The sequence below is a fragment of the Triticum aestivum genome, chromosome 7B (assembly GCF_018294505.1).
Source record: "Triticum aestivum cultivar Chinese Spring chromosome 7B, IWGSC CS RefSeq v2.1, whole genome shotgun sequence".
Taxonomy (NCBI): domain Eukaryota; kingdom Viridiplantae; phylum Streptophyta; class Magnoliopsida; order Poales; family Poaceae; genus Triticum; species Triticum aestivum.
The window spans coordinates 632,883,655-632,955,743 of NC_057813.1; the positions used below are offsets into that span (position 1 = coordinate 632,883,655).

General features: G+C 46.2%; 1 protein-coding gene across 1 annotated transcript; it reads right to left on the minus strand.

Moving 5' to 3' along the window:
• Window positions 1-30,711: 30,711 nt before the first annotated feature.
• LOC123157200 (AUGMIN subunit 2) lies at window positions 30,712-34,054 on the minus strand. The gene is made up of 7 exons (XM_044575459.1): window positions 33,775-34,054; window positions 33,388-33,607; window positions 32,858-32,968; window positions 32,046-32,150; window positions 31,798-31,866; window positions 31,425-31,538; window positions 30,712-31,170 (listed from the first exon to the last, which is right to left on the minus strand). The coding sequence occupies exons 2-7, from the start codon at window positions 33,481-33,483 to the stop codon at window positions 30,871-30,873; spliced, it is 795 nt and encodes a 264-aa protein (XP_044431394.1). The 5' UTR covers window positions 33,484-33,607; window positions 33,775-34,054; the 3' UTR covers window positions 30,712-30,870.
• Between the last annotated feature and the right edge of the window lie 38,035 nt (window positions 34,055-72,089).

Sequence of the window (72,089 nt, forward strand, 5' to 3'; positions counted from 1 at the left end):
TATTTGGCCCCGTGAAAAATTTTATGGCGAATGGAGCAACTGGGTATGATAAAGCTATGAAGTACAGAGTATAAACCAAGTACAAAATATTGTTTTGCTGCTTTACCATTTAAACTCTGCAAGTGTTCATACTTTGTACTGGTAACCTAGAATAAACTAAACCACAATTAGAGTTATGATTCAATACCACACTCACCGGGGTGAAACTTTCATACTCAAATCTGTAAATTTCTTAAGTATCTATCTTTTGTTATCTATCTATTACTGCACAATTGAATAATATAAATACAAGACCCATTCTTCCTGAAGAATCTGAACTACCATTGACAATGGAGAGTGTTACAAAACTACAGATAACTAATAAACCGTCTTGTAACGTAAAAACTGCCAGTATCTTGGTCTCCAAATACCAAGAAAGGAGCATAGTTCAACTTAAATACGCCCACAGATTATACAACTGACCAATGGAACAAATAGTGAACTTGTTATATGTGAACACCTCCAGCATAGACCATGCGACGCCCCATGCACCAGTGTGACTCCAAAGTCAAAAGTAGTGTACTCTTAAACACAAGTAACTTAATTGGTCTTCTTTTTGTGCTGGTCCTTGCTGATATTTTAGTGTCTTCCTTGATCGATCGGTGAGCAGAGACAACATTTAGATTAGTCAAAGAGTGAGCTCAGAACAATAGCAAGAGAGCTCTCCTCACACAATTCTCTCCCTATTTATAGTTGCACTACACATCAGGGGAGAGGAGCAACACCTATAGATCATCAACTTAGTCTACACTCGTCAGTTCTGCAATCTGAGAAATAAATGAACACAAGGGAAAAACAACCGATTCTGACAAGAGAATTCACAATCCAAAAAAACTTTGGCATTCCCTTATAAGATAATATACCAAAACACCTGATAAATCACTTCTATAGGCACATTAGGAAAAATGGCAATAAGGAGCATAATGAAAGATCACTGAGAATTGAATGGTTTCCTTCAAATAAACATATAGCCAAGGGGAAAACATCATGTTTTGATTGGATTCTTTTTACCGGTGTTGATACTGATGGTGTAGCCCAGATTTTTTTGAGAGAGAACATAGGAAACAAAACTAAGGAAGACATCCTACCATCATAAAAGTAAACTTTTCATTCTCCTTTTTCTAGCATAATCGGATATACAATTTGTCTATTAGCCTGGTTCCAACTTTAATATCGTATGAAACATCTAGGAAACGCAATGTTTTTTGCTTGGCTATTCTATAGATATATTACCAGTTAACTGATCAATTATGTAAAGCATCGATTCCTCGGTCACATTTCTGCTGCATGATCTGAAGAAATAAACGCAGAGTGATGGTGCTCACCTTGCTGCTGCAGCCTGAAATAGCTTGGCCTTGGGGAGCCACTGGCCATGGGCTTGGAGGAGGATGGAAGGGGCGCTGGTGATGTGGTCGTCGTGGAACGCGTGTGCGAGCATGCCGCTGGGGGCCTTCTCCCGACCCCCCCCCCCCCACAGATCTCCCATTGCAAGCGCCGTTGGGAGACGCATGTGTCGCTCTGCCGGGTGTATCATCTTCCTCCTCCTCAATCTCCCTCTCTGACTCCTCACGGCTCTCACCAGCAGAGGCAGAGCATGGTCACGCCCAGATACTGCAAGGCTCCATCTGGGCCGGCCGACAGCTCAGCACACGAACGTCATAAAATTAATTGATTTCCATTCAACTAATATGACTAGCATTAAACGACTAAAGTTGTAGTAAGTATGCGTCAATTAATATGGATTGGAGGGAGCTCTACTATTACAACAACGCACGTGTGTATGTGATAGAAAAGTTGTCCAGGTAGAAGAAACCCAAGGTCAATTAATCAGCTTAAAGGAGCAGCAAATTAACAGTTTCGAGGGTTCTATACAATTAAGAAGATGAACTTTAAAGATAGGCTACTGGTAAATTATGCAGAACATACACACAAGAAAGACATGTTTGGAAGGCACACAAGGCTCTTCTCAAAGCTTGTTGGCCCAAGCTCCATCTCTCATCCTTTTGACTGAAGAAACCGAGGAAACAGAAATAAGGAAAAAGAGACAAAGAGAATCAAGCACACCCATGGCCACACAAACCAATCTAGAAGAAGAAGAAGAGGGTAGGGGAGGAGGATGGAGGGCGTGCGTGCGTACCTTTGAAGTCTAGGTGCTGCAGCCCGTCGCAGGCATCGAGGGCCACCGCATCAGGAAGCTTCGCTCCCCACCCCATCGAGAGAAGGCCGCCGCCATCGTCATACATGGGTGGGTGTGGGGCTAGGGTTCCACCCCCATCCATCGATCCTCGAGGACCAGCTAGACGACGGCGCGCCCGTGCCGATGCCGCTGCGGATCTGGGCGTCGATCCGCTCGATCTGGGGCCGGTTGAGTGGAGAGCGGGGAGGGATGCAGCGGCTGCACATGGTGTGGCGGCGCTAGGGTTTGTGAGAGGAGGGGAGGGAAGCGGGGGAGAGGCGGCTGGAGCGGGGAAGCAGAGGAGAGAGGCGCGAGCTGCCAGAGATGCGGGCTGACGGCTCGTGGGTGGGGGGCTCGCTCGCCATGCGCACTATTCATAGCAACACGTGGACGGCGCGAGCCTGCCTAGCACCCCCTTCATCCTTTGTATGTTCAATTGCTATTGATTTCTTCATGACTTATACATGTTCCTATGACTATGAGATTATGCAACTCCCGAATACCAGAGGAACACTTTGTGTGCTACCAAACATATAAAGGTGCTCTACAAGTGTCTCCGATAGTATTTGTTGAGTTGGCATAGATCGAGATTAGGATTTGTAACTCCGATTGTCAGAGAGGTATCTCTGGGCCCTCTCGGTAATGCACATCACTATAAGCCTTGCAAACAATATGACTAATAAGTTAGTTGTGGGATGATGCATTACGGAACGAGTAAAGAGACTTGCCAGTAACGAGATTGAACTAGGTATTGAGATACCAACGATCGAATCTCGGGCAAGTAGCATACCGATGACAAATGGAACAACGTATGTTGTTATGCGGTTTGGACGATAAAGATCTTCGTAGAATATGTAGGAGCCAATATGAGCATCCAGGTTCCACTATTGGTTATTGACCAGAAATGAGTCTTGGTCATGTCTACATAGTTCTCGAACCTATAGGGTCCGCATGCTTAACGTTCTGTGACGATTTGTATTATGAGTTATGTGATTTGATGATCGAAGTTTGTTCGGAGTCCCAGATGAGATCGGGGACATGACGAGGAGTTTCTAAATGGTCGAGCCATAAAGATTGATATATTGGAAGGCTATATTTAGAAATCGGAAAGGTTCCGAGTGGTTCGGGTATTTATCGAAGTAACGGAGAGTTATGGGAATTCGCCGGGAGAAGTATTGGGCATTATTGGGCCATACCGGAAAGAGAGAGGGGCTGCCCCCCAAAGGACTAGTACGAATTGGACTAGGGGGAGGGGCGACGCCCCCTCCTTCCTTCTCTTCTCTCTTCCCTTTCCTTCTCTCCTACTCCTACTACTTGGAAGGGGGGAATCCTACTCCCCCAGGGCGCGCCATAGTTGAGGGCCGGCCCTCCCCCTCCTCCACTCCTTTATATACATGGCCAGGGGGCACCCCATAGAGACACAAGTTGATCATTGATCTTGAGCCGTGTGCGGTGCGCCTCTCCACCATAATCCACCTCGGTCATATCGTAGCGGTGCTTAGGCGAAGCCCTGCGTCGGTAACTTCATCAACACCGTCATCACGCCGTCGTGCTGACGGAACTCTCCCTCGAAGCTCTACTGGATCGTGAGTTCATGGGACGTCACCGAGCTGAACGTGTGCAGATCGCGGAGGTGTCATACGTTCGGTACTAGGATCGGTCGATCGTGAAGACGTACGACTACATCAACCGCGTTGTCTTAACACTTCCGCTTACGGTCTACGAGGGTACATGGACGACACTCTCCCCTCTCGTTGCTATGCATCACCATGATCTTGCGTGTGCGTAGGATTTTTTTTGAAATTACTACGTTCCCCAACAGTGGCATCCGAGCCAGGTTTATGCGTAGATGTTATATGCACGAGTAGAAACAAGTGAGTTGTGGGAGATACAAGTCATACTGCTTACCAGCATGTCATACTTTGATTCGGCGGTATTGTTGGATGAAGCGGCCCGGACTGACATTACGTGTATGCTTACACGAGACTGGTTCTACCGACGTGCTTTGCACATAGGTGGCTGGCGGGTGTCAGTTTCTCCAACTTTAGTTCAATTGAGTGTGGCTACGCCCGGTCCTTGCTAAAGGTTAAAACAACACTAACTTGACGAATATCGTTGCGGTTTTGATGCGTAGGTAAGAACGGTTCTTGCTCAGCCCGTAGCAGCCACGTAAAACTTGCAACAAAAAAGTAGAGGACGTCTAACTTGTTTTTGCAGGGCATGTTGTGATGTGATATGGTCAAGACATGATGCTAAATTTTATTGTATGAGATGATCATGTTTTGTAACAGAGTTATCGGCAACTGGCAGGAGCCATATGGTTTTCGCTTTATTGTATGCAATGTAACCGCCATGTAATTGCTTTACTTTATCACTAAGCAGTAGCGATAGTCGTAGAAGCAATAGTTGGTGAGACGACAACGATGCTACGATGGAGATCAAGGTGTCGCACCGGTGACGATGGTGATCATGACGATGCTTTGGAGATGGAGATCAAAGGCACAAGATGATGATGGCCATATCATATCACTTATATTGATTGCATGTGATGTTTATCTTTTATGCATCTTATTTTGCTTTGATTGACGGTTGAGGGAGTCCCGGACTAGGGGGTGTCCGGATAGCCGAACTACCATCATCGGCCGGACTCCAAGACTATGAAGATACAAGATTGAAGACTTCGTCCCGTGTCCGGATGGGACTTTCCTTGGCGTGGAAGGCAAGCTTGGCGATACAGATATGTAGATCTCCTACCTTTGTAACCGACTCTGTGTAACCCTAGCCCTCTCCGGTGTCTATATAAACTGGATGGCTTTATTCCATAGGACGAACAACAATCATACCATAGGCTAGCTTCTAGGGTTTAGCCTCCTTGATCTCGTGGTAGATCTACTCTTGTAACCCACATCATCAATATTAATCAAGCAGGACGTAGGGTTTTACCTCCATCAAGAGGGCCCAAACCTGGGTAAAAACATCGTGTCCCTCGTCTCCTATTACCATCCGCCTAGACGCACAGTTCGGGACCCCCTACCCAAGATCCGCCGGTTTTGACACCAACATTGGTGCTTTCATTGAGAGTTCCTCTGTGTCGTCACCGATAGGCTCGATGGCTTCTTCGATCATCAACGATGATGCAGTCCAGGGTCAGACCTTCCTCCCCGGACAAATCTTCGTATTCGGCGGCTTCGCACTGCGGGCCAATTCGCTTGGCCAGCTGGAGCAGATCGAAGGCTACGCCCCTGGCCGTCAGGTCAGATTTGGAAGTTTGAACTTCACGGCTGACATCCGCGGGGACTTGATCCTCGACGGATTCGAGCCACAGCCGAGCGTGCCGTACTGTCACGATGGGCATGATTTAGCTCTGCAGCCGGACAGTACCCTAGAGGCCGCACTCGAACCCGCTCCGATCTTCGACTCGGAGCTGGCTGCGCAGACCAAGGATGGATGGCTAGACACCACCTCGGGGGCTGCAACCTCTACAGTGATAGAGCCGAACACCGATCTTGTCCCCCATGAAGCTTGTGACTCTGAGGTGCCAGACTCCTTGCCGGACTCCGGACCTCCCGCGCCCCCTCCAGTCGAATCCGATTGGGCGCCGATCATGGAGTTCACCGCGTCGGACATCTTTCAACACTCACCTTTTGGCGACATCTTGAGTTTGCTAAAGTACCTCCCGTTATCAGGAGAGGCTTGGCCGGACTGCGGCCAGGACGGTTGGGATGCGGACAACGAAGAAATTCAGAGCCCACCCACCACCCACTTGGTAGCCACTGTCGACGACCTAACCGACATGCTAGATTACGACTCTGAGGACATCGACGGTATGGACGACGATGCCGGAGACGACCAAGAACCAGCGCCCACCGGGCACTGGAAAGCCACCTCTTCATACGACATATACATGGTGGATATCCCAAAGGATGGGAACGGCGAAGGAATAGCGGAGGATGACCCCTCCAAGAAACAGCCCAAGCGCCGGCGTCAGCGGCGCCGCTCTAAATCCCGCCATAGCAAGAATGAGGATTCCGGCACCGGAGACAATAATACACCGGATAGCGCCGAAGACAACCCACTCCAGCAAGATCCAACACAGGAGGAGGGGGACGCCAGCCCTCATGAGAGAGCAGCCGAAGAAGAGGTAGAGGACTATATGCCTCCCTTCGGAGACGAGGCAAGCCTCGACGACGACGAATTCGTCGTGCCTGAGGATCCCGTCGAACAGGAGCGTTTCAAACGCAGGCTTATGGCCACGGCAAACAGCCTCAAGAAAAACCAGCAGCAGCTTAGAGCTGATCAAGATCTCCTAGCCGACAGATGGACCGAAGTCCTCGCGGCTGAAGAGCATGAACTCGAACGCCCCTCCAAAAGCTACCCCAAACGTAAGCTGCTCCCCCGATTAGAGGTGGAGGCATACGACCCCGCTTCACGAGGAGACAATACGGCTGATCGACCACCCCGTGGTCGCGATAGAGAGGCCTCAAGGCCCTTCACTAGACCCGTACCCCAGCATCGCTCGAAAAGCACAAGGCCACAGGGGAACACTCCGGACCTGCGCGACATATTGGAGGATAAGGAAAGACAATCAAGATCGATCTATGGATCACGTGGGCGCCCCACGATACGTGACGATCACCGTCACCCCGGACACAGTAAGTCCGGCCGGGCCGAACACAACAGACAAAGCTCTTTTGAGCTCCGTCGCGATATCGCCCAGTACAGAGGCGCCGCACACCCACTGTGCTTCACAGATGAGGTAATGGATCATCAAATCCCAGAAGGGTTTAAACCCGTCAACATTGAATCTTATGATGGCACAATAGACCCCGCGGTGTGGATCGAGGACTATCTCCTCCACATCCACATGGCCCGCGGAGACGATCTCCACGCCATCAAATATCTCCCACTCAAACTTAAAGGACCGGCCCGACACTGGCTTAATAGCTTGCCACCAGAGTCAATCGGGAGTCGGGAGGACCTGGAAGCCGCATTCCTCGATAAATTTCAGCACGTACGTGCAACTACCAGATGCAGATGACCTAAGCCACATAATTCAGCAGCCAGACGAATCGGCCAAACAATTTTGGACACAGTTCTTAACCAAGAAAAACCAAATTGTCGACTGTCTGGATGCCGAGGCCCTCGCGGCCTTCAAGCATAACATCCGCTACGAGTGGCTTGCCCGACACCTAGGACAGGAAAAGCCAAAATCCATGGCAGCCCTTACATCACTCATGACCCGCTTCTGTGTGGGTGAGGACAGCTGGCTAGCACGCAGCAACAACCTCAACAAAAATTCTGGTAGTGCGGATATCAAGGACCGTAGTGGCAGGTCGCATCGCAACAAAAACAAACGCCGCATTAACGGCGATAACAATGAGGATACGGCAGTCAATGCCGGATTCAGAGCCTCTAAACCCGGTCAACGAATAAAGCCATTCAAAAGAACAACTCAGGGTCCGTCCAATTTGGACCGAATTCTCGACCGCTTGTGCCAGATACATGGCACCCCTGAAAAGCCAGCTAACCACACCAATAGGGACTGTTGGGTGTTCAAGCAGGAAGGCAAGTTAATTGCCAAAAACAGCGACAAGGGGCTACATAGCGACGACGAGGAAGAGACCCGACCACCGAACAATAGAGGACAGAAGGGTTTCCCCCCACAGGTGTGGACGGTGAACATGATATATGCCACGCACATACCCAAAAGGGAGCGGAAGCGTGCACTCAGGGATGTATACGCGATGGAGCCAGTTGCCCCTAAGTTCAATCCATGGTCCTCTTGCCCGATCACCTTTGAACGAAGGGACCACCCCACCAGCATTCGCCATGGTGGGTTCGCCGCATTGGTTCTAGACCCAATCGTCGATGGATTTCATCTCACCAGAGTCCTGATGGACGGCGGCAGCAGCCTAAACCTGCTTTATCAGGACACGGTGCGCAAAATGGGCATAGACCCCTCAAGGATTAAACCTACCAAGACGACCTTTAAAGTGTCATACCAGGTGTAGAAGCCAATTGTACAGGCTCAGTTACACTGGAAGTGGTCTTCGGATCCCCGGATAACTTCCGAAGCGAGGAGTTAATCTTCGACATAGTCCCGTTCCGCAGCGGCTATCATGCCTTGCTCGAACGTACCACATTCGCAAAGTTCAACGCAGTGCCGCACTATGCATACCTCAAGCTCAAGACGCCAGGCCCTAGAGGAGTCATCACGGTCAACGGAAACACTGAACGCTCCCTCCGAACGGAGGAACATACAGCGGCTCTCGCGGCAGAAGTACAAAGCAGCCTTTTAAGGCAATTCTCGAGTCCGACTGCCAAGCGGCCGGACACAGCTAAGCGTGCCCGGAGTAACCTACAACACGACCACCTGGCATGTTCCGAGCACGCGTAGCAGTGCGGCCCCAACCCCAGCCCCTGTAAAACATTAAGACAGACCCTTCGCGTACTCCATTACGCTCTGAAGATACCATGGGCATGGGGCAAGGGGCTCGACCACGATAAGCCCAGACTGCGGCTCAACCGCACCAGGGGCTCTTAAGTGTGTCGTTTCTTTTTCTTTTCCTTTTATTTTTTTACCTACACGACTCCGTTCGTCAGAGGCCCTGTCCGGCAGCAGACATGCCGAACCCACGATGCAACAGCCAGGGAAGGAGAAAGGCTACAACGAAAACCCAGGTGGTCTCCATCATGAGTATTAAATCTGTTTTATGCATTATTCCGTAGCCTACCCCTGGAGGGGGGCATGTTAAACAGTCCCATCCCTTGCTTACCGCACCACTTGTATCGTCCTGCACTTACAGCAGTTTTTATTGAATAAAGAAATGCAGCACATTTTTGCTTCTAATTGCATTTCTTTCTTACACATATGTTCATCTATGACATGTTGCATCCGTACGTTTTGGTATGGTTAAATACACCAGGGGCTTATGTTTCCTGCGTTATGGTGTGATAAGTCCGAACACTTTCACAAGTGCAGCACCCCGAACTTATAGCATTATATGCATCGGCTCCGAATCATGTTCTTGGGTCAATAGTTGGGTTTGCCCGGCTCCCATGTTTTGGTACCTTACGTTCCGTTTTATCGGCTAAGGTAGCACTGGGAGAACCACTGCGATTGCGCCCCAGTTGAGCTGGGTTAACGCCTCAGTGGAGAAAGCTAAAACTGACCGTCGTGATGAGGTGAGAGCTGGTCGCTGTTCGAGAGGTTCTTTGCGAGTCCCTAAAGACTTATGCCGCTTCGAGCGAGGAGACGGATTCTGTCCGGCCAAGGCGTGGATAGCGCCCCAAATTCGGCCTTCCGAAAACTAGGGGCTTCGCCGAAATTTAAAATTATAAAATTCTATGGCTAAGTGAGAGTGTTCAAGCATTATAAGTCCGGTTGCCTTGTTCGTTGTGTTGAGCGCCTCCCTAGATGGACCCAAAAATGGGAACAAGAGTGCTCGAGTTTATCCCGAACACCCCAGCACTCGTGGCATGGGGGCTGAAGCCGACGACTTGCCATCTCTCAGATTTGATAAACAGCGACACAGAAGGTAATATTTTAAATTAACAAGCGTTGCTTAGCGCATATGAACCAAGTTTTCAGCGCACAGGATAACAAAATGCGAGTCTACTCAAATATTACATCTTTGGAGCACTCACCCGCAATAGTGCGGGCGCCCTTCAGCACACTCCTATAATACATCTCAGGCGTGCGATGCTCCTTGCCCTCTGGTGGGGGGTCTGTCACAAGCTTCTGGGCATCCATCTTGCCCCAGTGCACCTTTGCACGGGCAAGGGCCCGACGCGCACCTTCAATACAGGCGGAGTGCTTGATGACTTCAACCCACGGGCACGCATCCACCAGCCGCCGCACCAGGCTGAAGTAGCTCCCAGGCATGGCCTCCTTAGGCCATAGCCGAACTATGAGGCCCTTCATGGCCTATTCGGCCGCCTTGTGGAGCTCGACCAGCTGCTTCAGCTGGTTGCTAAGGGGCACCGGATGTTCGGCCTCAGCATACTGAGACCAGAAGACATTCTCCGTCGAGCTCCCCTCCTCGGCCTGGTAGAATGCGGCAGCATCGGACACGCTGCAAGGAAGATCTGTGAACGCTCCTGGAGAGCTCTGAATTCGGGTAAGCGACAGGTAATTAACACTCACATGCTTACTTTGCATGAAAGATGCCTTACCCGCGGCTATTTTCTTTACTGCCTCAATCTCCTGGAGGGCCTTGTAGGCTTCGGCCTTAGCGGCTTTGGCACTCTCAAGAGCCGTTGCAAGCTCAGACTCTTGAGTCTTCAAGTCACACTCCAGGCTCTCATGTTTCCTCACGAGATCCTGGAGCTCTTGCTGTACCTGCGCCACCCGCGCCTCCTGTTTCTCTCGCTTGGTGCGCTCCGCAGCCGCATTGCGTTCGGCCGCAGCCACCGCCTCCTTCAGGGTCGCCACCTCGTTAGTGGCCCCTGCAATACCCCAGTTATCCTTGTCATTTTTCTTGCAACCAAATCCTTTTCTGTAAGGTACAATTTTCATAAGGTATTACTCACCTTCTTTTACCTCGAGCTGCTTCTTGGCATGGCCGAGCTCGTTCTCGGACCGCTCGAGGTTTTCCTTCAAAGTTTTGACCTCCGCAGTCAGTGCGGCAGAGGTCAGCAGCACAGCCTGCAATCCCATATTGACATATTTTCATGACTCCTGCATTTATCTTTCTAAAGATCCTCAGTCCGGCTTTTCTTTCCGAACACCGAACCGAGCATCAGGGGCTACTGTCTATGCGGTACCATTTTACATATATTGAAATTCTTACCTCAAAGCATGTTAGAAGGCTGCTGCAGGCTTCGGTCAGCCCACTCTTGGCGAGCTGAACCTTCTGAATCACCGCACTCATAACAGTGCGGTGTTCCTCTTCAATAGAGGCGCTATTGAGCGCCTCTAGCAAATTATCCGGCACCTCCGATTGGACGGAGGCAGCCGGCGTCGCGGTCTTGCCCTTCTTACGAAGGGGTCGCCCGCCGGACTCCGGAGCCACTATGGGTTCCGGGGTTGAGTCCGGTGCAAAGTCCGAGAGGTTGTCCTGCGACACCTCCGGGGCCCTCTCCTCCTGGTGGGTCCCTTCCTGGGATCCCACCTCGGCATCGTCCGCATCACGGGGGGTAGAGGCAGTCGGAAGAGAATCCATATCCGACGCCCCTAAGGACCCGCTCGACGAAGTGGGGAGATCATTCTTAGGCGGACTGCAGGGTTGTATGCGGCATTAGAAAGACATAATGTGGCGGAAAACAAAAACCTTGAAGCTATTCGGGAGTCCGGATACTTACGATCTCGCCAGAGGCTTGGCCCTTGGAGGCCAGTCCTCGTCGTCGTCACTGGCGTTGGCGGAACAGTCCGGGGGAAGAGTTTTTCCCCTCTTGGACCCTTCGGCCTCCCTTGTTGGGGAGGCCTTCCTTTTCTTCCCTCCCCCCTCTGGGGGAGAGGCTTTCTTCTTCTCCTCCTCGCCTTGGTGGGAGGAGTCGGCCTCAGATTCATCGTCCGATAGAACCTGAAAACGGGAAAACTTCCGAGTCCCCGTGGCCTTCTTCTTGGCCTTCTTCTCCGGCACCACGTGGGGTGCCGGAGCCAGCAGCCCCATTAGGCGGGCGTCAGCTAGGTCCTCTGGCAATGGGGCCGGACAGATAGCCTGTGCGGCCTTCTTCAGCCAGTCCTGTCAAAGGAAAGGGAGTTTAGATCCCGCATAGAGTCAGACTATGAATAACAAGCGTCCCGTAAAGGACGATATCACTTACCTCGTCAGCTGGACGCTGCGAGCTGAATCCACGATCTTCGGTAGCGGATGCGGGAGCCTCGGCGCCCTTGAACAACACCTTCCAGACCTCTTCGTACGTAGTGTCGAAGAGCCCATTCAAAGTCTGGTGCTGCGCCGGATCGAACTCCCACATGTTGAAGCCCCGTCGTTGGCACGGGAGAATCCGGCGGATGAGCATGACCTGGACTACGTCGACAAGCTTGAGCTTCTTGTCCACCAGCTTCTGGATACAGGCTTGGAGTCCGGTCAGCTCCTCCGAATCCCCCCAGATCCGGCCACTCTCTTTCCAGGAGGCGAGCCGTGTAGGGATACCGGATCTGAATTCGAGGGCCGCTGCCCAATCAGGGTCACACGGCTCGGTGATGTAGAACCACCCCGATTGCCACCCCTTAATGGTTTCCACGAAAGTACCCTCCAGCCACGTAACGTGGGACATCCTGCCCACCATGGCGCCTCCGCACTCCGCTTGGCTGCCCTTCACAACCTTCGGCTTGACACTGAAGGTCTTGAGCCACAAGCCGAAGTGGGGCTGGATGCAGAGGAAGGCCTCGCACACGATGATAAACGCCGAGATGTTGAGGATAAAATTCGGGGCTAGATCATGGAAATCTAGGCCGTAGTAGAACATGAGCCCCTGGACAAAGGGATGAAGTGGGAAGCCCAGTCCGCGGAGGAAATGAGGAAGGAATACTACCCTCTCATGGGGCCTAGGGGTGGGGATGAGCTCTCCCTCGTCGGGGAGCCGATGCGCGATGTCGCTGGACAAGTATCCGGCGCTGCGCAGCTTCTGGATATGCCCCTCCGTGACGGAGGAGGCCATCCACCTGCCTCCCGCTCCGGACATATTTGGAGAAGGTTGAGGTGAGATGTGCGGGCTTGGGCGCTAGAGCTCGAGTTCGTGGAGATGGATAAGCCAAGGAGGAAGAAGGTGCAGGTAAAAAGGTTGGATCTTTATCCCCTTATATGGGCGGACGGAAACATGCGTCCCCACCGGCCTGATAAAACTCGCTTATCTCCCAAGTGCTGCAATCAATGGCGCGGTTGGGTTACCCACGTCCGTATTGATGGGAACCCCGGAATAAGGGGAACACGATCTCTGCTTCGACAAGACGTGCCAAGGAAACTGCCTCGCTAAACGCGCTGAGATGGAACAATAAAAACAATTTGAAGGCTTGGTAGTGGTGTGACGTTACGCCACAAAATACGTCAGCAGATTGAACTTGTGTAATATTATTCTCTCTACGGTTGTATGTGGAATTTATTTTGCAGAGCCGGACACTATCCTGGTGTTCACAATCTTTTATAAATTATTCGGAGGAGGAACCCTCCTTGCAATGCCGAAGACAACATGCACGCCGGACTCGTCGTCATTGAAGCCTGGTTCAGGGGCTACTGAGGGAGTCCCGGACTAGGGGGTGTCCGGATAGCCGAACTACCATCATCGGCCGGACTCCAAGACTATGAAGATACAAGATTGAAGACTTCGTCCCGTGTCCGGATGGGACTTTCCTTGGCGTGGAAGGCAAGCTTGGCGATACGGATATGTAGATCTCCTACCTTTGTAACCGACTCTGTGTAACCCTAGCCCTCTCCGGTGTCTATATAAACCGGATGGCTTTAGTCCATAGGACGAACAACAATCATACCACAGGCTAGCTTCTGAAGGAAATATGCCCTAGAGGCAATAATAAAGTTATTATTTATTTCCTTATAATCATGATAAATGTTTATTATTCATGCTAGAATTGTATTTACCGGAAACATAATACATGTGTGAATACATAGACAAACAGAGTGTCACTAGTATGCCTCTACTTGACTAGCTCGTTAATCAAAGATGGTTATGTTTCCTAACCATGAACAATGAGTTGTTATTTGATTAACGAGGTCACATCATTAGTAGAATGATCTGATTGACATGACCCATTCCATTAGCTTAGCACCCGATCGTTTAGTATGTTGCTATTGCTTTCTTCATGACTTATACATGTTCCTATGACTATGAGATTATGCAACTCCCGTTTACCGGAGGAACACTTTGGGTACTACCAAACGTCACAACGTAACTGGGTGATTATAAAGGAGTACTACAGGTGTCTCCAATGGTCGATGTTGGGTTGGCGTATTTCGAGATTAGGATTTGTCACTCCGATTGTCGGAGAGGTATCTCTGGGCCCTCTCGGTAATACACATCACATAAAGCCTTGCAAGCATTACAACTAATATGTTAGTTGTGAGATGATGTATTACGGAACGAGTAAAGAGACTTGCCGGTAACGAGATTGAACTAGGTATTGGATACCGACGATCGAATCTCGGGCAAGTAACATACCGATGACAAAGGGAACAACGTATGTTGTTATGTGGTCTGACCGATAAAGATCTTCGTAGAATATGTAGGAGCCAATATGGGCATCCAGGTCCCGCTATTGGTTATTGACCAGAGACGTGTCTCGGTCATGTCTACATTGTTCTCGAACCCGTAGGGTCCGCACGCTTAAGGTTACGATGACAGTTATATTATGAGTTTATGCATTTTGATGTACCGAAGGTTGTTCGGAGTCCCGGATGTGATCACGGACATGACGAGGAGTCTCGAAATGGTCGAGACGTAAAGATTGATATATTGGAAGCCTATGTTTGGACATCGGAAGTGTTCCGGGTGAAATCGGGATTTTACCGGGTTACCGGGAGGGTTACCGGAACCCCCCGGGAGCCATATGGGCCTTCATGGGCCTTAGTGGAAAGGAGAAAGGGGCAGCCCAAGGTGGCTGCGCCTCTTCCCCCTCCCCTAGTCCTATTAGGACTAGGAGAAGGTGGCCGGCCCCCCTCTCTCCCTTCCCCTCCGAGGAATCCTAGTTGGACTAGGATTGGGGGGAGGAATCCTACTCCCAGAGGGAGTAGGACTCTCCTGCGCCTCCCTCTATGGCCGGCCAGCCTCCCCCCCTCTACTCCTTTATATACGGAGGCAGGGGCACCTCTAAACACACAAGTTGACACAAGTTGATCCACGTGATCGATTCCTTAGCCGTGTGCGGTGCCCCCTGCCACCATATTCCTCGATAATACTGTAGCGGAGTTTAGGCGAAGCCCTGCTGCTGTAGTTCATCAAGATCGTCACCACGCCGTCGTGCTGACGGAACTCTTCCCCGACACTTTGCTGGATCGGAGTCCGGGGATCGTCATCGAGCTGAACGTGTGCTCGAACTCGGAGGTGCCGTAGTTTCGGTGCTTGATCGGTTGGATCGTGAAGACGTACGACTACTTCCTCTACGTCGTGTCATCGCTTCCGCAGTCGGTCTGCGTTGGGTACGTAGACAACACTCTCCTCTCGTTGCTATGCATCACATGATCCTGTGTGCGCGTAGGAAATTTTTGAAATTACTACGAAACCCAACAGTGGCATCCGAGCCTAGGTTATTGATGTTGATGTTATATGCACGAGTAGAACACAAGTAAGTTGTGGACGATACAAGTCATACTGCCTACCAGCATGTCATACTTTGGTTCGGCGGTATTGTTGGACGAGACGACCCGGACCAACCTTACGCGTACGCTTACGCGAGACCGGTTCCCTCGACGTGCTTTGCACAGAGATGGCTTGCGGGCGACTGCCTCTCCAACTTTAGTTGAACCAAGTATGGCTACGCCCGGTCCTTGCGAAGGTTAAAACGGAGTCTATTTGACAAACTATCGTTGTGGTTTTGATGCGTAGGTGAGATTGGTTCTTACTTAAGCCCGTAGCAGCCACGTAAAACATGCAACAACAAAGTAGAGGACGTCTAACTTGTTTTTGCAGGGCATGTTGTGATGTGATATGGTCAAGGCATGATGCTGAATTTTATTGTATGAGATGATCATGTTTTGTAACCAAGTTATCGGCAACTGGCAGGAGCCATATGGTTGTCGCTTTATTGTATGCAATGCAATCGCGATGTAATGCTTTACTTTATTACTAAACGGTAGTGATAGTCGTGGAAAGCATAAGATTGGCGAGACGACAACGATGCTACGATGGAGATCAAGGTGTCGCGCCGGTGACGATGGTGATCATGACGGTGCTTCGGAGATGGAGATCACAAGCACAAGATGATGATGACCATATCATATCACTTATATTGATTGCATGTGATGTTTATCTTTTTATGCATCTTATCTTGCTTTGATTGACGGTAGCATTATAAGATGATCTCTCACTAAATTATCAAGAAGTGTTCTCCCTGAGTATGCACCGTTGCGAAAGTTCTTCGTGCTGAGACACCACGTGATGATCGGGTGTGATAGGCTCTACGTTCAAATACAACGGGTGCAAAACAGTTGCGCACGCAGAATACTCAGGTTAAACTTGACGAGCCTAGCATATGCAGATATGGCCTCGGAACACGGAGACCGAAAGGTCGAGCGTGAATCATATAGTAGATATGATCAACATAATGATGTTCACCGATTGAAACTACTCCATCTCACGTGATGATCGGACATGGTTTAGTTGATTTGGATCACGTGATCACTTAGAGGATTAGAGGGATGTCTATCTAAGTGGGAGTTCTTAAGTAATATGATTAAATTGAACTTAAATTTATCATGAACTTAGTCCTGGTAGTATTTTGCAAATCATGTTGTAGATCAATAGCTCGCGTTGTTGCTTCCCTGTGTTTATTTTGATATGTTCCTAGAGAAAATTATGTTGAAAGATGTTAGTAGCAATGATGCGGATTGGATCCGTGATCTGAGGTTTATCCTCATTGCTGCACAGAAGAATTATGTCCTTGATGCACCGCTAGGTGACGGACCTATTGCAGGAGCAGATGCAGACGTTATGAACGTTTGGCTAGCTCAATATGATGACTACTTGATAGTTTAAGTGCACCATGCTTAACGGCTTAGAATCGGGACTTCAAAGATGTTTTGAACATCATGGACCATATGAGATGTTCCAGTAATTGAAGTTAATATTTCAAGCAAATACCCGAGTTGAGAGATATGAAGTCTCCAACAAGTTCTATAGCTAAAAGATGGAGGAGAATCGCTCAACTAGTGAGCATGTGCTCAGATTGTCTGGGTACTTCAATTGCTTGAATCAAGTGGGAGTTAATCTTCCAGATAAGATAGTGATTGACAGAATTCTCTAGTCACCATCACTAAGTTACTGAACTTCATGATGAACTATAGTATGCAAGGGATGACGAAAACGATTCCCGAGCTCTTCGTGATATTGAAATCGACGAAGGTAGAAATCAAGAAAGAGCATCAAGTGTTGATGATTGACAAGACCACTAGTTTCAAGAAAAGGGCAAAGGGAAGAAGGGGAACTTCAAGAAGAACAGCAAGCAAGTTGCTGCTCAAGTGAAGAAGCCCAAGTCTGGTCCTAAGCCTGAGACTAAGTGCTTCTACTGCAAAGGGACTGGTCACTGGAAGCGGATCTACCCCAAGTGATTGGCGGAAAAGAAGGATGGCAAAGTGAACATAAGTATATTTGATATACATGTTATTGATGTGTACTTTACTAGTGTTTATAGCAACCCCTCAGTATTTGATACTAGTTCAGTTGCTAAGATTAGTAACTCAAAACGGGAGTTGCAGAATAAACAGAGACTAGTTAAGGGTGAAGTGACGATGTATGTTGGAAGTGGTTCCAAGATTGATATGATCATCGTCGCACACTCCCTATACTTTCGGGATTAGTGTTGAACCTGAATAAGTGTTATTTGGTGTTGGCGTTGAGCATGAATATGATTTGATCATGTTTATTGTAATACGGTTATTCATTTAAGTAAGAGAATAAATTGTTGTTCTGTTTACATGAATGAAACCTTATATGGTTACACACCCAATGAAAATAGTTCGTTGGATCTCGATCATAGTGATACACATAATCATAATATTGAAACCAAAAGATGCAAAGTTAATAATGATAAGTGCAACTTGTTTGTAGCACTGCCGTTTAGGTCATATTGGTGTAAAGCGCATGAAGAAACTCCATACTGATGGGCTTTTGGAATCACTTGATTATGAATCAGTTGATGCTTGCGAACCATGCCTCATGGGCAAGATGACTAAGACTCTGTTCTTCGGAACAATGGAGCGAGCAATAGATTTGTTGAAAATCATACATACTGATGTATGTGGTCCGATGAATATTGAGGCTCGCGACAGGTATCATTATTTTCTGATCTTCACAGATGATTTGAGCAGATATGAGTATATCTACTTGATGAAACATAAGTCTGAAACATTTGAAAAGTTCAAAGAATTTCAGAGTGAAGTGAAAAATCATCGTAACAAGAAAATAAAGTTTCTACGATCTGATCGTAGAGAAGAGTATTTGAGTTACGAGTTTGGCCTTCAGTTAAAAACAATGTGAAATAGTTTCACTACTCATGCCACCTAGAACACCACAATGTAATGGTGTGTCCGAACGTCATAACCGTACTTTATTAGATATGGTGCGATCTATGATGTGTCTTACCGATCTACCACTATCGTTTTGGGGTTATGCATTAGAGACAGCTGCATTCACGTTAAATAGGGCACCATCTAAATCCGTTGAGACGACACCGTGTGAACTATGGTTTGGCAAGAAACCTAAGCTGTCGTTTCTTAAATTTGGGGTTGCGATGCTTATATGAAAAAGTTTCATCCTGATAAGCTCAAACTCAAATCGGAGAAGTGCGTCTTCATAGGATATCCAAAGGAAACTATTGGATACACCTTCTATCACAGATCCGAAAGGCAAGACTTTTGTTGCTAAATTCGGAAACTTTCTGGAGAAGGAGTTTCTCTCGAAAGAAGTGAGTGGGAGGAAAGTAGAACTTGACGAGGTAACTGTACCTGCTCCCTTACTGGAAAGTAGTACATCACAGAAAACTGTTTCTGTGACACCTACACCAGTTAGTGAGGAAGCTAATGATGATGATCATGAAACTTCAGATCAAGATACTACTGAACCTCGTAGATCAACCAGAGTAAGATCCGCGCCAGAGTGGTACGGTAATCCTGTTCTGGAAGTCATGCTACTAGATCATGATGAACCTACGAACTATGAAGAAGCGATGATGAGCCCAGATTCCGCGAGATGGCTTGAGGCCATAAAATCTGAGATATGATCCATGTATGACAACAAAGTATGGACTTTGATTGACTTGCTCGATGATCAGCAAGCAATGTTAAATAAATGGATCTTCAAGAGGAAGACGGACACTGATAGTAGTGTTACTATCTACAAAGCTCGACTTGTTGCAAAAGGTTTTCAACAAGTTCAAGGTGTTGAATACGATGAGATTTTCTCACTCGTATCAATGCTTAAGTCTGTCTGAATCATGTTAGCAATTGCCACATTTTATGAAATCTGGCAAATGGATGTCAAAACTGCATTCCTTAATGGATTTATTAAAGAAGAGTTGTATATGATGCAACCAGAAGGTTTTGTCAATCCTAAAGGTGCTAACAAAATGTGCAAGCTCCAGCTATCCATCTATGGACTGGTGCAAGCATCTCGGAGTTGGAATATACGCTTTGATAAGTTGATCAAAGCATATAGTTTTATATGGACTTACGATGAAGCCTGTATTTACAATAAAGTGAGTGGGAGCACTACAGCCTTTCTGATTAGTATATGTGAGTGACATATTGTTGATCAGAAATGATGTAGAATTTTTCTGCAAAGCATAAAGGAGTGTTTTAAAGGAGTTCTTTAAAAAGAAAAGACCTCAGTAAAAGCTACTTATATATTGAGCATCAAGATCTATTGAGATAGATCAAGACGCTTGATAAGATTTTCAATGAGTACATACCTTGGCAAGATTTTGAAATAGTTCAAAATGGAACAGTCAAAGAAAGAGTTCTTGCCTGTGTTGCAAAGGTATGAAATTGAGTAAGACTCAAATCCCGACCACAGCAGAAAATAGAAAAGAATGAAAAGTCATTCCCTATGCCTCAGTCATAGGTTCTATAAAGTATGCTATGCTTTGTACCAGACCTATTGTATACCTTGCTCTGTATTTGGCAAGGGAGTACAATAGTGATCTAGGAGTAGATCACTGGACATTGGTCAAGAATATCCTTAGTAAAGACTAAGGAAATGTTTCTCGATTATGGAGGTGATAAAAGAGTTTGTTGTAAAAGTTACATCAGTGCAAACTTTTACACTGATCCAGATGACTCTAAGTCTCAATCTGGATACATATTGAAAGTGGGAGCGATTAGCTAGAGTAGCTCCGTACAGAGCATTGTAGACATAGAATATTTGCAAAATACATACGGCTCTGAATGTGACAGACCCGTTGACTAAGCTTCTCTCACGAGCAAAACATGATCACACCTTAGTACTCTTTGGGTGTTAATCACATAAGCGATGTGAACTAGATTATTGACTCTAGTAAAACCCTTTGGGTGTTGGTCACATGACGATGTGAACTATGGGTGTTAATCATATACAGATATGAATATTGGTGTTAAATCACATGGTGATGTGAACTAGATTATTGACTCTAGTGCAAGTGGGAGACTGAAGGAAATATGCCCTAGAGGCAATAATAAAGTTATTATTTATTTCCTTATAATCATGATAAATGTTTATTATTCATGCTAGAATTGTATTTACCGGAAACATAATACATGTGTGAATACATAGACAAACAGAGTGTCACTAGTATGCCTCTACTTGACTAGCTCGTTAATCAAAGATGGTTATGTTTCCTAACCATGAACAATGAGTTGTTATTTGATTAACGAGGTCACATCATTAGTAGAATGATCTGATTGACATGACCCATTCCATTAGCTTAGCACCCGATCGTTTAGTATGTTGCTATTGCTTTCTTCATGACTTATACATGTTCCTATGACTATGAGATTATGCAACTCCCGTTTACCGGAGGAACACTTTGGGTACTACCAAACGTCACAACGTAACTGGGTGATTATAAAGGAGTACTACAGGTGTCTCCAATGGTCGATGTTGGGTTGGCGTATTTCGAGATTAGGATTTGTCACTCCGATTGTCGGAGAGGTATCTCTGGGCCCTCTCGGTAATACACATCACATAAGCCTTGCAAGCATTACAACTAATATGTTAGTTGTGAGATGATGTATTACGGAACGAGTAAAGAGACTTGCCGGTAACGAGATTGAACTAGGTATTGGATACCGACGATCGAATCTCGGGCAAGTAACATACCGATGACAAAGGGAACAACGTATGTTGTTATGCGGTCTGACCGATAAAGATCTTCGTAGAATATGTAGGAGCCAATATGGGCATCCAGGTCCCGCTATTGGTTATTGACCGGAGACGTGTCTCGGTCATGTCTACATTGTTCTCGAACCCGTAGGGTCCGCACGCTTAAGGTTACGATGACAGTTATATTATGAGTTTATGCATTTTGATGTACCGAAGGTTGTTCGGAGTCCCGGATGTGATCACGGACATGACGAGGAGTCTCGAAATGGTCGAGACGTAAAGATTGATATATTGGAAGCCTATGTTTGGACATCGGAAGTGTTCCGGGTGAAATCGGGATTTTACCGGGTTACCGGGAGGGTTACCGGAACCCCCCGGGAGCCATATGGGCCTTCATGGGCCTTAGTGGAAAGGAGAAAGGGGCAGCCCAAGGTGGCTGCGCCTCTTCCCCCTCCCCTAGTCCTATTAGGACTAGGAGAAGGTGGCCGGCCCCCCTCTCTCCCTTCCCCTCCGAGGAATCCTAGTTGGACTAGGATTGGGGGGAGGAATCCTACTCCCAGAGGGAGTAGGACTCTCCTGCGCCTCCCTCTATGGCCGGCCAGCCTCCCCCCCTCTACTCCTTTATATACGGAGGCAGGGGCACCTCTAAACACACAAGTTGACACAAGTTGATCCACGTGATCGATTCCTTAGCCGTGTGCGGTGCCCCCTGCCACCATATTCCTCGATAATACTGTAGCGGAGTTTAGGCGAAGCCCTGCTGCTGTAGTTCATCAAGATCGTCACCACGCCGTCGTGCTGACGGAACTCTTCCCCGACACTTTGTTGGATCGGAGTCCGGGGATCGTCATCGAGCTGAACGTGTGCTCGAACTCGGAGGTGCCGTAGTTTCGGTGCTTGATCGGTTGGATCGTGAAGACGTACGACTACTTCCTCTACGTCGTGTCATCGCTTCCGCAGTCGGTCTGCGTTGGGTACGTAGACAACACTCTCCTCTCGTTGCTATGCATCACATGATCCTGTGTGCGCGTAGGAAATTTTTTGAAATTACTACGAAACCCAACAGCTTTTAGGGTTTAGCCTCCTTGATCTCGTGGTAGATCTACTCTTGTAACCCACATCATCAATATTAGTCAAGCAGGACGTAGGGTTTTACCTCCATCAAGAGGGCCCGAACCTGGGTAAAAACATCATGTCCCTCGTCTCCTGTTACCATCCGCCTAGACGCACAGTTTGGGACCCCCTACCCGAGATCCGCCGGTTTTGACACCAACAACGGTAGCATTATAAGATGATCTCTCACTAAATTTCAAGGTATAAGTGTTCTCCATGAGTATGCACCATTGCCAAAGTTCGTTGTGCCGAGACACCACATGATGATCGGGTGTGATAAGCTCAACGTTCACCTACAACGGGTGCAAGCCAGTTTTGCACATGCAGAAATACTCGAGTTAAACTTGACGAGCCTAGCATATGCAGATATGGCCTCGGAATACTGAGACCGAAAGGTCGAGCGTGAATCATATAGTAGATATGATCAACATAGTGATGTTCACCATTGAAAACTACTCCATTTCACGTGATGATCGAAACTGGTTTAGTTGATTTGGATCACGTGATCACTTAGATGATTAGAGGGATGTCTGTCTAAGTGGGAGTTCTTAAGTAATATGATTAATTGAACTTTAATTTATCATGAACTTAGTTTTGATAGTATTTTGCAAATTATGTTGTAGATCAATAGCTCGCGTTATAGCTTCCCTATGTTTTTATATGTTCCTAGAGAAAACTAAGTTGAAAGATGATAGTAGCAATGATGTGGACTATGTCCATGATCTGAGGTTTATCCTCATTGCTGCACAGAAGAATTATGTCCTTGATGCACCACTAGGTGACAGACCTATTGCAGGAGCAGATGCAGATGTTATGAATGTTTGGCTAGCTCAAAATGATGACTACTTGATAGTTTAGTGCACCATGCTTTACGGCTTAGAATCGGGACTTCAAAAGACATTTTGAACGTCATGGACCATATGAGATGTTCCAAGAGTTGAAGTTAATATTTCAAGCAAATACCCGAGTTGAGAGATATGAAGTCTCCAACAAGTTCTATAGCTAAAAGATGGAGGAGAATAGCTCAAGCAATGAGCATGTGCTCAGATTGTCTGGGTAGTATGTGATGTCTACTACACAACATTCTTCTTGTAGACGTTGTTGGGCCTGCAAGTGCACAGGTTTGTAGGATAGTAGCAAATTTCCCTCAAGTGGATGACCTAAGGTTTATCAATCCGTAGGAGGCGTAGGATGAAGATGGCCTCTCAAACAACCCTGCAACCAAATAGCAAAGAGTCTCTTGTGTCCCCAACACACCAAATAGTGAAGAGATCCCCCTCTCTGGCAGGGTGCCGGGAAGGTCTCCCAAGAGGTTTCTGGTGGCTACAGAGGCTTGCGGCGGCGGAACTCCCGATCTATCTTGACATTCGATGTTTTTAGGGTACGAGGGAATATATAGGCGAAAGAAGTCGGTCGGGGGAGCCTCGAGGGGCCCACGAGAGGGTAGGGCGCGCCAAGGGGGGTGGGCGCGCCCCCTGTCTCGTGGCTTCCTCGATGACCCCCCGGCTTGCACTCCAAGTCTCCTGGATCGTAATCTTTCCAAAAATCACGCTGTCGAAGGTTTCATTCCATTTGGACTCCATTTGATATTCCTTTTCTTCGAAATACCGAAACAGGCAATAAAACAACAATATGGGCTAGGCCTCCGGTTAATAGGTTAGTCCCAAAAGTAATATAAAAGTGTATAATAAAGCCCGTAATCATTCAAAACAGATAATAAAATAGCACGAATGCTTCATAAATTATAGATACGTTGGAGACGTATCAGTATGATCGCTTGAATCAAGTGGGAGTTAATCTTCCAAATAAGATAGTGATTGACAGAGTTCTCTAGTCACCATCACCTAGTTACTAGAACTTTGTGATGAACTATAGTATGCAAGGGATGACGAAAACGATTCCCGAGCTCTTCGTGATGCTGAAATCGACGAAGGTAGAAATCAAGAAAAGAGCATCAAGTGTTGATGATTGATAAGACCACTAGTTTCAAAAAAATGGCAAAGGAAAAGAAAGGGAACTTCAAGTAGAATGGCAAGCAAGTTTTCACTCCCGTGAAGAAGCCCAAAGCTGGACCAAAGCCTGAAACTGAGTGCTTCTAGTGCAAAGGAAATGGTCACTGGAAGCGGAAATGCCCTGAATATTTGGTGGACAAGAAGGATGGCAAAGTGAACAAGGGTATATTTAATATACAGGTTATTGATGTGTACCTTACTAGTGTTTATAGTAGCCCCTGGGTATTTGTTACTTGATCGGTTGCTAAGATTAGTAACTCGAAACAGGAGTTACAAAATAAACAGAGACTAGTTGAGGGTGTAGTAACGATGTGTGTTGGAAGTGGTTCCAAGATTGATATGATCATAATCGCACACTCCCTATACTTTTGGGATTAGTGTTGAACCTAAATAAATGTTATTTAGCGTTTGCATTGAGCATGAATATGATTTGATCATGTTTATTGCAATACGGTTATTCATTTAAAGTCAGAGAATAATTTTTGTTCTGTTTATATGAATAAAACCTTCGATGGTCATACACCCAATGAAAATAGTTTGTTGGATCTTGATCGTGGTAATACACATATTCATAATATTGATGCCAAAAGATACAAAGTTGATAATGATAGTGCAACTTATTTGTGGCACTGCCGTTTGGGTCATATTGGTGTAAAGCGCATGAAGAAACTCCATAAAGATGGACTTTTGGAATCACTTGATTATGAATCATTTGATGCTTGCGAATCGTGCCTTATGGGCAAGATGACTAAAACTTCGTTCTCCGGAACAATGGAATGAGCCAGTGACTTATTAGAAATAATACATACCGATGTATGCGGTCCAATGAGTGTTGATGCTCGTGGCGGGTATCGTTATTTTCTGACCTTCACAAGATGATTTGAGCGGATATGAGTATATCTACTTAATGAAACATAAGTCTGAAACATTTAAAAAGTTCAAAGAATTTCCGAGTGAAGTGGAGAATCATCGTAACAAGAAAATAAAGTTTCTACGATATGATCGTAGAGGAGAATATTTGAGTTACGAGTTTGGCCTTCATATAAAACAATGTGGAATAGTTTCACAGCTCACGCCACCTGGAACACCACAGTGTTATGGTGTGTCCGAACATCGTAATCGCACTTTATTGGATATGGTGCGATCTATGATGTCTCTTACCGATTTACCAATAACGGTTTGGGGCTATACATTAGAGACAGCTGCATTCACTTTAAAAAAGGCACCATCAAGATCCGTTGAGACGACGCCTTATAAACTATGGTTTGGCAAGAAACCAAAGTTGTTATTTCTTAAAATTTGGTGCTGCGATGCTTATGTGAAAACGTTTTTCAACCTTATAAGCTCAAACCCAAATAATAGAAGTGCATCTTCATAGGATACCCAAAGGAAACTGTTGGGTACACCTTCTATCACAGATCCGAAGGCAAAATCTTTGTTGCTAAGAATGGATCCTTTCTAGAGAAGGAATTTCTCTCGAAAGAAGTGAGTGGGAGGAAAGTAGAACTTGATGAGGTAATTGTACCTTCTCCCTTATTGGAAAGTAGTTCATCACAGAAATCAGTTCTAGTGATTCCTACACCAATTAGTGAGGAAGCTAATGATGATCATCATGAAACTTCAGATCAAGTTACTACAGAACCTCGTAGGTCTTCTAGAGTACGGCCCGCACCAAAGTGGTACGGTAATCCTATTCTGGAAGTCATGTTACTAGACCATGATAAACCTACGAACTATGAGGAAGCGATGATGAGCCCAGATTCCACAAAATGGCTTGAGGCCATGAAATCTGAGATGGGATCCATGTATGAGAACAAAGTGTGGACTTTGGTGGACTTGCCCGATGATCGGCAGGCCATAGAAAATAAATGGATCTTCAAGAGGAAGACGGACGCTGATAGTATTGTTACTATCTACAAAGCTAGACTTGTCAAAAAAGGTTTTTGACAAAGTTCAAGGTGTTGACTACGATGAGATTTTCTCACTCGCAGCAATGCTTAAGTCTGTCCAGATCATGTTAGTAAATTGCCACATTTTATGAAATCTGGCAAATGGATGTCAAAACTACATTCCTTAATGGATTTCTTAAAGAAGAGTTGTATATGATGCAACCAGAAGGTTTTGTCAATCCTAAAGGTGCTAACAAAATGTGCAAGCTCCAGCAATGCATCTATGGACTGGTGCAAGCATCTCGGAGTTGGAATATACGCTTTGATGAGTTGATCAAAGCATATAGTTTTTATACAGACTTGTGGTGAAGCCTGTATTTACAAGAAAGTGAGTGGGAGCACTACAGCATTTCTGATAAGTATACGTAATGACATATTGTTGATTGGAAGTAATGTAGAATTTTCTGGAAAGCATAAAGGAGTATTTGAAAGGAGTTTTTGAAAGAAGACCTCGGTGAAGCTGCTTACACATTGAGCATCAAGATCTATAGAGATAGATCAAGACACTTGATAAGTTTTTTCAATGAGTACATACCTTGACAAGATTTTGAAGTAGTTCAAAATGGAACAGTCAAAGAAGGAGTTCTTACCTGTGTTGCTAGGTGTGAAGTTGAGTAAGACTCAAAACCCGACCACGGCAGAAAATAGAAAGAGAATGAAAAGTCATTCCCTATGCCTCAGCCATAGGTTCTATGAAGTATGCCATGCTATGTACCAGACCTATTGTATACCATGCCCGAAGTCGGAGTACAATAGTGATCTAGGAGTAGATCACTGGACATCAGTCAAAATTATCCTTAGTAGAATAAGGAAATATTTCTCGGTTATGGAGGTGACAAAGAGTTCATCGTAAAGAGTTACGTTGATGCAAGCTTTGACACCAATCTAGATGATTCTGAGTCTCGATCTAGATACATATTGAAAGTGGGAGCAATTAGCTAGAGTAGCTCCGTGCAGAGCATTGTAGACATAGAATATTTGCAAAATACATACGGCTCTCAATGTGACAGACACGGTGACTAAACTTCTCTCACAAGCAAAACATTATCACACCTTAGTACTCTTTGGGTGTTAACACATAGCGATGTGAACTAGATTATTGACTCTAGTAAATCCTTTGGGAGTTGGTCACATGACGATGTGAGCTATGGGTGTTAATCACATACATATGTGAATATTTGTGTTAAATCACATGGTTATGTGAACTAGATTATTGACTCTAGTGCAAGTGAGAGACTGAAGGAAATATGCCCTAGAGGCAATAATAAATTATTATTTATTTCCTTAATTCATGATAAATGTTTATTATTCATGCTAGAATTGTATTAACCAGAAACTTAGTACATGTGTGAATACATAGACAAACAGAGTGTCACCAGTATGCCTCTACTTGACTAGCTCGTTGAATCAAAGATGGTTATGTTTCTAGCCATATACATGAGTTGTCATTTGATTAATGGGGTCACATCATTGGAGAATGATGTGATTGACTTGACCCATTCCGTTAGCTTAGCACTTGATCGTTTAGTATATTGCTATTGCTTTCTTCATGACTTATACATGTTCCTATGACTATGAGATTATGCAACTCCCGAATACCAGAGGAACACTTTGTGTGCTACCAAACGTCAAAACGTAACTGGGTGATTATAAAGGTGCTCTACAGGTGTCTCCGATGGTACTTGTTGAGTTGGCATAGATCGAGATTAGGATTTGTCACTCCGATTGTCAGAGAGGTATCTCTGGGCCCTCTCGGTAATGCACATCACTATAAGCCTTGCAAGCAATGTGACTAATGAGTTAGTTGCGGGATGATGCATTACGGAACGAGCAAAGAGACTTGCCGGTAACGAGATTGAACTAGGTATTGAGATACCGACGATCAAATCTCGGGCAAGTAACATACCGATGACAAAGGGAACAACGTATGCTGTTATGCGGTTTGACCGATAAAGATCTTCGTAGAATATGTAGGGATCAATATGAGCATCCAGGTTCCACTATTGGTTATTGACTGGAAATGAGTCTCGGTCATGTCTACATAGTTCTCGAACCCGTAGGGTCTGCACGCTTAACGTTCTGTGACGATTTGTATTATGAGTTATATGATTTGATGACCGAAGTTTTTTCGGAGCCCCGGATGAGTTCGGGGACATGACGAGGAGTCTTGAAATGGTCGAGCCGTAAAGATCGATATATTGAAAGGCTATATTTGGACATCGGAAAGGTTCTGAGTGGTTCGGGTATTTATCGGAGTACCGGAGAGTTACGGGAATTCGCCAGGAGAAGTATTGGGCCTTATTGGGCCATACGGGAAAGATAAAGGGGCTGCCTAGGGCAGGCCGCGCGCCCCCCAAAGGCCTAGTACGAATTGGACTAGGGGGAGGGGCGGCGCCCCCTCCTTCCTTCTCTTCTCTCTTCCCTTTCCTTCTCTCCTACTCCTACTACTTGGAAGGGGGGAATCCTACTCCCGGTGGGAGTAGGACTCCCCAGGGCGCGCCATAGTTGAGGGCCGGCTCTCCCCCTCCTCCACTCCTTTATATACGTGGCGAGGGGGCACCCCATAGAGACATAAGTTGATCATTGATCTTTAGCCGTGTGCGGTGCCCCCTCCACCATAATCCACCTCGGTCATATCGTAGCGGTGCTTAGGCGAAGCCCTGCGTCGGTAACTTCATCAACACCATCGTCACGCCGTCGTGCTGACGGAACTCTCCCTCGAAGCTCTACTGGATCGTGAGTTCGTGGACGTCACCGAGCTGAACGTGTGCAGATCGCGGAGGTGCCGTACGTTCGGTACTAGGATTGGTTGATCGTGAAGACGTACGACTACATCAACCACGTTGTCTTAATGCTTCCGCTTACGGTCTACGAGGGTACGTGGACGACACTCTCCCATCTCGTTGCTATGCATCACCATGATCTTGCGTGTGCGTAGATTTTTTTTTGAAATTAATACGTTCCCCAACAACGGCGGTGACGTCCTCTCTGTCTAGATGGATGGTAGTGGATACCTTGTAAAGACAATGCAATCCCGCTTCGAGGGCGGACGAGCTAGCGCCTCGTGTCTCTACTTCTTCCGGTCCTGATGTGACATCTAGTTGTGGCGATTGTGTTGTTTGCAGTAAGGGCATTACTATTCATGAATGTTCGTTTCTAGACAATTTTGCTGCCAACAAAAGATCATCTTTTGTAAAATGCAATGTGAGCGCACAAAAGCCATGATTCCTCTCCAACTATTTTTTCTTTTTTCCTCTAGGATCTTATTTTATTATTTACCTTTGTTTTTGTTTTTCTGTGAACACGCGTGGTTGTAGTGGTAGTTTTCATGTGGTTTTGGTGTGGGAGAGTGTCATACTTCATGCGGTCACCGTGGATGGTCAATTTTGTGCAAAGTATTATAAGTGCATCGATGAACACTACCATCGAAATGTGAAGACACCATGCATCGGTCGATGACTTAAGTCACTCACAAACTGTCGGAGTGTGATCCTTGAGTGTTGCAATCGGTGGGTGGATTGTTCGGAGCAAGTGAACACACTTCCTAGTGGTAACACAATTGATGAATATGTGACTGATTTTGTCATCTTTTTCACTGCATGTTTAGAATACATTTCAATTATCTTTGCTCACGAAACCACCTTCTAGTTGTATGTTGTAGGACAAGTTCATTCAAGAGAGATACAAGCAAAAACATTAGTCAAAAAGTAAGCCATTTGCCTTGCACCATTGTTGGGCATTTCTCCAAAACTATGAGAAGTGGAGGAAGAGGAATGATGAGGCTCCACCAAAGAGACCGAGGTCATGTACCTAATCCTCTCTACAGCTTGAAGATGGGATGAAGATTTTGATGAACATAAAAGGAAACAAGGAGTCCTACTTTGGTGTCTATCAAGGGGCGGCCCGATGGGAGGAAGATGGTGAAGAAGAAGCTCAAGAGAGATGGAGAGATCGCGACAATGGAAGACAAGATTGATGAGTCGATCCAATGCAAAGGAGGTGTCAACTCAAGCTGTGCAGGCAAAGTTAGAGTTGGAGAAGAAGCAACAAGAGAAGATGACGATGTGGTAGGAGAAGAGAATGAGAAGCACAAGGACGACACAGATAAGTGTGTATTTCTTCTCGATGAGAACCAATTGAGGCAAGAGATGGCGCCAAGGAGAATCAACTGATTAAAGAGGAATCCAAATGAGATATATTAAAAGGTAAGATCCTTTTGGAAGATGACGCGGGCGAAGATCTTGGCATCTAGGATGCAATGGAGCGTCACACACTTGGGGGGAAGGAGTGGTACTAGCGACATCGACATGTAACGATTTTTGTGTTGAAGATATGAGCATGATGTTGCTTTTGGTTAGACTTCATTTCTGGATAAAGGTTATCTTGTTTTATTCGTGTATTTTCATCCTCATGGATCTAAAACATATGAGCAAGATGAAGTGCAATCTATCTGTGGAAAGCCTACTGGTAATTTACTTAGTTCTGATATTTCATAATAGCTCTTGCCGGCGACCAGAAGAAACCAAACACAATAAAATTGAAGACAAGCCTCGGCGATCCTATTTTTTATACAGAATGCAAATAGCTGAGTATTAGCTTGGTGAGCTGTGATCTACAGGTCCCTGTTAATGGAGGATGGCCATGACAGCCTCCTCTGGTTGATATTGTCGAGTTCATCACTTTCAGGGTTTGCGTCGTCCACTTGCTTCCAGGTATTGAGCATCGAGCCCTCTCTCCTCTGAGGAGGCGTCAAGAACTTCAAATCATCAATGGAGCCACCTGGGGTCATTGACAGAGAAGAATGACCAACGCGTAGTGTTTGAAGAGTAGAAAAGGATTCCCTCATCGCAGACATGGCCTCGAAGAACCGGGTGCAGGATGCAAGCGCAGCAGGTATCGGTCGTAGCATTTCCTTCACAGAGATAAAAGATAGCCATTAATATTTCCTTATCTGACTTGGTATACTCATAGACAAGAAAGAGCTGCCATAAGAAAATGCGATCAGAATGCACAAAATCATTCTATACTGACATGATAAATCATTTGTCATCTCTAGATTTGGCAGTGGTAGAAATAATATTTGCATCTGCAGTGGAAGGTGTTTTGCAGGGGATAAATTCACTACGACTCCTAATTTAATTACCAGAAGGAGTATTTTCAACTTACACCCCATACAGCAGGCGACTCTCTGAAGTTTTGACTCCACTGGAAATCTCCAACTGATGCTGTCAATGCCCCATAATCACTTGCCGCTTTCAGAAGTAGCTCCGAGAATTGTTTCTGAGGAGAAGCAAGTACAGTTAGTAGGAAAAATTGCGCTTCGCTCAAGAAACCACAGTCCTTTGTAAAGAAATCACCTAAACAGGTGCACCTAAGATTCTCCTCCACATCAATACATTGTAACGAATGCCAAGAATCAGAAAACTGGATGTAGGTTGCTACTTGATACACCATTTTCAGTTCGCATGTGTAAGTTCATGAATGAATGAATAATATATTTTCTATAAAAATCTGAAACCAAAATGATCGAGAACCCAACCTGGTATTCAGCTTCAACAGGAATGCAGTCAAGCGAGTAAGGTTGCTGCAGACGGGCAATAATGCGGTCCTGATAGAAAAGGGTTGTTATTTTGATATCCAGATCTTGTAATTAGTTGATCTATATGGTATATGGAGCAGCCAACAGCACAGGCAGAACTTTCTTCACGCAATAACCTGAGTAACAGGTGGTCCCAAGAAACAAAGAAAGCAAGTAAAAAAAATTTAGTGACTTCTGACTTCCAGTACCTTGTTTTGAATAACATCTTTCAAAATAGCAGTAATTCTGGCCAACGATTCACACTTCTTCTCCATTTCACTAACATGAGTCAAATGAGCAATGTTTTTATCATCCTGCGATAAACAGAAGTTCATCAATATGATCAACGAAGATAACTGACACCAATCAAAAGCCCAGAAAACTGAATACACCAGCATTTGGAGATGATATATAGCAAAGTTTACAAGTGAAATATAAATTGGACGCTTGTTATTCTGCTTGTGATCACATTTAATAGTTTAAGTTCTATACATCACCAGTTAAATGCTTTAACCTTGCACATTTAGAGAGGCTTGGACATTGCAATTCATTTTTCAAGCATAAAAACCTAGGTACAGCAAGTGTGAGCACGTATCAGATTCGTAGACAAATATAAGATTATTCTTTTCACTTGAGAAGAAAAAATGATCAATGTTATTAATATGCTTTGATAGCAAAGACATATTCACCATAATAGTCAAAGTGGACATATAGATAGAAGCAAATGTATCTCCAATATGCTCTAATTATCCATGATGTTCTCATTTCTACCAAGAACATGAATAACCTCATGGGAATTTCATGGTTTCGCCACCACAGTAAGTCAGTAACAGAACGAAAAGGATATTCACAAGAGCAAAACAAACTGATGAAATACGAAAGCGTTGATCTAAAGTCAAAGTAATATCGTGTAGTAAGGGATCGGGAAAGGTAATCAACAAACTAAAACTGCATAAGTATTGGCATGGCAAAGAATTGGTGTAAACATACAAACAGTAGCAACTGGTCGTCAGTCCATTACCTTTCTGCCTTGTAGCTCAACTTGCAAATTGGCAATGTTCCGCTGCACGACCGTCAGCTCCCTTAACACCCGCACCAGGTCATCACTTTTGTCCGAGGTGTTCTGATCTTCCTGCAATGGCAAGTGACAACAAAGAAGCGTAAAGACTTAAGAAGCACACATGACCATATTCTGCGAAATAAAAAGAACAATCATTTCATCACCATCGCTATTAGTGACATAGAGCACTGTAAATTTCATGAAGCTAGACATCATAACAAAAACAGAGTAATTTTAGATGGGTTACAACTTATAACAGAGTAATAGGGTACTAATTCGGGGGCTGCACTCGTTCGAAACCTACATTTCACAATCCCCGACGGCAATAAACAAGGAACGGAACGGAACCCTACAATTACCTGAAAGGAACAAGAATTCGACCGAGAGATTCAGATCTCGCGAAATGGCGCGGAAGGCACGAAATTGAGAGGAGAAGGATTTGGGGGGGACAGAAGTAAATCGACAGGGCGCAGCGAAGGGGTGGGGGTAACCTGCGTGGGAGGGGCCGGGAAGCCGAGGTCCCCGGCGATGGCGAGCGCCTCTGCCATGCCGCCGAGCCGCTTCGCCGGCTTCTGCGCCGCCGCCATGGCCTCGACCGGTTGTTGGGAGTTGGTGGGCGTCAAGATTTCGCCTCGCCGGCCGGTTGAGCTTTTTTGCCTCCAAATGTCCGATTACTGCTCAGCGCTCCACTTCACTTCCACCCACTACTGACTGAAATTGGACAATTTACAATCAGTGACAATGATCAAGAGAAGTAGGAGTAGTTCAATGTCCATCAATTTACAATCAGTCTAGCAACCATTTGTGATCATAAGCAGCAAATGAATCACATGGCAAGTAGTTCAGGTTCATGTTAAAAGCAAACAGAGGATGAATACCTTGGTGGAGGGCGCTGGGCGTCTGCAGGGGGAGCCGGGGAGGCCGGAGGCGGAGGAGAAGCCGAGAGGGCCGGATGCGCGGAGGGGAGTGCCGGAGGCCGAGGGCAGGAGAGAGAGAGGCCGAGAGGTCCGGCCGGATGAGAGGGACCGAGGGAGAGCCGGCCGCCGGAGCCGGGCCTGGAATCGCTTGCTGCCGCCGCCTTCAGCTAGGCTGGGGAATGGGGATTGATTTGGAATCGGGGGAGGGAAGATACTCTCTCGCTCCAGACAACCAGTCGGTCGAGTCTGGTTTTTTCGAGTCTGGTTTGGTGCGTGGCTACGTGCCCGCAGTTTGGGCTGGACTTTTTTTTTTTTGAGGGGAGGGCTGGACTTAGTACGTGGGCCAAAAGATCAACGAATAAACATTATGGGGGGCAGATTTTTTGGTATTTCAGGGAATTCTCATGAATACCCTGAAATTGAAGAGTATTTCTTCTAAAAGATCGCTCTTACCATGCTAAGTTGTGATAAGTGGCGCGCTATATGTGCTCCATTTGTCGCAACCTAGGAGTTTTTCTTTTTTCATAGATTCGTTTATTCAATACATTTTATCTATTAAACCGTGCGTCCAAATATCGAACCGTATTCATCGTTGGGCCACTCGCGTCGAGATATTTAAAACTAGATCACATATTGATAGATTTCGACAAACATTTTTTCACGAAAAAAACAGACAAAAAAACGAGCCTGGAGGCTTTTTTTTCCTTTCCGAAGAGGCACGCGTTTTTCCCTTTGCGAGAGGCATAGCCGAACCTCTCGCGGAAGCAAATCCATGCCTCTCGTGGAAGGTTAAAAAAATAAAACACATTTTTTAATTTTTTGGGGTCTAAATCCTAAGAAAAACTGGAGGTCGTCCCGCACGCCATCGAGCTTGGTGAAGAGGCTACCGAGCTTTGCAAAATTTTCACAAACATCCTCGTAGCCCCTTGAGTGTCTTGGTGCGTTGATCCACTAGCTTGCGGTTGATGTCTTCATCCAACCCGCCCTTGAGGAGGTCGTAGATCCGGCGCCCTTCAGTTGATAGCTCCTCCATGGTCGTCGTGCAACACCTGGTCTTGTGTCGTGTGAAGTAGCTATGCACCGGAAGCGCGAGAACCGTAGGCTCTGAATACCATATTGTCAGCACTAGTTCAAGTAGCAATTAACCCTAGTGTTGGAGACCAGGATGATCGAGAGAAAATGGCGAGTTGTTGTGTTTATTCACCCACACGTCTGTCAGAATACTGGGCCAGGAAGGCCCAACATTTGAAGTAGTGGCATCCTCGGCCTTGGCGCTCCTCACACTCAATGGGTTAATAATTACTCTACAGCAAACCTTATATCTCGCTTATAGAGGAAGTAGCTTATGTCTCGCCCAAGCTTTTCCGAGTGTTGTATTGTACTGGGTTAACCCATTCTTAGCGCTTGCTCGCTGGTAGGTGTGTATGATGCGTTCTTTTTTTCATTTTTTCTTCCATTTTTTGTTTCTTCACGGGTTTCTTCCTTTTCCATTGTTTTTCACCATTTTCTTTGTTTTTATAGTTTTTTATTTTCTTTCTTTTTCTTCAGTTTTTTTCTTTCTTTCTCAGTTTTCTTGTTTTCTTTGTTTCCTTTTTACACTGCTTTTCTCTGGTTTCTTTTTTCTTGTTTTTTCTTCAGTTTTCTTTTGTTTCTTCCCTGCTTTTTTTGTTTGTTACGCTTTGGTTTTCTTTGTTTCACTTATTTTTCTTTGTCGGTTTCATCATTTTTTGTTTTTCTTCAACACATGTCTAATTTTTTCAGTGCTCAGTGTACAATTTTAGTGTACACGTGAAACATTTGTTTCGATACATGTTGTACATTTCACAAATACTTGATGTACATTTTGTTTTCTTAAAAACATGTTATGAATATTTTTTTGAATAAATGGTCAACATTTTCTCAAATACACGCTGAACATTTTATGATGGTAATTGATTTTTTTTAAAGCTATGAATGCAATTTTAAAATACATGATTATAATTTTTTTCAAGCATATGATTTTGATGTCTAATTCTTCCATACTCACTTGTACATTTTCATATACATGAGGAACATTTTTTATACATATTTTACTTTTTTTAAATACATGATCAACATTTTTTCATACACATTGTATATTTTTTGTAACTTTTTCTATACATGAGAAACATTTTTCTATACACATTATATATTTTTTAAATGCATGAAATATATTTTTCAAATACTTGATTAACATATTTTCAAATGCTTGATTAACAATTTCTAAAATGCATGATCATAATTTTTCATACACAATGTATATCTTTTGTATATATGAGAAACATTTTTATGCAAAATTTTCATGCTTTATTAGCATTTTTAAGGTAAAGTGTTTTTATAATACATATATTTCAGAATATTTGAAAGTATGAACAAAAGTAAAAAAAAGCAAAAAACAGAGAGAAAGAGCATGAAAAAAAGGAAGAAGATGTGGCTTGTGGCATGTGGCCCCGCACGCGGGGATGGCCTAGTCTGGCGTTCGCTTCAGGCGAGCCTGCCCCTATGTTCCGCTTTAAGCGAGACATAGCGTGTCCTTACTTTATTCCAATCTTTGATCTTATTTGCTATTTCTTAGGTGTCTGGAATTTTTTTTCGCATCGGTCACTTTTCTTCTTCTTTTTCTTCCTTCCTTCTCCTTCTTCCTTACCCGTTGGGCGGACTTCGCCGGAGAAGAGGCAGCCCCACCCCCACCATCTATCTTAGGGTGAAGTAATAGCCCAATTATCCATCTTAGGGGTGCAGGGGATGCAGGGGATCGCTAGAGTCCTCCAGTGGTGCGGGGGGCTTAGTGGGATGGCCGGGCGGCGACTAGCAACGACGATTGGGGAAGGTTGGGGGGAGGGCAGCGCGGCGCGCGGTCGTGGGGATTGGAGGCTGGCGGATGGGGCGGTGTAGGCTAGGGGATCGGAAGGAGGAAGAAGAAAGGGAGGTTGGATGAGTATCGGACGGCTCATATAAAACGTGACGGATGAATGTGTTTTTCAGTTACCTGAAAAATAGACGCTCCCATCTTTGATAAGAAAAGCTTTTGTTGTTGGATTGTTCTCCAGAATCTTTGTTTTTGTTATAGTTGTCCCGCTTGCATGTGAACCGATCGCAGCTCGGCCACGGCCAGCCACTATGCTGCAGCCATTGCAGCTCATTCTTTCATCAGTCTCTCTCCCTAACGAAACTACTCCTAAGCAACTAGCATGACAACCGCAGACAACTCTGCCAAACTATCCCCACATCGTTTCGACACGGCGCCACCCTACCGCCGGTCAATTCGCCGCAGGTCACCCACCCTGCCGCCGCAAATTTGATACGACTCCAGCTGTTCATCGCAGGGGGGCCTTTCATCATGGGCCATGATCGCTCTCCCTCCCTCTCTCTCTCTCTCACTCTCACTCTCCCCCTCTCTCTCCCAGCTCAGCCGACACAGATCAGCGAGCCCGACGCAACGCTCTCCCGCCGACCAGTTGTCGCGCGCGCCAACGTTGATTCCTGCCTGGTGTTTCCTATCCACCGATGCGTGATCGATCTTCAGACTTTCAGGCTTCAGCAGCATCATTCACATATACTCCTACCTATGTTGCGTGCGCCCGGCTCTGATCTCTGAACCCTCGCTCCACATGATGCATGCATGCGAGCTCGGCAGGGAGCGACGGAGCAGAGCCTCCTGCGTCACCGTCTCACCCAGGCCAAGGCGTCAATGATTGTGGGGTACAAGTAGAAGCATCAACAGACATGTCCATGTCAGGACGGAAAGGGGCCCTGTTTTCTTAACACTCACCAAACATAGTCGTGTCATCTCCTGTCATATCATAATGCATCATATGCACTGTCCACGATTGAGTTTACGTACTACCAGTAGTATTTGCTAGCTATCATAGTGTATCGTATCACAATGTACTGTCCTCGGTCGAGTTGCTATTTGCTAGTATACTTCTTGGCACAAAAGCTTAGTCAGACCATGGCGATGTCCATTGACAGTAATCTTTGATGTACTTTTCTCCCAGCAGCAGCAGTTCAAACCTAGGGCAATAATTTTTCACTACACGTAGGTGATAGGGCTGCAAATGGTTGTGACTGCTGCCTGATTATAGCATCTTTTTATATCGTTGCACGGGTGCGCAAAGTCTTCCAATCATACCAGGACCTAGCCTAGAAACGAAACCTAGTCGGTCGCGAGAAACGCGGGCATGGTGGACTAGTGGGATTTTCGCGCTGTTTGTCTGACGAAATAAGCTCGGAGATGGGATGACCTCAACATGCGCCAAGAATAATCCTGCTTCAGAGAAACAAGAGCTCTCACATCACCAGGATTAGGTTACCTGCAACCGGCTTTCCACCAATCAATGCCTTGTTTTCACCGGCGCACGAATGCCGCATTAATTATGCACGCAGATACATGATATATATGATGTGATCTGAAGAAATCCGGTGCTGCGGTAGGCAGAACAGAACTGGCAATCATACACACAGTGCCCCTGCTTCTTCCAGACAGCTTCAGGTTTCTGCTGCAGTGTGTGTCCTCTCTTCTCTCCCTGATACGCAGTAGAATACCCCATTCACTGTTCACACGTACGTCGATACATACATACCTCTGAAATATTCTTTCGGGATCGATCGTGTCGTCTGATTTGCAAAGTCTGAGATGGAGCTACAGAAATCCAGGGTCCCTGTCTTTGTGAAACAACGCATACGTACGCACACCGTGGAGCCGGTCTCCCGCTTAGGTAACGGTCGCTGTCAGTAACATTGCTGCCAGGTAACCAGAGCGGAGTAGTATCAAAAACGCCATTGCTGGATCAAGCCTCGCCAAACCCACAGTTGGATGACACTGCTAGACACAAGAGAGCGATCTATCTACGGTTATTTTAGATGACAAAAACTATTTGAGGGTCCCCTTCAGCTCACAGTGGACTTTTAGATGGGGAATTGATTTGTCATGTCATGGTACACTCTAATCATTCAGAAAGGGATCCAGTATACTATTCCGGCAACGTCCATCAGCCGATCTCGGGAAATCTCTGAGGATCAACCCTGGCCTCTAGCAATGCGGAGCTTCAGGATTTAATAGTATCGCCCCCTCCTCTGTGAAGAGTTTTTGGCCGGTATTGTTTAACTGTCAAGTCGGGAGCCGTTCTGTTGATCTGTCTGAATTGCTGCCCGTTCAATCCCTGTTGGTGATTGGAAATTAAGATGAATGCATCCGTCTTGTATCCTTCTAGCTAGCTAGCTAGTGAAAGGAAAGAGCCGGATGGGATTGATCATTGGTCATGGAGTATCTTATTCCGGCTGTGATGTTGGCATCATTTGACGGGGCCAATTCCCAATGATCCAACCCCGGCTCCAAATGGAAATATGCGTCCTGCGGTCAGAAAGGGAGAGAGCATTCGCCCAAATTAAGTATGGACTAAACCGATGTGCCGACTGCTAATCTGCGGATGGAGCCTTCCCAATTGCGGTGCCCACCATGCGCAATTGCAGTTTCACACGCACGTATGCTCATACGTGTACACCTACCTGCATTGACTCGGATTTCATTTGCTGCCCGTTTGTCAGAAACGTTTAGTACATATTTCTGCAGACTGCAGGTCGATGATTATTCATGGTTTTGTGAGGTGACCAACTAACCGTTGGTGGATGAGGAACGTTTACCTGGGCAAGTTCTTCCAGTGTGAGAACATACTGCCCCACATGTCATCGACACTAGAGCACTATACGATACTGCAGAGGATCTCAACCCCCTGCTTGACAGTGCCAGAAACCATATAATACACCCACTGGCAAGCAGAACTGCCTTGCCCTGACAGCCATCTAATAGTCTAACGGGCGACTGATTGGATGCTTCTGCTTAGTCCCCACATCCTAGGATTAACCCTCACATCATTTTTTTCCGAACCTTTTTCTTCTTGGATTTGCTACTTCATAGGCAATTGAAATGAAAATCGTGTAATTTTGGGATGGTGCACAGGAACAACTGCGGAGCTCCCAGGCCGAGTCGGGGACGACGCGGTCGGCTGCCACCCGGTGAGGCCTTGCCAGGAGCAGAAGAACTCATTGTTGTTGGGGGAGACGAGCCGGAGTAGAGAGAGATCTTTGCGTTCATTCGTCCGATGAAACAAAGTTCCGAACCAGAAGAAAGTCGGCCAACCGTTCATTTTTGATCCAACGGTTCGTATAGAATCAACAGAAACTGATTTCCCCCCTAGACTCCCTTTGCTAAAACATACACCAGCATTCAGTTCAAAAAAAAAAAACGACACCAGCATTCTTTAACAGCCACAGGAGAAAGATATTGGTTTTTTTTAGACAACCTCGCGAGACTTTTATTTCAAACCGTCACAATGTTTACATGGACGAATGGAATCCCCACAGGCTGGTCAAACCACACATGGCGGCCAGGTCCCAAAGTTAATGCATGTCTCGCTAGGTTGTGAGCCTCAACATTTGAGCTCCTAAATTAATGAACTAAATTACAGGAAATAAAGGTAGACTGTTGTTGCTTGATCTCCTTAATGATTGCCCCATAAGTAGCTCCACTTCCACTCTGAGTTTCTTCAATCACTCCCTTGCAATCTGAAGCGAGTTGTATCTGCTGGATATGCAAGTCTGTAGCTAGGTCCAAACCCTCACGTATGGCCATCGCCTCCAAAGTTGCCGGATCACCATTGTTGTAAACCATAGCAGATGCCCCAAGGAAAACCCCTGCTTGGTCACGACAGATAGCACCTACGGCTCCAACATGCCCCTGGAGATGTACCGTAGCATCTACGTTGAGCTTTCCGAAGTTCTCCGGTGGTGCAATCCAGCCGGTTGGGTGCACCCTTGTGCTTTTTCTACTCCGTTTTTCTGGCAGCAAAATTTCTATTTCATCTAGATAGGAGTTGATGAAGCTGTGAATTGCATACGGGCTTTTATGAATATCTTTGTAGATAGCTTTCCTTCGTGCTCCCCAAAAGGCCCAAAGTGAGACGCCCAATCTGATAAACGCCTTGTTGGACAAAGCTTTTTGCGCTTCAAACAACCACTTCCTTGCACAGTCCGTCCTGTTTGAGCTAAGATGATCCAATATCTCATCCGAGGACAGAGCCCAGGTGCTCCGAGACGAGGGGCAATCAAAGAGAGCATGCCACCAGGAGTCATGAACTCCACACAGATTGCACGAGGCGGAGGTAGCCATGTTGCGTCGGTGCAGGAGCTCCCCCGCTGGCATGGAGTGTCGAGCCAAATGCCATAAGAACACCTTTACTTTGGACGGGATCTGGAGTTTCCATAAGGATTTCCATTCTTTTCCTTCCGCCTCTGTGCTTGAAGAGCCTTGTCTCTCCTCGATCCAGCCCTCTCTATTGAACTTGGTACAGACCAACATACGATAGGCCGAGCTCACTGTAAAGTTTCCTCTCGACTCCTCGTCCCACGCCCAAAAATCATCCACTCTTTGTGTGCACACAGGGATTTGAGTATAGCTTCAACATCAAACGGTGTGAAGACCGAATGTATCAGCTGTCTTCTCCACGAAGCAGTTGAAGTCTCAATGAGCTCAGAAACATTCTGGGGTGGCAAGGGCACAAGGGAGGTGATCGGCCATTTATAGCTCTCTGTTGGTATCCAATTATCACTCCAAATATTGGTAGTCTCCCCATGGCCGATCCTCCGGATTATACCCTACGCTAAAACATCTTTTCCATCTACCAATGCTCTCCATATCTGTGACGGGTGTGATCCAAGTTCAGCTTCTAGGAAGGAGCAGTTTGGATAGTATATAGCCTTCAAAATTTTTGCACTCAAAGAATCTGGTTCGGTCATAACTCTCCAGGCCTGCCTGGCTAGAAGGGCCAAGTTGAAGAGCTCCAGATCATGAAAGCCCATACCTCCCATATACTTCGGTCGAATCATGATATCCCATGCTACCCATGCAGGTTTTCGCTTCCCTCTCTTAGAGCCCCACCAGAACTGTCTGATTATTGATGACACACTCTCACACAGGCCCCTTGGAAGGCGGAAACAGGACATGGAGTACACCGGGATTGCTTGAGCAACTGACTTTATGAGCACCTCTTTCCCGGCCGATGACAAAAGCTTTTCCATCCACCCTTTCACCTTCTCCCATACCCTATCTCAGAGGTATTTAAAAGTGCCATTCTTAGAGTGTCCCACATCAGTTGGTAAACCCAAATATCAATCATTAAGAGATTCATTATGCACATTCAGACAATCCTTCACACCATCACTCTGGCTCTGAGGACACCCCTTACTGAAAAATATGGACGATTTGCCATTATTAACTTTTTGCCCCGATGCCCTGCGATATGTCTCCAACAGGTTTGACACACGCTCTGCACCCTCCACGCTTGCCTTGAATAGCAAGAGGCTGTAGTTTGCAAATAGAAGATGATTCACGACCGGGGCCGTGGGAGCCACCTTAATACCTGACAGAGATGACTGAGAACTGGATTTCAGGAGGCACGAAAGGCCCTCTGCCGCAATCAAGAAAAGGTAAGGGGAGATCGGATCTCCCTTCGAATTCCCCTTGACGGTATAAAACTTTCAAGTTTTTCTCCATTAAACATTACTGAGAAAGAAACTGAGGAGACCATGGCCATGACTGTATTCATCCAACTTTGTGCAAAACCAAGCTTACCCATGATAGCTTTTAAGTAAGCCCATTCCAGCCTATCATATGCCTTCATCATATCCAACTTCAATGCACAAAAACTGTTGCTCTTAGACCTGCTTCTCTTCATAAAATGTAAGCACTCATATGCACATATGATATTATCTGTTATCAGTCTACCAGGCACAAAAGCGGACTGCTCCTCAGAGATTATTTCAGGTAACACACACTTCAATCTGTTTGCCACCACCTTTGAAGCTATCTTGTATATCACATTACATAAACTGGTAGGTCTAAATTGATCTAGAAGAGTAGGATTTGTCACCTTTGGGATGAGGACAAGGATGTTATTATTGATGCATTCCGGGCTCTCTTCACCCCTTACAATTCTCAACACAATATTGGTGACTTCCTCTTCACAGACGTCCCAGTGTTTCTGATAAAATTGAGCTGGAAAACCATATGGTCCCGGCGCCTTAAGGGGAGACATCTAGAACTGAGCTATATTGACCTCCTCTCGAGTATAAGGAGCACATAGTTCGGCACTCATGGCCGAGGTGACTTTGCATGGAACATGCGTAATCACATCCTCAATACCTTGCACTCCCTCTGAAGTGTACAACTCTTTGTAGAAATTGTTAGCCATTGCCCTCAACTCATTCGGGTCATCAATCATTACTCCCAAAGAGTTTTCCAAAGCCCTGATCATGTTCTTCTTTCTCCTTAGACTTGCGCGCATATGAAAAAACTTAGTGTTCTTGTCCCCCAATGAGAGCCACACGATGCATGCTTGTTGTCTCCACATCATTTCCTCCCGATGATATAATTCAATTAACCTCTCATTGATCTTGAGCTCCATGTGAGACGGTGCTACCCTCAGTGGATCTCCATGAAACTCATCTAGTTTTCTTTTCAACTCCTTGATCTCCAGCCGAACACTTCCAAAAGTGTTTTTATTCCACTTGCCAAGCCCCCTTGAGACTAGTGCCAACTTCTCATGTAGTTGTTGAGTTGTACCGCACGGGCCCATTGACTCCCATTCTGATGCAATAGTTTCTTTGAATTTTTCATGTTTTCCCACATAGACTCGTACCTGAAGGAAGGTCTTGTCTCATTACTCTGCTCTCGGCCTAGCTTAAGCCAGATAGGCCCATGATCTGAGGTGGCTGACGAATGGTGTTCCAAGCTTGCCAACGGAAACCTCGCCATCCAATCAGTGCTCACCAAGGACCGATCAAGTCTGCATCTGGTATATGAACCCCCAGCTACCTTCTTTTCAAAGGTCCAAAAACGCCCCTTATACCCAATATCAAGCAACATGCAAACATATGTAGCGTCTCTGAAAGCTTGGATCTATGTGTTTGCTTATATTTTTCAAAACAGTCCAAGTCTAGTGTCGCAGGTGGGTTTTGGCCTCCCCATAGACGCATGTCAGCCTCCATAAATCGTGCCCTTCTTCTTTAACAGAAACATCAAGATGATAGCACGAATAACCCAAAATATCAATCTTTATTTCATTGTTCCAAAAAAGTCCTATTCCTCCACTTCTACCTTGACTATCCACTGCATAAGAACAATCATATCCCAAGGAACTTGCTAAATTTTCTACCCTAGCTCCTTCTATTTGTGTTTCAACAATGCACAAGAGGGTAGGGGCAAACTTCCTCGCGAATTCGCGAAGCTCTTGAACTGTTGCGGCATTGCCCACTCCGCGACAGTTCCAGCATAATGTACTCATTGGGCTCGGTGGTGCCCCTTGAAGGAGCCCGCTAAATTCTTCACCATGGTGCCAGGGTTGTCTATTTCCTCATCTTCTTTTCTGGTCCTCTTCGGTTCTCTCTAAGGAGGTGGACTAGCAACACTCGTGCCAACTGGAACAATAGCAAGATTTGATTGTTGTGGTGCCGCACTGAGCAGGACTGGTGCCTTGTTTGAGTTAGACCGAAATTCAGCCTCCGACCTCTTTCTGTTGTACTCTCCGTGAATCATGTCAACATCTTCATCTTTATCTGAACCAAAGCCTATATCACCGAGATCCTCCTTGCCAGCAGTCCTATTTCCTCCTCACTTTCCTCCTCTCCATCCTCCTCGGCGCCCTCTGGTTCCTCTAGGTCCCCGGCCTACTCGCATTGTCCAAGAGGCTCGGAGATCCTTAAAAACTAGTGTTGACTTGGGGTGCACACCATCCCCATGTTCTTTGAAAACATGACCTAGATGGCCACATACTGCGCACCAATCCGGCAGCCGCACATATTTCACCCTGTATATTTGCCTCTTGTTGTCCTGTACTAGTGACATAACATTCTTCAAAGGCTTATAGACATTGATCCGAACCCAAACACGGTAAAAATTCCCCGTGAAATCTTGAGAAGCAGTTTCAGTAAACAAAACTTCACCCACCTTAGCCGCTAGCGAGGGCACCCGATGTGCATACAAAGTTCGGACGTCATGGATCTGGATCCATATATCCAGCGTGTCAAGCTTCACCTTGGAGGGTTGGGTTACACAATCATAGGGAGTTATGACCACTGCGTTGCCCCTAAAGTTCCAGGGACCGTCCTGCATCACCCTCTCCCAGTCGCCAAGGCACTGGAATTGCATTGTGTACAGATTTGATTCATGTGGCTTGAAATTCACTTGTTGAGCCAGATCCCACGCAGACGTCATATTCCTGAAAAACCACACCTGACTGTAGGGTTTATCGATATGAACCCTTGAAACAGCCATCCACCTGGCCGCGTGTTGAGGAACTGCATCCTCATCTACCACGGCATCGTCCATGTCATCTTCCTGGAGACCCAACTCCATCAACTTCTCGATCTCCGTAGCGGATGAGGAAGTGCCAGCATCAGCTGGTCCTCCTGCAGCTCCCGCCTCCATCTTCAGATTCCCTTGCCCGATCTATCTCACCGGGGATTGCACAATGTCAGAACCCTAACGCTAGCCGCCCGTGAGAAGGGAAGACCAGGACGGAGTAGAGCAGCCCTGGATGATCCCCTCTCCCAGATCGTTGGGAAGGAACAAGCTCGATCTCAACAACGGCGAAAATCGCCGCCGGGAGAAGGTAAACCCTAACTAGAGGGAAACGGAGAAAGATATTGGTAAGAGCATCTCAAGCCGCGCCCCCAACAGATCCACCAAGGCCCATTTTTTGTCGCCGGTGCCAAAAACTCGGCCCAACCGCGCCCCCAAAAGCCCAATTTTTGCTGGCTCGGCGGATTTTGGCGCCGGCGGACCCAGGCCGAACTCGGCGCGCTGGGGGCGCTGAGGAAACAGATTTTGGCACGAACGGGAATGGGCTCGCTGAGTCAGCAACTGGTTGCTGTTGTCGTCCTCATCGCCTCGGTTCCCGCGGGAATCAATGCCAAGGCTGCCGCGCCAGTCAGCCTTCCATTGATGCCTCATGGGCGGCACAATGAAGACACCGCGGCGTGTGTCACGCCCGCTCCCACCACATGGCACCCGACGGGCAGCCTCTCACCGCCCATCCTCGGCTATAAAAGCCGACCTTCCCGCCGGTGAACGCCACAACTCGCCCTCTCTCGCCACCGAAGCCCCTCTCCCCCGCTCTTCCCCGCCAACGAGCAATGGTCGAGTGTTAACCAGGCGACGCTGCGGCGGTGAACGGCTTCGGCCGACGCCATCTACAAGAGGACGAGGCGCGCCTCTCTACGAGGCCGACTACCTGGCACCCCTGGACATGCGGGTGCCGGGCTCGTGGAGGCTGAGCGCCGGTGGCGTCCCGGTGCCCCCAGTGCCAACCGGCGTAGAACAACACGCCGAGATAGCACGGATCCGCTCGTCACTGGCGGAGGAGCAGCGGAACGAGCCGAGGTACGTCGTCGACGGCCACGCGCTACAGAGGATGTATTTCGACCGCCGCCATGCTGATCAGGTCGCCTCCAAAAATGGTGTCCTGCCCCGCAGCTGCCTCAACTCCGACGGGCATCATGAATGGTGGGGCATGCCCGGCCGCACCTTCGAAGCTGTCCTCGACCACATCGAGGCTGGCAACACGCCGCGCCTCGAGTACCCGGCTCCCCGTCCTTCTCTCCCTGTCGCGGTAGTTCCTGATCGCCGCGATGAACGGAGATGGCAACCTCCTCGTCGTCGGGGTCTGGGTCGCCCGCGCTCTGCCCCGTCAAGCCGGAGACGCAGGAAACGCCACTTGGGCGCGTGATACGTCTCCAACGTATCTATAATTTTTGATTGTTTCATGCTATTATATTAGCATTTTTGGATGCTTTACAATTATTTTATAGCAATTTTATATCATTTTTGGGACTAACCTATTGACATAGTGCCTAGTGACAGGTGCTGCTTTTTGCTTGTTTTTTACTTTGGAGAGAATCAATACCAAACGGAGTCCCAACGTAGTGAAACTTTTTGGAGATTTTTTCTGGACCAGAACACCCAGGATGGGCCAAAGAAGTATCAGTGGGGTGCCCACCTCGGTGGCCTTTGATACATCCATTTTGCATCATGCTTTTACATTGATATTTATTGCATTATGGGCTGTTATTACACGTTATGTCACAATACTTATGCCTATTCTCTCTTATTTTATAGGGTTTACATGAAGAGGGAGAATGCCGACAGCTGGAATTCTGGGCTGGAAAAGGAGCAAACATTAGAAACCTATTCTGCACAACTCCAAAAGTCTTGAAACTCCATGAAAGTGAATTTTGGAATTAATAAAAAATACTGAGCGGAAGAAATACAAGAGGGGGGCCACCCACCATCCACGAGGGTGGGGGCCGTGCCCCCTGCCTCATGGGCCCCCTAGCAGCCTTCCGATGGCCATCTTCTGCTATATGAAGTCTTTTACCCTGGAAAAAAAATCATAAGCAAGCTTTCGGGAAGAAACACCGCTGCCACGAGGTGGAACCTTGGCAGAACCAATCTAGGGCTCCGACGGAGCTGTTCTGCCGGGGAAACATCCCTCCGGGAGGGGGAAGTCATCACCATCGTCATCACCATCAATCCTTTCATCGGGAGGGGGTCAATCTCCATCAACATCTTCACCAACACCATCTCCTCTCAAACCCTAGTTCATCTCTTGTATCCAATCTTTGTCTCAAAACCTCAGATTGGTACCTGTGGGTCACTAGTAGTGTTGATTACTCCTTGTAGTTGATGCTAGTTGGTTTATTCGGTGGAAGATCATATGTTCAGATCCTTAATGCATATTTACACCCCTCTAATTATGAACATGAATATGATTTGTGAGTAGTTACGTTTGTTCCTGAGGACATGGGTGAAGTCTTGCTATAAGTAGTCATGTGAATTTGGTATCCGTTTGATATTTTGATGAGATGTATGTTGTCTCTCCTCTAGTGGTGTTATGTGAACACCGACTACATGAAACTTCACCATTGTTTGGTCCTAGAGGAAGGCATTGGTAAGTAATAAGTAGATGATGGGTTGCTAGAGTGACAGAAGCTTAAACCCTAGTTTATGCGTTGCTTCGTAAGGGGCTGATTTGGATCCACATGTTTCATGCTATGGTTAGGTTTACCTTAATACTTCTTTTGTAGTTGCGGATGCTTGCAATAGGGGTTAATCATAAGTGGGATGCTTTCCCAAGAAAGGGCAGTACCCAAGCACCGGTCCACCCACATATCAAATTATCAAAGTAACGAACGCGAATCATATGAGCGTGATGAAAACTAGCTTGACGATAATTCCTATGTGTCCTCGGGAGTGCTTTTCTCTATATAAGAACTTGTCCAGGCTTGTGATTTGCTACAAAAAGGATTGGGCCACCTTGATGCACCTTATTTACTTTCATTGCTTGTTACCCGTTACAAATTACCTTATCACAAAACTATCTGTTACCAATAATTCCAATGCTTGCAGAGAATACCTTATTGAAAACCGCTTGTCATTTCCTTCTGCTCCTCGTTGGGTTCGACACTCTTACTTATCGAAAGGCCTATGATAGATCCCCTACACTTGTGGGTCATCAGCCTTCCGCACCGCCTCTTTGTCCTACAAATTGTCAAATATTCTAAAAACCCTTGGGATAACCCTAGATCAGAAGTTCTGTCACCGCAAGCCTCTGTAGACACGAAAAATCAATCTTGACCCCATTCCAGCACTCCGCCGGAGGGGGAGATTTTCAGCGGTGGCCATCTTCATCATCCCGGCGGCCATCATGATGAGGAGGGAGTAGTCCACCCTCGGGGCCGAGGGTTTGTACTAGTAGCTATGTGTTTAATATCTCCCTCTCCCTCTCTCTCTCTCCCTCTCTCTCGTGTTCTTGAGATGTCACGATTTGATGTATCGCAGGCTTTGTTAATATAGTTGGATCACATAGTGCTTTCCCCTCTCTATCTTGTTGTGAATTAAGTTTTCCCTTTGAGATTTCGTTTTATCGAATTGAATACTTTTATAGATTTGAGAGCACTTGATATATGTCTTACATATGAATACCCGTGGTGACAATGGGGTATTATATTGACTCACTTGAGATATGTTTTGGCACTCAACTCGCGGATTCTCGAGGTGACATTGGGGTAATCTATGCATAGGGGTTGATGCACGTTCTAGTCTTTTATTTCTCTAGTAGAAATCTTGGGGCACTCTTTGATGTTCTTTGTGTTGGATTGAGTATTATGAATCTGAATTTTCTTTGGTGTTATTCTAGTATGAACTCTTGATAGATCGATCGGTAAGAACAGTTGTGTATTATTTTAGTATGAACTCTTGATAGATCGATCGGAAAGAATAACTTGGTGTTATTTTAGCACAAACTCTTGGATATATCAATCCAAAGAATAACTACAAACAATTTCTTCTTATGTTCTCCGCTAGATATGAACTTTGGAGTGATTCTTCATCGCACGTTGAGGGATGGTTATATGATCCAATTACATTATCATTGTTGAGATATTGCACTAGAGAAACTACGGACCCTAGGCTTGTTTTTAAGAGTTGCAATACCATTTGTGCTCCGTTTTATCAATCCATATCTTGCTATTTTTTATTGTTCCTATTACAAAAATCAATATCTACTATCATTACTACGCTTGTATCACCATCTCTTCGCCGAACTAGTGCACCTATACAAATTACCATTGTATTTGGTGTGTTGGGGACACAAGAGACTTTTTATTATTTGGTTGCAGGGTTGTTTGAGAGAGACCATCTTCATCCTATGCCTCCCATGGATTTATAAACCTTAGGTCATCCACTTGAGGGAAGTTTGCTACTGTCCTACAAAACACTACGCTTGGAGGCCCAACACGATTCTACAAGAACAAGTTGTGTAGTAGACATCAAGCTCTTTTCTGGTGTCGTTGCCGGGGAGGTGAGTGCTTGAAGGTATATCTTTAGATCTTGCAATCAAATCTTTTAGTTTCTTTTTTATCACTAGTTTGGTTTATAAAAAGAAAATTACAAAAAAATAGAATTGAGGTTGCTGATACGTCTCCAATGTATCTATAGTTTTTTATTGTTCCATGCTATTATATTACCCGTTTTGGATGTTTATGGCTTTACTATACACTTTTATATCATTTTTGGGACTAACCTATTAACCGGAGGCCCAGCCCAAATTGCTGTTTTTTTGTCTATTTCAGGGTTACGAAGAAAAAGAATATCAAACGGAGTCCAAACTGAATGAAACCTTCGGGAGAGTTATTTTTGGAACAGAAGCAATCCAGGAGACTTAGAGTTTAGGTTAGGGAAGCAACAAGGAAGCCACGAGGCAGGGAGGCACACCCTACCCCCTGGGCGCACCCCCACCCTCGTGGGCCCCTCGTGGCTCCCCTGACCGACTTCTTTTGCCTATATATGTCCATATACCCTAAAAACATCCAGGAGCACAATAGATCGGGAGTTCCGCCGCCGCAAGCCTCTGTAGCCACCAAAAACCAATCGGGACCCTGTTCCGGCACCCTGCTGGAGGGGGGATCCCTCACCGGTGGCCATCTTCATCATCCTGATGCTCTCCATGACGAGGAGAGAGTAGTTCACCCTCGGGGCTGAGGGTATGTACCAGTAGCTATGTGTTTGATCTATCTCTCTCGTGTTCTTGATTTGGCACGATCTTGATGTATCGCGAGCTTTGCTATTATAGCTGGATCTTATGATATTTCTTCCCCTCTACTCTCTTGTAATGGATTGACTTTTCCCTTTGAAGTTATCTTATCGGATTGAGTCTTTATGGATTTGAGAACACTTGATGTATGTCTTGCCGTGCTTATCTATGGTGACAATGGGATATTCACATGATCTACTTGATGTATGTTTTGGTGATCAACTTGCGGGTTCAATGAACTTATGCATAGGGGTTGGCACACGTTTTCGTCTTGACTCTCCGACAGAAACTTTGGGGCACTCTTTGAAGTTCTTTGTGTTGGTTGAATAGATGAATCTGAGATTGTGTGATGCATATCGTATAATCATACCCACGGATACTTGAGGTGACATTGAAGTATCTAGGTGACATTAGGGTTTTGGTTGATTTGTGTCTTAAGGTGTTATTCTAGTACGAACTCTATGATAGATCGAACGGAAAGAATAGCTTCGTGTTATTTTACTACGGACTCTTGAATAGATCAATCCGAAAGGATAACTTTGAGGTGGTTTCGTACCCTACAATAATCTCTTCGTTTGTTCTCCGCTATTAGTGACTTTGGAGTGACTCTTTGTTGCATGTTGAGGGATAGTTATATGATCCAGTTATGTTATTATTGTTGAGAGAACTTGCCCTAGTGAAAGTATGAACCTTAGGCCTTGTTTCCTAGCATGGCAATACCGTTTACACTCACTTTTATCACTTTTTACCTTGCTGTTTTTATATTTTCAGATTACAAATACTTATATCTACCATCCATATTGCACTTGTATCACCATCTCTTCGCTGAACTAGTGCACCTATACAATTTGCCATTGTATTGGGTGTGTTGGGGACACAAGAGACTATTTGTTATTTGGTTGCAGGGTTGTTTGAGAGAGACCATCTTCATCCTACGCCTCCCATGGATTGATAAACCTTAGGTCATCCACTTGAGGGAAATTTGCTACTGTCCTACAAACCTCTGCACTTGGAGGCCCAACAACGTCTACAAGAAGAAGGTTGTGTAGTAGACATCAAGCTCTTTTCTGGGGCCGTTTCCGGGGAGGTTTGTGCTTGAAGGTATATATTTAGATCTTGCAATTGAATCTTTTTGTTTCTTTTTTTATCACTAGTTTAGTCTACAAAATAAAACTACAAAAAATATGGAATTGAGTTTGTCTCATACGCTTTATCTTTTTAATATCTTTTGTAAGAATGATGGTAAGGAAAGTTGTGCTCAAGTGCTAGAAGAAGAAGTCTATAAAATGTTTGGCACTAAATCTTTGAATGAGGAGCATGATTGCAATGTTGTTAGTATGAACTCTTTGAATATCCATGGTACTAATGATGATTGCACTAGTCATGATGAAAATGTCTCTTATAAGAATGTCAATTTTTGTGGAGTGCATAGAGTTTGCAATTACACACCAAATAGGGAAGATAGATTTTGCAAGAGGCATAAGTATTTAGAAACTAGATGGTTTCAAGAAAGGCTAGATGTGAGTGCTGAAAATTTAAAATTTCTTTACCGTACTTGTGAACTTTGCAATGAACATGGTCATTTAAATCTCCGATGCAAATTGTTTCATGATCGAATCGTGTCCAAAAATTGTGATGACTTGATTTCCCTTGCGCATCATAATGAACTTAGTTTGCTTTTGGTTTATGAAGAAATGAAACATTTAACTAAACATATTCCAGAATTTAACCTTAAGAAATTTCTTGATATTGATCTAGAGGAAATTTATGTGTATTGTGCGGTGAATTGCATTGAAAATACTTATATTGCCAATTACATAGAGGAAAGAAAGCAAATAGAAGATGAAGAGAATACTAATGAAAGGGAAGAAACTTCCCAATATCCTCCTATTATTTCTTATGATGAATCAGGTAACAAGGAGGAGCTTTCTATTCAACCAATCTCATTAATAAGGAGCTCAAAGAAGAGGGTTAAACCCACACATGATGTGAAGAAGAAAAAGAAAAGACGGAGAAACAAAGGTAGAAAGGTATCCCTCTGAAATGATGTTGCTCCTACTACTCATTGTGATGATGATAATTGCTATACTATTGGTGCTATCCATACTATTAATGATGAGAGTGATTATGCTTATGATATGAAAAGGCCCAAGCTTGGGGAAGCTATGTTTGATGAGGATGACATGTTTGAGAATATATTTGCTGAAATTAATGTTTGTCCCAAGCTTGGGGATGCTATGTTTAATGAAGATGATATTTTTAGCCTCCCAAGTTTTGATATGCAAATTTGTTATGATGATAGCATGCCTCCTACTTATGATGGTTATATTGATGAAAGTGGGTTTGGAAGAGTGTCAACTTTAGGAAGTAATGATCCCACTATTTTGGAGGGTGTTGAATCTTATAATATCTATGAAAGTGGATTTTGAGAGGTCATGACTTTATTTAGTGATGAATCCACTATTTTGGAAGAGGTTTCAATCGATTATGATGAGAACAAAGTTGCTACTTATGATGATTATTGTGATGAAACTTATGCTATAAAAAGTAGTGATGATTATATTTATAAAACTTGTCATGATTATGATTACCCTTTTTCTGAACATTACTCTTTTAATGTGGAAACAATTTATAGTATTCGAGTCTCTTATGATACTCCCACTATCCCGAATGAGAAGAATTTTGCTTATGTGGAGAGTAGTAAATTTCTATGCAAGTCGATCATGAAAAGAATTATTTAGGTGCTGGTTAAATGGTTGAATTCATTCATGATTCTACTGAAAATTATTATGAGAGAGGATCATATGCTTCTACATATTGCAATAATATTAAGTTCCCTCTCTATGTGTTGAAAATCTTGAAGATATGCTTGTTTTGCCTTCCTATGCTAGTTGATTATTGTTCCCATAAGTTGTTTGATCAAAAAATCCCTATGAATAGGAAGTGGGTTAGAATTAAATGTGCTAGTCATATTCTTTATGATGCTCTCTTTATGTTACAATTCTTATCTTTTATGTGAGCATCATTGAAATCATCATGCCTAGCTAGGGGTGTTAAACTATAGCGCTTGTTGGGAGGCAACCCAATGTTATTTTTGTTTATTGCTTTTTGATCCTGTTTAGTAATAAATAATTCATCTAGACTCTGGTTAGATGTGGTTTTATGTTTTAATTAGTGTTTGTGCCAAGTAGAACCTTTGGGAAGACTTGGGTGAAGTCTATGCGACCTTGCTGTAAAAAACAGAAACTTTTGCGCTCACGAGATTAGCTGCCATTTTTTACTGGAGAGTGATTTTAGGTTAATTCTTTTTTCATATGATTAATAGACAAATTCCTCAGGTCCATAAATTTATTTAAGAATTTTGGGAGGTACATAAGTACTCGAATGATACATATTACTACATACTGTTCTGTTTTTGACAGATTCTGTTTTTCTATGTGTTGTTTGCTTATTTTGATGAATCTATGAGTAGTATCGGAGAGTATGAACCATAGAGAAGTTGGAATAAAGTAGATATTACACCAATATGAATTTAGAATGAGTTCACAACAGTACCTAAGTGGTGATTTATTCTCTTATACTAACGGAGCTTACGAGTTTTGTGTTGTGAAGTTTTCAAGTTTTGGGTAAAGATTCGATGGACTATGGAATAAGGAGTGGCGAGAGCCTAAGCTTGGGGATGCCCAAGGCACCCACGGTAATATTCAAGGACAACCAAGAGCCTAAGCTTGGGTATGCCCCGGAAGGCATCCCCTCTTTCATCTTCGTCTATCGGTTACTTTACTTGGAGCTATATTTTTATACGCCACATGATATGTGTTTTGCTTGGAGCGTCTTGTATGACATGAGTCTTTGATTTTTAGTTTACCACAATCATACTTGCTGTACACACCTTTTGGGAGAGACACACTTGATTTGGAATTTATTAGAATACTCTATGTGCTTCACTTATATCTTTTGAGCTAGATAATTTTTGCTCTAGTGCTTCACTTATATCTTTTAGAGCACGGCGGTGGTTTAATTTTGTAGAAATTGTTGATCTCTCATGCTTCACTTATATTATTTTGAGAGTCTTATAGAACAGCATGGTATTTGCTATGGTTATAAAATTGGTCCTGGAATGATGGGCATCCAAGTTGGCTATAGTAAAAACTATCAAAGAAAGTGAATTGGATGCTATGATCAATTTGATGCTTGATAATTGTTTTGAGATATGAAGATGGTGATATTAGAGTCATGCTAGTGGAGTAATTATAAATTTGAGGAATACTTGTGTTGAAGTTTGTGATTCCTGTAGCATGCATGTATGGTGAACCGCTTTGTGATGAAGTTGGAGCATAATTTATTTATTGATTGTCTTCCTTATGAGTGGCGGTCGGGGACGAGCGATGGTATTTTCCTACCAATCTATCCCCCCTAGGAGCATGCGCATAGTACTTTGTTTCAATGACTTGTAGATTTTTGCAATAAGTATATGAGTTCTTTATGACTAATGTTGAGTCCATGGATTATACACACTCTTACCCTTCCACCATTGCTAGCCTCTCTTGTGCCGCGCAACTTTCGCTGGTACTATACACCCACCATATACCTTCCGCGAAACAGCCACCAAACCTACCTATTATGGCAGTTCCATAGCCATTCCGAGATATATTGCCGTGCAACTTTCCACCGTTCCGTTTATTATGACACACACCATCATTGTCATATTGCTCTTTGCATGATCATGTAGTTGAGATCGTATTTGTGGCAAAGCCACCTTCATAATTCTTCCATACATGTCACTCTTGATTCATTGCATATCCTGGTACACCACCGGAGGCATTCATATAGAGTCATATTTTGTTCTAAGTATCAAGTTATAATCTTGAGTTGTAAGTAAATAAAAGTGTGATGATCTTCATTATTAGAGCATTGTCCCAAGTGAGTAAAGAATGATGGAGACTATGATTCCCCCAGAAGTTAGGATGAGACTCCAGACGAAAAAAAAAGAGAAAGGCCATAAAAAAAGGAGAAAGGCCATAAAAAAAGAGAAAGGCCATAAAAAAAGAAAGGCCCAAAAAAATGAGAGAAAAAGAGAGAAGGGACAATGTTACTATCCTTTTGTCACACTTGTGCTTCAAAGTAGCACCATGATCTTCATGATAGAGAGTCTCCTATGTTTCCACTTCCATATACTAGTGGGAATTTTTCATTATAGATCTTGGCTTGTATATTCCAATGATGGGCTTCCTCAAAATGCCCTAGGTCTTTGTGAGCAAGCAAGTTGGATGCACACCCACTTAGTTTCTTTTGTTGAGCTTTCATACACTTATAGCTCTAGTGCATCCGTTGCATGGCAATCCCTACTCACTCACATTGATATGTATTAATGGGCATCTCCATAGCCCGTTGATACACCTAGTTGATGTGAGACTATCTTCTCCCTTTTTGTCTTCTCCACAACCACCATTATATTCCACATACAGTGCTATGTCCATGGCTCGCGCTCATGTATTGTGTGAAAGTTGAAAAAGTTTGAGAACATAAAAGTATGAAACAATTGCTTGGCTTGTCATCGGGGTTGTGCATGATTAAATACTTTGTGTGATGAAGATAGAGCATAGCCAGACTATATGATTTTGTAGGGATAGCTTTCTTTAGCCATGTTATTTTGAGAAGACATGATTGCTTTGTTAGTATGCTTGAAGTATTACTATGTTTATGTAAATATGAACTTTTATTTTGAATCATTTGGATCTGTAGGGATGAGACCTCAAACAGTCCGATCTCTGTGCATCAGTGTCATCCCTGGATCGGTAATGCTGACACGCACAGTACTTGAGGATTTATAACAGAGTAGCAATCACACACTTATTACATCGAATGTCTCAAAAGAGAACTTATTACAATAATATGGCTTAAGGCCATCTAAAAACAATAACGACGGAAGGCTTGGAAGATAAAGTGAGTCCATCAGCTCCAACGGCATAGCTGAGTGAAAGACAGCGACCTATGGCACCTTACTTGTCGTCTGAAAAATCTGCAACATGATATGTTGCAGCCCGAAACGGGTCAGCACATGGAATATGCTGGCAATGTAACACATAGAGTAATGAACAAAATGATTGCTATCAACATGATATGTTGTAGCCCGAAACGGTTCAGCACATGGAATATGCTGGCAATGTAACACATAGAGTAATGAAAAGAATGATTGCTATCACTACATGCATATATGGCTGGTGGAAAGCTCTATGGTTACAGTTTTGCATAAAACCATTTTTTCCCTACAACAAAGGAATACATTTTATTTAACTATCATGGTGGTTGTTAAACATTGAGAAGGTTCCTCCAACTCAATCCCAATTAAGCATCATCATTAACCCAACAAATTAACTTAGAGTGATGAGATCAACATGATAATCCAAGATCCAGATACTCAAGATGTCCATAACCAAGGACACGGCTAACCATGATTAGTCTGTACACTTTGGAGAGGTTTGCACACTTTTCCCCACAAGACTCGAACACATCCATGATCGGAGATTCGAGACACAGTCTTTCTGAAGCATTAACTCTCTACTCCGGGTAGACGGTACCACCTACAACCCACTACATCTGCTAGTCTACCTCTTCAAGAGCTTCACGCAACTTACTCAACTATGTGAGAGCCCATAATGGCTTGTGGCTGCACATGGAAGTTTCTAGCATGAATAATCTTATGATCGCTTTGAGCCTAGGTGGAGGACCTTAGGATGATCACACGGAACCCCGGGATATCCTAGGACAACACTGGATTCTCCAGGTGCCCACAAGCAATCCACCCAGATGTGTATTCAAGTAGCCACCTTAAGTTAACCATTAATTAACAATACTCACATCTGTCATGGATACACTCACCCAAACCACGTCTATGAGCATAGCATAGCAATCCTGAGCATAACGTAGTGGTAACTCCCAAAGGTTTGATAATAAACAGGGCAATAGGTTCTACCTCATCATCTACCTCCCAAAACTCACAAGTTAAACAGATACTAACCATGCAATGTTTGAGGGTTGATCTAATGTAATAAAACATGTGTAATAAAGGGATATGATCAAAGTGTTACTTGCCTTGCTGATGATCTGGAAAACCTAGAGACCCGTAGTAGCACGCTTCACACTCCGGAAATTCTATCGCAATCAAAGAATAGCACACATAAGTACTCAAATAAAATGCATAGGTAAAACTCAAATAAGAAGATCTAACCAGAAAGTTCAACTGAAGATCTCTGGTTTGCAAAAAGAAACAACTCAAACGGAGAAACGGAACTCAAACTACGAAAGAAACAAGATCCGATTACTAATCTGGACTAAAGTCAAATTTTATAGTACCAAAATCTCGTTCAAGTTGATTAGACAGAAAGAGGGCTTCGAGACGAAGATCTAGGCGCTTGAATCGCCTGATTCTGATAAACGAGCGGAAAGATAAACTAAAACGAAGAATAGGGCAGAAATCACGATCGAAAATAATCGCGGAAAAACCCTAGAAAAAGAAAAACTGATGAACAGGCTAACAAACGAACGTTCGCTGTCTGCGGCTAACAGGTGAACACTATTCGTTAAAACAAACATACGAACGAACGTCCGTTAATTAACTAAACCGGAAAAAAATAAAACCGAACTATAAAAAACCTAGGGTTTTCGAAAAAACCTATCGGTTTTCTAATGAAAACCAGCGGTGGCGGTGGCTATACCTCCGGCGAGGTCGGGTTCCGGCGGCGGGGCGGCGGCTTCGGCGGCAAGCGGCGGCGGCGGGGCTCCGGTGGCGGCGGTGGGTGGCGACGGCGGGACAGGGCGACAGCGGGACGGGGCGGCGGCGGTGCTGCGCGCGGTGGCGGGGAGGCGGCGGCGGCGGTGGCGGATCGAGGCGGGGCGAGGCTAGCGCAGGGGTTTCGGAGGCTGGCGGGCCTCGGCTTATAAGGCCTGGCCAGGTCGGAGTCCTAGCCGGACACGGCCCGGTTAGGTCAGTTCGTTTTTTTAAATAATTTTGACGCACAGAAAAACAAATAAAAGAAATACTAAACAGACTCAAATCCTAAAATAAATTGTCCCCGTCCTTTAAAAATATAGCAGACAAAGTGAACATTTATTTGGGCCTCTAATGCAATTTTGAAAAACACATTTGTTTCCTAATTCAAATAAAACATCAATAAAACTCCGAATAAAAATCTTATTTGATTTTAATATTATTCCTCCAACATTTCTTTAATTTGGGGAAGTCATTTTATCCCCTCTCTTTTATTTTTATAAATGAAATATTCAGAGAGGAAAATAATTAAAACCAAATGATCCTCTTTTCAAAATTTGAGAAAACTCAAATATGAAAATAACAAAATCCCCAACTCTCTCCGTGGGTCCTTGAGTTGCGTAGAATTTCTAGGATCAACCAAAATGCAATAAAATATGATATGCAATGATGATCTAATGTATAACATGCCAAATTGGAAATTTGGGATGTTACAAACCTACCCCCCTGAAGATGAATCTCGCCCTCGAGATTCGGGTTGGCTAGAAAATAGGTGCGGGTGTTCCTTTCATAGGTCTTCCTCTCGCTCCCAAGTGGCTTCATCCTCGGTATGGTGGCTCCACTGAACTTTGCAGAATTTGATAACCTTGCTGCGTGTGACTCGGCTGACAAACTCGAGAATCTTCACTGGTTTCTCCTCATAAGTCAAGTCGCTATCCAACTGAATCGCTTCCAGTGGCACTGTATCCCTCAGAGGAATATCAGCCATCTCTATGTGGCACTTCTTCAACTGGGAAACGTGGAACACATCATGAACTCCCGACAATCCTTCTGGCAATTCCAACTTGTAAGCAACTTCTCCCATACGTTCCAAAACTTTGTATGGTCCCACAAAACGTGGTGCTAACTTTCCCTTAAGTCCAAAAGCTTAACTCCTCGAAGTGGGGATACACGAAGATATACTCTTCCTCCAACTTCGTAAACTGTCTCCTTGCATTTAGAATCTGCATAACTCTTCTGCCTAGACTGGGCTACCTTGAGTCTGTCGCGAATCAACTTAACTTCTCTTCAGACTCTTTAATCAAATCTGGTCCAAACAATTGATGGTCTTCAACTTCATCCCATAAAAACGGTGTCCTGCACCTCCTTCCGTAAGGCTTCAAAAGGGGCCATCTTCAAACTGGCTTGATAATTGTTATTGTAGGAGAACTCTGTATACGGCAAATTGTTGTCCCAACTAGATCAATAATCTAGCGCACAAGCTCTCAACATGTCCTCCAGAATCTGATTGACTCTCTCGGTTTTTCCATCTGTCTGTCCATCTGTCTGTGGATGAAAGGCTATACTAAACTCTAGCCTGGTACCCAAAGTCTCATGCAACTGATTCCAGAACTTTGAGGTAAAGTGGGTTCCTCTATCTGATATGATACAATAGTCCTCAGAACTCCATGCAGACATACTATTCTGGTCATGTATATCTTTGCCAACTTAGCACTGGTGTAAGTGGTCTTTATTGGGATGAAATGAGCTACCTTCGTCAAACGATCGACTACAACCCATATCGAGTCATAGCCTAAGCAAGTCCTGGGAAATCCCATGATAAAATCCATGCCTAGCTTGTCCCACTTCCATTCGGGTATCGGCAATGGCTGTAGCAATCCTGCTGGCTTCTGATGCTCTGCCTTCACTCTCTGACATACATCACAAACTGCTACATACTCCGCAATATCCTTCTTCATTCCGGTCCACCAGAAACTATCCTTCAAATCCAAATACATCTTGGTATTTCCTGGGTGAATTGAATATGGCGAATCATGGGCCTTGAGGGAGTCCTGGACTAGGGGGTGTCCGGATAGCTGAACTATCATCATCGGCCGGACTCCAAGACTATGAAGATACAAGATTGAAGACTTCGTCCCGTGTCCGGATGGGACTTTCCTTGGCGTGTAAGGCAAGCTTGGCGATACGGATATGTAGATCTCCTACCATTGTAACCGACTCTGTGTAACCTTAGCCCTCTCCGGTGTCTATATAAACCGGATGGCTTTAGTCCATAGGACGAATAACAATCATACCATAGGCTAGCTTCTAGGGTTTAGCCTCCTTGATCTCGTGGTAGATCTACTCTTGTAACACACATCATCAATATCAATCAAGCAGGACGTAGGGTTTTACCTCCATCAAGAGGGCCCGAACCTGGGTAAAACATCATGTCCCTTGTCTCCTGTTACCATCCGCCTAGACGCACAGTTCGGGACCCCCTACCCGAGATCCGCCGGTTTTGACACCGACATTGGTGCTTTCATTGAGAGTTCCTCTGTGCCGTAGAAATCAGGAAGGATGCCTTTTCCCGTCTTTAAAGACGGCGCCGTCGTCAAGGGAGCTTTGGCCGCCGGCCAAACTATCCGGCTAGGTGGTTTTCTTATGACCGCCTGTTCGGCCATCGCTCCGACAATGACCTCTCAGGTCATCAAAAGCGATCTTCACGTCAGCTCGGAATTCGCCGAGCAGCTAGATCCAATGGAGCTCTCCTTCGAAAACGAGCTCTTGGATTGCATCGCCGCCCTGGGAGTCACTATAGACTACGATCAGATTGGGCTTAAAACCGATCTGAGAGAAATTAACTCTCCCCAGGCTACCCACCACGTTGTTGTGGTAGAGGAACAATGCGGCGACTCTTCTTCTATGTTAAAAACCAGCTATGTACGGATTCCCGATCCCTCCATGCCGGATTCCCGCGGAGGGACGAACGTCAATCAAATACTGAACCTAAAGTCAGGCATCGGACCAGATTTGTTGGAAAACATCCAACAAACCAAGCTTCCAAATCCGGAAACTTCTTGGCCTTTGAGCCTCAGATCGGACGGGGTTCCGAATTTAATTCCACCCGCCCACCCAAACATAAGCGATCTATCTCAAATACGGCAAGAGCCCGATGAAACAGTACATCATTACTGGGCCAGATTCCTCCTGGTTATGAACAGGATAAAGGACTGCCGTGAAGAAAGCGCGATTTCAATTTTCTGCAACAATTGCACGGACAAGGGAATCATGAACGCCATAAGTCGTCGCGAAGTTACACGCTTCGCCGACCTAGCGACCATTGTACAAAAATACTGTGCGATGGAGAGCGCCTGGAAAACCAAAACCAGGTTTTGGGACAATCCGGCCCTGAATACAACCCCAGTCCGAAATAAAAGGGTGCGTCATACTCAAGCACCTGGGTTAAAAACCAAAAAGCAAAAACCCCCTAAAGGGCACGAAACCGTACTGGAGGGATGGCTCAACGGACCCTGCAAAATCCACAGTACGGAGGGCGCCACTCCAACACATAGCCTTCGAGCATGTTGGATACTACGGCAGGTGGCCAAAAGTGGCGAAGGCTTTCTAGCCCCGGGCAACCAGCCCAGCAGTACCAGTACGGCATTAACAGTCTTCGAGACTTTCGCATCAAATAACATACGGAAGCGGACAATCCGCAGCCTCGCCGAAGTCTACCAAGTAGCAACAACAAATCCATGGAGCGACACGACTATCACCTTCAATGCCAGCGATGAACCTAAATTCCGAATAGCTCGAGCACCAGCCGCATTGGTCCTCAGTCCGATAGTGGACGGCTTTCGTCTTACCAAGGTACTCATGGATGGCGGCAGCGGATTAAACCTCATCTACGAGGAAACCCTTCAAAAAATGGAAATTGACTGGAGCCGCATTGAGCGAAGAAGCACAACCTTCAGGGGAATAATCCCTAGTCGAGAAGTACGCTGCATAGGAAAAATCACACTAGACGTAGTGTTCGGCTCGCCAGACAACTACAGGTCCAAAGAGGTCACGTTCCAAGTGGCCCCATTCGGTAGCGGATATCACGCCTTGTTAGGGCGGGAGGCATTCACAATCTTCCAAGCTATACCCCATTACGGGTACATGAAGCTCAAAATGCCCGGCCCAAATGGAATAATCACTCTCACCAGTGATCCAGATATAGCACTCCGCGCTGAAAATAAGACAGCCGCACTGGCCCTAGAGGCATTATCCGAAGCCTTAGCGGTAGAGGAACTCACTGTGCTGCGCTCCACGGTGGATAGGGACGATGTGATACTCGATAAGAGGTCCAAGTCCACCTCCTTTAAACCAGCGGACGAAGTAGTCAAATTCCAGGTCCATCCAACGGACCCCACAAAGACGGCCTCCATCGGGGCATAATTGAATCCTGATGTAGAAGCCGCACTACGAGAATTCCTTCGGGAAAATTGGGACATTTTCGCCTGGCATCCTTCAGATATGCCAGGGATCCCACGCAGGCTGGCAGAACACAGCCTAAACATCCTAAAAGGATTCAAGCCAGTCAAACAGGCTCTTCGGCGATTTTCCGAACCCAAAAGACAGGCAATGGGAGAGGAGCTAGCCAAACTCTTAGAAGCCGGATTCATCAGAGATATAAAACATCCGGACTGGCTAGCCAACCTGGTAATGGTACCAAAAAAGGACAAATCCTGGCGCCTTTGTGTCGATTTCAAAGACCTTAACAAGGCCTGTCCAAAGGACCCTTTCCCTCTCCCTCGCATCGACCAAATCATCGACGCCACCGCAGGGCACGATTCATTGTGCTTCCTCGACGCATACTCCGGATACCATCAAATCAAGATGGCGGAAAAAGACCAGGCCGCAACGGCATTCATTACTCCATACGGACCATTCTGCTTCAACACAATGCCCTTCGGACTCAAAAACGCCGGCGCAACATATCAGCGCATGATTCAGACATGTCTGGCTACCCAGATAGGCAAAACAGTGGAGGCATACGTAGACGATGTGGTCGTTAAGACCAAACACGTCGAAACTCTAGTAGACGATTTGAGGCTTACATTCGACAACCTCCGAGCATACGACATTAAGCTCAACCCGGAAAAATGTGTTTTCGGCGTACCAGCCGGAAAGCTCTTGGGCTTCATTGTATCCGGTAGAGGAATTGAAGCAAACCCAGCCAAGATCCGAGCTCTGTCACAATTGGATATCCTGAAAGACCTCAAGCAAATACGCGTGGCGGCTCTAAGCCGCTTCATCTCCCGTTTGGGAGAAAAGGCACTGCCCCTCTATCGCCTCCTCCGGCGCACCGAACACTTTGAATGGACGGATGCTGCCACGGCCGGACTCGAAGAAATTAAGGCCATATTGGCAACAAATCCGGTCCTGGCCGCGCCCAACCTGGGCGAACCTATGTTATTATATATCGCGCAACACATCAAGTTGTCAGCGCGTACTCGTCGTCGAACGAGAAACAGAAGGGCACAAATTCCCTCTTCAAAAACCAGTGTACTACGTATCCACTGTCTTAACTCCATGCAAGTCCAGGTACCCACATTATCAAAAGATAGCGTATGCGGTGTTCATGGCATCCCGGAAGCTGCGACACTACTTTCAAGAGTGTTCCATAACGGTGGCCTCCGAAGTACCTCTCAACGATATTATAAATAATCGCGACGCGACGGGCAGGATTGCAAAATGGGCCATTGAGCTCTTACCATTTGACATAACCTACAAACCACGGCGAGCTATAAAGTCGCAAGTTTTGGCTGACTTCATCGCCGAATGGACCGAAGCCGAACTCCCTAAAGAGTACGGCGCATACTCCAATTGGATCATGCATTTCGACGGCTCCAAAATGTTGGCTGGCTTGGGGGCTGGCGTCGTCTTGACGTCCCCAACCGGAGACACAGTCCAATACGTACTTCAAATAATGTACATGGACTCCAACAATGCAGCCGAATACGAGGCCCTTCTACATGGCCTCCGGATGGCAATCTCCATGGGTATTCAACGCCTAGAGGTGCGCGGGGATTCAAACCTCGCAATATCCCAAATAAATGGAGACTTTGACGCCAAGGATCCGAAAATGGCAGCCTACCGTAACGCTGTGCTAAAAATGTCAGCCCGGTTCGAGGGACTCGAATTCCACCATGTAGCCCGGGATAATAACCAGGCAGCAGACGTGTTGGCACGCATCGGCGCAAAACGCGACGCCGTCCCTCCAAACATCTTCCTGGAACGGCTCTTTAAGCCATCCGTATTATGGGAAGAGGAGTCCGGAAATAACAACCCGGAACCAATTGCACCACCCAACACAGAACATTCTGACACAATCGGTGGCTCAGCCAATGAAATAACACCTTCAGCCCACGAAATAATGGCAGTAATTGCCCCGTGGACGGAACCATTCCTAGCCTACTTAATCAGGCAGGAACTTCCCGAAGACCAAAATGAGGCCCGCTGCATAGTTCGGCGATCTAAAGCCTACAAGGTCCATGAGGGAGAACTTTATAAGAAAAGCACAACCGGAGTCCTTCAAAGGTGTATCTCCGAAGAGGAAGGGCGAAATCTCCTGGCTGAAATTCACGCCGGACTCGGCGGGCACCACGCTGCAGCCCGGGCCCTTGTAGGCAAGGCCTTCCGTACAGGATTTTATTGGCCGACAGCCCGGGCAGATGCTCAGGACTTAGTCCAACGATGCGTTGGTTGCCAGCTCTTTGCTAATCAAAGCCACATGCCACCCACCGCCCTCAAAACTATACCCATCACTTGGCCGTTCGTGGTCTGGGGGCTTGACATGGTTGGACCCCTTAAAGGGGGAACCTACAAGCACAAATACTTATTGGTCATGGTGGACAAATTCACCAAATGGATAGAGGCCAAGCCGGTTAAAACGGCAGATCCGGACCTATGATAGACTTCATATCCGGGGTAGTACACCGTTTTGGCGTCCCCCACAGCATCATCACTGATAACGACACGAATTTCATGGCCGACGAGGTTAAACTCTAGTGCAAAAACATGGGCATTAAGCTCGACTACGCATCAGTCTACCACCCTCAAACTAACGGTCAAGTGGAATGAGCAAATGGTCTAATAATGAGCTGCATTAAACCCAGATTAGTGCGGCCCCTCACGGAATCTAACACGCACTGGGTAGAGGAGTTTGACTCTGTACTCTGGGGGCTGCGGACCACGCCAAACCGCACTACCGGATTCACACCATTTTTATGGTATACGGCGCTGAGGCAGTCTTGCCCTGCGATATAATTCATGACTCACCTCGCGTGCGCATGTACGAGGAAAGAGAAGCCGAGTTGGATCGGCAGGATAGTTTGGACGCTTTAGAGGAGGAGCGCGACATGGCAAAATCCTGTTCCGCATTCTATCAGCAGCAGGCTCGAAGATATCAAAGCAGAGAAGTACGGGCCAAAACTTACAATGTTGGCGAGCTAGTTCTACACTTGCCGGACAAGAAAAAGGACAAACTTAAGCCCAAATTGGAAGGTCCCTTCATCATCTACCAAGTCCTTACCGGCGGTGCATACCGTCGACGCAACGCATCTGACAACCGACTCGAGCCAAACCCATGGAACGCAGCCCGTCTCCGAAGATTTTACGCCTAGCGTTGGACTCAGGGTTCGTCTCCTTCCTCCGTCCACCTTTCATATTTTTTCGCTGTCTTTGTTTTCCCTCCTTCCCCCCCTTTCAGTACAAGCCTCTTGAGGGCTGATCTGCGCTTTGTTCGCACTCACTCGATGTTCTACTCGCACTCGTTATACCTGGGGGCTTCTTTAACAGAAGCTTATTTTTACGGGCTTCATGCCCAACACATCTGTCATACTTCCGCATGTACCTTTTAATCACCATTATATGCATCGATATGACTTAAGTTTTGGACAAGCCAGGTTGCCTGGCTCCTGTGCTTACCCCTACGTTCCCGATTGTTCGGCTAGGAGGTAAAGGGAGCACCTCTGCGATTGTTACTGTCGGGTCAGCCGGATGTGTACCTCAGACTGGGTGAAGCCGAAGGCTAGCGTTCTTAAGGGAATATTCGATCGGTGACCTGAAAGATGATTTATTACTTATTTATTTATCTGCCCCCAGATGCTTTTTCTGCTCTTTTCATAGTCCGGACATGCACTTTAGGGCATGCCCCCCAGGGAAAGGAACCCTTAACGGAACTATTCTCCCTGGAAGATGTTTCTTACTAACCATGTAATATAACATAGCTAGTTGGGCACTTGTCTGATAAAGCAATTATGACCCCTACGCCTTGTCTCCATGCATGCCCCGGTTCTTTTATAACCGTCAGGGTATTCGGACACACTCCGGACTGTTGGGTCCCGAGTTTGAAGCGAAAAGGTCCGCAAAGACAAACGATCTACAATCCGGCTAGAAGGCATTTTACATGTCATTTTAAAATTACATCGTCAAACTGACTGATTGTACTCCTCTTCAATCCCATCTAACAGGCTGTCTAATTTACAGTCCTGTTGGGAATATTTCGCGGCCAAGTCTACTTGGCCGTACATCAGGCTCACAGGGATCTCCTTCCCATCGGGTCCCATAGGTCCGACCTCGGCCATGTGGTTTGGGTCAGCCTTCGGGTACCGCGTCTTCACCATGGCCCAGGCCTGCCTGGCCCCGTGACGGCAGGCCGATATCTTCCACGGATGGAGATGCCGTCGTACTCCCTGAAGCTTCTCAGCAAGCCCTCCAAGACCCTCGGGTAGGGAGACGGAAGGCCATAAGGCCTGAACGACGCCGCTCATCGCCTGCCAAACACGTTCGTGCAGTTGCAGCAGCTCGGGAAGAGGGTCTCCCGTGGAACCAGGCATCTCCTCCACCGGACGACCCATGAGCACACCTACAGACACATTTCTATCAATCGACTTCCTCGCCGAGCTCTTCTTTTCAAAAGAGTTTGCTCAAGCACTTACTATAAATGTCGCGACGAAGCCGCCGATTCTCCTTTACGGAGTTAGACAGCTGGACCCGAACATCTTTTAGTTCTTCGCCCAGCTGGGTGTTGGCATCTTGGAGTTTGTTCCTCTCCTGCTGCACCCTCATAAGCACCTTCTCGCCGGCCTTCAACTGGCGCAGCAGATGTTGCTTGTCCGGATCTAGTCCGGCACCCTCTGAAATATTGTTGTCAGACTATACACACACGCCGCACTTCATAAACTACTTCTCTTTTCAAAATATGAATTACCAGAGGGGGTCTCCGTGGCTCCCCCGGAAGCGGCTAGTGCGGCCTCAAGTTGGACCTTGCATTCTTGAAGCTCCTGGGACAGGTGGGTATTCTTCTCGGTAAGATCCTGCATAACAAATGATCCTTAAATCAGTTAGTTTAACTATTTTAAGTCTCGGGGGCTACTGGCATATATAACTATTAAAATTCCTCACCTGTATGTATTTTACATACTGCTCTGTGGCTCTGGTTAAACCATCTTGAGCAGCACGGAGGTGCACGTCTCCCGCATTAAAGGCATTCAACGCCTCCGGGGAGAAACACGCGTCGCGAAGAACTGTCCGACAGCGCCTGTGATTCATGGCGCTCTCCACCTCAGACCTGGTGGCGGACAACCTGTCGGCATCCTCCGCTGGAGGAGCATCCGGCTCGCGCCTTGCACTTGCCTCCCCCTCCGGACTAGGCGTTGGAGCCTGGCTGGCGGAGGCTTGGTTGGCACCCTCTCCGGACTCAGTCCGGCGAGCGCTCTTTCTCCTGGAAGAATCATGAGCATTAATATACCTCCCACAAGTCTTTCCCTTAAAAGACAATGGTGCACCATACCTTTGCGGCGACTGTCGGTGTCAAAACCGGCGGATCTCGGGTAGGGGGTCCCGAACTGTGCGTCTAGGCGGATGGTAACAGGAGACGAGGGACATGATGTTTTTACCCAGGTTTGGGCCCTCTTGATGGAGGTAAGACCCTACGTCCTGCTTGATTAATATTGATGATGTGGGTTACAAGAGTAGATCTACCACGAGATCAAGGAGGCTAAACCCTAGAAGCTAGCCTATGGTATGATTGTTGTTCGTCCTATGGACTAAAGCCATCCGGTTTATATAGACACCGGAGAGGGCTAGGGTTACACAGAGTCGGTTACAATGGTAGGAGATCTACATATCCGTATCGCCAAGCTTGCCTTCCATGCCAAGGAAAGTCCCATCCGGACACGGGACGAAGTCTTCAATCTTGTATCTTCATAGTCTTGGAGTCCGGCCGATGATGATAGTTCGGCTATCCGGACACCCCCTAGTCCGGGACTCCCTCAGTAGCCCCTGAACCAGGCTTCAATGACGACGAGTCCGGCGCGCATATTGTCTTCGGCATTGCAAGGCGGGTTCCTCCTCCGAATAATTTATAGAAGATTGTGAACACCAGGATAGTGTCCGGCTCTGCAAAAATAAATTCCACATACCACCGTAGAGAGAATAATATTACACAAGATCAATCTGCTGACGTATTCTGTGGCGTAACGTCACACCACTTCCAAGCCTTTACTCGAATTGTTTTTATTGTTCCACCTCAGCGCGTTTAGCGAGGCGGTTTCCTTGGCACGTCTTGTCGAAGCAGAGATCGTGTTCCCCTTATTCCGGGATTCCCATCAATACGGACGTGGGTAACCCAACCGCGCCATTGATTGTGACGCTTGGGAGATAAGCGAGTTTTACCAGGCCGGTGGGGACGCGTGTTTCTGTCCGCCCATATAAGGGGATAAAGATCCAACCTTTTACCTGCGCCTTCTTCCTCCTTGGCTTATCCATCTCTGCGAACTCGAGCTCTAGCGCCCAAGCCCGCACATCTCACCTCAACCTTCTCCAAATATGTCCGGAGCGGGAGGCAAGTGGATGGCCTCCTCCGTCACGGAGGGGCATATCCAGAAGCTGCGCAGCGCCGGATACTTGTCCAGCGACATCGCGCATCGGCTCCCCGACGAGGGAGAGCTCATCCCCACCCCCAGGCCCCATGAGAGGGTAGTATTCCTTCCCCATTTCCTCCGCGGACTGGGCTTCCCACTTCATCCCTTTGTCCGGGGGCTCATGTTCTACTACGGCCTAGATTTCCATGATCTGGCCCCGAATTTTATTCTCAACATCTCGGCGTTTATCGTCGTGTGCGAGGCCTTCCTCTGCATCCAGCCCCACTTCGGCTTGTGGCTCAAGACCTTCAGTGTCAAGCCGAAGGTTGTGAAGGGCAGCCAAGCGGAGTGCGGAGGCGCCATGGTGGGCAGGATGTCCCACGTTACGTGGCTGGAGGGCACCTTTGTGGAAACCATCAAGGGGTGGCAATCGGGGTGGTTCTACATCACCGAGCCGCGTGATCCCGAATGGGCAGCGGCCCCCGAATTCAGATCCGGCATCCCCACACGGCTCACCTCCTGGAAAGAGAGCGGCCGGATTTGGGGCGATTCGGAGGAGCTGACCGGACTCCAAGCCTGCGTCCAAAAGCTGGTGGACAAGAAGCTCAAGCTTGTCAACGTAGTCCAGGTCATGCTCATCCGCCAGATTCTCCCGTGCCAACGACGGGGCTTCAATATGTGGGAGTTCGATCCGGCGCAGCACCAGACTTTGAATGGGCTCTTCGACACTACGTACGAAGAGGTCTGGAAGGTGCTGTTCAAGGGCGCCGAGGCTCCCGCATCCGCTACCGAAGATCGCGGATTCAGCTCGCAGCGTCCAGCTGACGAGGTAAGTGATATTGTCCTTTACGGGACGCTTGTTATTCATAGTTTGACTCTATGCGGGATCTAAACTCCCTTTCCTTTGACAGGACTGGCTGAAGAAGGCCGCACAGGCTATCTGTCCGGCCCCATTGCCAGAGGACCCAGCTGACGCCCGCCTAACGGGGCTGCTGGCTCCGGCACCCCACGTGGTGCCGGAGAAGAAGGCCAAGAAGAAGGCCACGGGGACTCGGAAGAGTTCCCGTTTTCAGGTGCTATCGGACGATGAATCCGAGGCCGACTCCTCCCACCAAGGCGAGGAGGAGAAGAAGAAAGCCTCTCCCCCAGCGGGGGGAGGGAAGAAAAGGAAGGCCTCCCCAACAAGGGAGGCCGAAGGGTCCAAGAGGGGAAAAACTCTTCCCCCGGACTGTTCCGCCAACGCCAGTGACGACGACGAGGACTGGCCTCCAAGGGCCAAGCCTCTGGCGAGATCGTAAGTATCCGGACTCCCGAATAACTTCAAGGTTTTCGTTTTCCGCCACATTATGTCTTTCTAATGCCGCATACAACCCTGCAGTCCGCCTAAGGATGATCTCCCCACTTCGTCGAGCGGGTCCTTAGGGGCGTCGGATATGGATTCTCTTCCGACTGCCTCCACCCCCGTGATGCGGACGATGCCGAGGTGGGATCCCAGGAAGGGACCCACCAGGAGGAGAGGGCCCCGGAGGTGTCGCAGGACAACCTCCCGGACTTTGCACCGGACTCAGCCCCGGAACCCATAGTGGCTCCGGAGTCCGGCGGGCGACCCCTTCGTAAGAAGGGCAAGACCGCGACGCCGGCTGCCTCCGTCCAACCGGAGGTGCCGGATAATTTGCTGGAGGCGCTCAACGGCGCCTCCATCAAAGAGGAACACCGCACTGTTATGAGTGCGGTGATTCAGAAGGTTCAGCTCGCCAAGAGCGGGCTGACCGAAGCCTGCAGCAGCCTTCTAACAGGCTTTGAGGTAAGAATTTCAATATATGTAAAATGGTACCGCATAGACAGTAGCCCCTGATGCTCGGTTCGGTGTTCGGAAAGAAAAGCCGGACTGAGGATCTTTAGAAAGATAAACGCAGGAGTCATGAAAATATGTCAATATGGGATTGCAGGCTGTGCTGCTGACCTCTGCCGCACTGACTGCGGAGGTCAATACTTTGAAGGAAAACCTCGAGCGGTCCGAGAACGAGCTCGGCCATGCCAAGAAGCAGCTCGAGGAAAAAGAAGGTGAGTAATACCTTATGAAAATTGTACCTTACAGAAAAGGATTTGGTTGCAAGAAAAATGACAAGGATAACTGGGGTATTGCAGGGGCCACTAACGAGGTGGCGACCCTGAAGGAGGCGGTGGCCGCGGCCGAACGCAATGCGGCTGCGGAGCGCACCGAGCGAGAGAAACAGGAGGCGCGGGTGGCGGAGGTACAGCAAGAGCTCCAGGATCTCGTGAAGAAACATGAGAGCCTGGAGCGTGACTCGAAGACTCGAGAGTCTGAGCTTGCAACGGCTCTTGAGAGTGCCAAAGCCGCTAAGGCCGAAGCCTACAAGGCCCTCCAGGAGATAGAGGCGGTGAAGAAAATAGCAGCGGGTAAGGCATTTTTCATGCAAAGTAAGCATGTGAGTGTTAATTACCTGTCGCTTACCCGAATTCGGAGCTCTCCAGGAGCGTTCGCAGATCTTCCCCGCAGCGTGTCCGATGCTGCCGCATTCTACCGGGCCGAGGAGGGGAGCTCAACGGAGAAGGTATTCTGGTCTCAGTATGCTGAGGCCGAACATCCGGTGCCCCTTAGCGACCAGCTGAAGCAGCTGGTCGAGCTCCACAAGGCGGCCGAACAGGCCATCAAGGGCCTCATAGTTCGGCTGTGGCCTAAGGAGGCTATACCTGGGAGCTACTTCGGCCTAGTGCGGCGGCTGGTGGACGCGTGCCCGTGGGTTGAAGTTATCAAGCACTCCGCCTGTATCGAGGGTGCGCATCGGACCCTTGCCCACGCAAAGGTGCATTGGGGCAAGATGGATGCCCAGAAGCTTGTGACGGACCCCCCACCAGAGGGCAAGGAGCGTCGCACACCCGAGATGTATTATAGGAGTGTGCTGAAGGGCGCCCGCATTATTG

What these genes read in the sequence shown, in the direction of transcription:
- LOC123157200 (XM_044575459.1), bottom strand. Translation starts at nt 33,483, where the DNA reads ATGGCGGCGGCGCAGAAGCCGGCGAAGCGGCTCGGCGGCATGGCAGAG. An exon ending in TCCCGGCCCCTCCCACGCAG is followed by an intron (nt 32,969 to 33,387) that starts GTTACCCCCACC and finishes TTGCCATTGCAG; the next exon opens with GAAGATCAGAACACCTCGGA. An exon ending in AAGATGTTATTCAAAACAAG is followed by an intron (nt 31,867 to 32,045) that starts GTACTGGAAGTC and finishes CTTTTCTATCAG; the next exon opens with GACCGCATTATTGCCCGTCT.